General features: G+C 37.6%; 3 protein-coding genes across 6 annotated transcripts; 2 read left to right on the top strand and 1 right to left on the bottom strand.

The window, feature by feature from the left end:
- The first annotated feature begins 13,568 nt into the window (after nucleotides 1-13,568).
- LOC113357288 (LEC14B homolog) lies at nucleotides 13,569-18,490 on the top strand. Its single transcript, XM_026600650.1, has 10 exons — nucleotides 13,569-13,850; nucleotides 14,256-14,804; nucleotides 14,920-15,039; nucleotides 15,146-15,223; nucleotides 15,649-15,828; nucleotides 16,128-16,205; nucleotides 16,517-16,692; nucleotides 17,483-17,641; nucleotides 17,841-17,901; nucleotides 18,029-18,490. The coding sequence occupies exons 2-10, from the start codon at nucleotides 14,370-14,372 to the stop codon at nucleotides 18,218-18,220; spliced, it is 1,479 nt and encodes a 492-aa protein (XP_026456435.1). The 5' UTR covers nucleotides 13,569-13,850; nucleotides 14,256-14,369; the 3' UTR covers nucleotides 18,221-18,490.
- Nucleotides 18,491-18,610: 120 nt separating this feature from the next.
- Nucleotides 18,611-22,846, bottom strand: LOC113357286 (flagellar attachment zone protein 1-like). 2 transcript variants are annotated; one of them, XM_026600649.1, is made up of 2 exons: nucleotides 19,809-22,846; nucleotides 18,611-18,904 (listed from the first exon to the last, which is right to left on the bottom strand). In XM_026600649.1, exons 1-2 carry the CDS (start codon nucleotides 22,673-22,675, stop codon nucleotides 18,883-18,885), a joined length of 2,889 nt encoding a protein of 962 aa, XP_026456434.1. In that variant the 5' UTR covers nucleotides 22,676-22,846; the 3' UTR covers nucleotides 18,611-18,882. The 2 variants fall into 2 exon arrangements, with proteins under 2 accessions (XP_026456434.1, XP_026456433.1); XM_026600648.1 differs by lacking the exon at nucleotides 18,611-18,904 and adding an exon at nucleotides 19,383-19,518.
- Nucleotides 22,847-30,707: 7,861 nt separating this feature from the next.
- LOC113357289 lies at nucleotides 30,708-33,394 on the top strand. 3 transcript variants are annotated; one of them, XR_003363555.1, is made up of 7 exons: nucleotides 30,708-31,067; nucleotides 31,660-31,874; nucleotides 31,982-32,251; nucleotides 32,539-32,638; nucleotides 32,715-32,845; nucleotides 32,947-33,032; nucleotides 33,134-33,178. XR_003363555.1 is itself a non-coding variant. In XM_026600651.1 (6 exons), the coding sequence occupies exons 3-6, from the start codon at nucleotides 32,062-32,064 to the stop codon at nucleotides 32,985-32,987; spliced, it is 462 nt and encodes a 153-aa protein (XP_026456436.1). In that variant the 5' UTR covers nucleotides 30,708-31,067; nucleotides 31,660-31,874; nucleotides 31,982-32,061; the 3' UTR covers nucleotides 32,988-33,394. The 3 variants fall into 3 exon arrangements, 2 of the variants coding, with proteins under 2 accessions (XP_026456436.1, XP_026456437.1); XM_026600651.1 differs by having other exon boundaries at nucleotides 32,947-33,394; XM_026600652.1 differs by having other exon boundaries at nucleotides 31,672-31,874; nucleotides 32,947-33,394.
- The last annotated feature ends 38,695 nt before the right edge of the window (nucleotides 33,395-72,089 follow it).

A 72,089-nucleotide genomic window follows, 5' to 3' on the forward strand; every position in this document is an offset into this window, starting at 1 on the left:
AGTTGAGTTTAACTCGCTTACATATTTCTCGAAATATGTGTTCGTAAGCTTTCACTTTAACCAAGTTCATTTGATATTCTTGACGGAAGTCAAAAGATGATCATGTGAAAATCTCCTAGTAACATCTTACATGATTTTTGTGGGATAATCATTTGATATAGACTCATAATGTTTCGTATTTATCGTTCGATCACTTAAAAATTTCTTTGAAGCTAATTGTTTGTGTGAGACAGTTATTCCCGTCTTCCGAGAATGTTTCAATGGTTGAAATGAGAGTTTAGAACAAATAGATATAAACACAGTATGCGTACTTGCATATGTGTAATACAAGTACGGGAAACATGGTATGCATACCCGTATGCGTACTGTTTGGTTAAGTCAAGGTACGGGAACTCAGTACGCATACCAGTACGCGTATTGGCGTGAGGTTCAAGTTCTGGGACTTTATGAGTTTCATTGTATGCATACCAATTCGCATACTGGCGAATCCGAACTCAGCCGAGCCACTAAGGTATGCGTACCCGTTTGCATACTTCAGTGGATTACGTTCTAAAATCAGTTTGTTCATGAACTAATACATTTATATATTAAGTAATGCAATCTTTTGCAAACCGTGGTTATAATGTTCATTACTTGATTCGAGTGAATCAAAATCGATTTTAATTCAATTGTGTCTTGTATACTTTTGTGAGAATATAAACAATTGAACACCTCTAAAACTAGTTTTATTTGAGTCATTTGAACTAGTTATGGTTAAGATGAATATGGTTGGTATGAAAGTGTTCATACGGCTAACTTCGGCTAACTATTGTTGAGCCAACAAAGGTGCACACGTTTAGGTATGGTTACTCATATCTAAATGAAGTTACTTTTCATTTGTGTGTAACAAGCTAAGTTTGATCTAAAAGTTGAAATATTAGCTTGAGTCTAATCAGGTTTTCATCTAACGATGAATATTGAATGCTTTGTTACCAAGGTAACATTGACTGCAAGCCCCGATTTGAAGACTATATAAAGGAGAAATCTAACAACTGGGAAACCTAATCCCCACACCTCATGTGTGATACTAGTTGCGACTAGAGTCGATTCTCCTTTAACTTTAGGTTTTTCTAAAACCCTGTAGGTTAACGACTTAAAGACTTCATTGGAATTGTGAAGCCAGGCCCAACTATTTTATCTGTAGTTGCGTGATCTGATCTTGTTGTTCTCTATTATGATTGAGTATTATCTTCTCTAATATTGGCTCGAGATTTAATCTCCGAAAGGAAAGATAAAAAGTAGTCACAAACATCTTTGTCTCATTTTTTGTGATTCCACAATATCTTGTTTCGCTACCATACGATTAAGATTATTGTGATTTCTAGCCTGTTCTTCGGGAATATAAGTCTGGTATATCAATTGGTTCATGTTCACCTTGATTTATCAAAAGACGGAACAAAAACTCGTAGGTTTATCTATAGGAGACAGATTTATCTATTAAATAGATTTTTTTTGTGTGAGACAGATTGGTTTATCAGGTCTTCAGTTTTTGGTCGTAGCAACTCTTAATTGTGGGTGAGATCAGGTAAGGGAATCAAGTGCGTAGAGTCCTGATACGATTCAGAGACGTAAGGAGCGCAACTGTACCTTGATCAGTGTGATATTGGTTAGAGATCAACTACATTCCAGTCCGAATTTAACTTCTAGTAGGCTAGTGTCTGTAGCGGTTCAATACAGTGTGGTGTTTAAATCTGGACTAGGTCTCGAAGTTTTTCTGCATTTGCGGTTTTCTCGTTAACAAAATTTCTGGTGTTTGTGTTATTTCTTTTCCGCATTATATTTGTATATATAATTGAAATATCACAGGTTGTGTGTAAGTTCAATCAATTGTGAATCCAGCCTTTGGTTGTTGATTATATTGATTGACACTTGAACATTGGTCTTTGGTACAATTCAAGTCGTTTCACATAATAATCAGGCTCGTGGATATCTATCTGTTTGATTTTATGATTACATTGTGAAACAGAGATATAAATCTTTGATATACTTTTCTTAAGATTGAGTCTGACTATCTAGTTGATTCTATTAAAAGTATATTTGAGTTAGTCCATACAGATTGTTAAGCGAAATATTGGGTGTGGTTGTTAGACCCCCGCTTTTTCAATTGGTATCAGAGCAGGCAAACACGTTCAAGACCTCACAAGTCTGTGTTTGTAGCGATTTGGCTCTATGGACAGAAGTGTTATCTCTATAAACGTACCACCAGTCTTCGATGGCTCGAATTACTTATGGTGGAACATTGTTATGCGTGCTTTTCTTCAAGCGCGAGATTTTCGATCATGGGTATATGTCGTTAATGGCTATTTTCCTCCAGTTTTTACAATAGGCGATGTAACTGTTCCAAAGGATATCGATGATTATAATGCTGTCGAGATTCTTGTTGCAAAGAAAAATTATGACGGATTGAATGCAATCATCCATGCCATTACCCCAGATTTTCAGCACCACATGACCACGCGCACTCGGTCTAAAGATGCTTGGGATATCTTAGAAACCGTATTTGAAGGGAATACCTGTGAAAAAGAAGCTAGGATTCAAAACCTAAATTCTGATTAGGAAAACCTTCGTATGGCATATGGAGATTCATTTGATGAGTTTAATAACAAAGTGTCTGAAATTGTTAATGCGTCTTTTGCGTTAGGTAAGACTATTCCTGAAAAGGGCACTGTGATGAAAATTCTCAGATCATTGCTATCTAGATATGATTCTAAAAAACATGCCATCGTTGAAGGAAATAACCTTGATGTGCTTTCCATAAATACTCTCGTTGGGAAGTTAAAGATCTTTGATCATAAGCATGTATCCAAAATCTGGAAAGGATATTGTTTTCAAAGCACAAAAGAACACTAAATTACTCGACAAAAGTAAAAGTGTTGGCATCTCTGAAGATGATTTTTCCGAGAATGATTCATTAGATGAAGATCTTGACAAGTCAGTCTCTTTGATCACAAGACAGTTTAGATATCTTCTTTTGAAGAGAAGTAAACGGTTCACCAGAGATAAGCCTAAGTCATCAGTTAAACCTCATAATTGTGTTCCTCCTAAAAACAAGGATACTGACGATACTAATGATGAGGATATGCCACAGTGCTTCAAGTGTAAAGGTTTTGGTCATTTTACAAATGAGTGTCCATACACTGGAAACAAAGGTCTTGCTGCAACTCTTGATGAAATGTCTGATCACTATGATTCTAATGAAGACGAAAAATCAAGTGTTGCACTCTTCTTTGAAAATATTGACTTTGATAATTGTAGTAATATGTTCATCAACCTCAATATTCTTCCAGGAGAAACTTCAACCACCTTGGAGGATAAAATGGACTTCTCTTTGTCTACTGGAAATTATATTTCTAACTTTTCATGTTCTACCGTGTGTCTAGAAGCTTGCACAGCTATGGCATCAGAACCATCCTCTCTATTGACATGTTCTTATTGTACTCTCAAGGGTCATGATCTCTCAAATTGTTTCAAGTACAAACATAAGATAAGATATTTCAATAAACTTCAACGAAGAGCAAATTCAGTTAGCAAACAATCTCAAGTTTGTTCAGAAGTCGTCTAAGGTATATAATCTTATCTCTTCCCCGAAGAAGTTAATTTCCAAATAAAAAATTAGATCACTAGAGAAAAGAATGCGGTCTAAACAGTCTGTGAAACATGGTTCTAATAATTCCCTTCAAGAAAGTTATGGTGGACAGATTATTGTTCACCCGAGCACAACTTAAATGTGTTGGTTGTGTATTTTGTCTCATATGCCTGATTCAAAAGTGACAAGGGTTTGCACACTTCAGGATTTAGGAAAAGAGAAAAGGGATTTTATTTTTTGTTTTTATTGTTATTGTTGTTGTTGTTGTTGTTTTGTTTCTTCTTTTTGGTTTTGTTTTCACTTTTTTTGAATTCTTCCATCCTTTCATATCTAAGGCCTATTCCTATGCATATGGCAAACATCAGATTTTTCCATATATGCACCCACTATGGGTATGCCAAACTGCCTAACTCATATGCTTATATGTCAGAAATAACATATAGGCATATACGATGGAGTTTCCAGCGAGCGATAAAGACTCCGTCGCTCGATGGTCTCTTTGTCTCCAACGGTACTCTCTTTGTCTCCAGCGATAAAGACTTTATCTTCGAGTAATTTTATACATATATAATCTTTCATTCTCTCCTACTTTTTCACTTTTCAATATGTTTTTATATTTAAAGGGTTCCACTGATTATATTATAATAGTAAACTTTTTATAAATACACCACCATACAAACACAAATATGTTTTTTATTCATTAGGGTCCCACCCAACACAATTAAATATATACTTTTAATCAAATTTGTCATATCTACCATAGTGGGGAAACTTATTTGGCATGCCAAACTCATTTTTTTGACATGTTGCATAGGAATAGGCCTAATTGATATTGAAAGGGGTTTACTCTGTTTGATTAATAAAAGACGATGAATATCAACAATTCTGCCTTCTTTAGGGTTGACAGTTGTGCGTACGTGAACCCTTTTTAGTGTATAAAGGTTCCATAACCCTACATTCCTTTTTCCCTTCTCTGAAAACTCTTTTTATCACAAGATTGCTTGTTGAGTCTGATTTGTGAATTCCCTCCACAATCTCATACTTGTATGGAGAATCCAAGCATCATGTCTTCTGATAGAAAAGATGTTAATATGATTGTTAAGCCATCAATCATGAATAAAAAAGAAAAATCTCATGTTCCATCAACTTTGAAAAGAAAAAAAAGGAATGTGAGGAAACCAAGAGTTGTTCCTTCAAAAATTTAAGAAGTTTTATGGCGTTCTAGAAGAGTTGATTGAAACAAGAAAGGAGTTTCAGCAAATTAAGGATATTGCTCTGAGGATTCTCGAAATTCAGAAGGCCCTGGTTCGACATCAATTTAGAAGGTTTATTGGAATTGACTCATTTCTTCATGAACCTTATGTTCCAGTGGCTGTTGACGACAAGGAGTTCGAGGACGATAAAGAATTTTTTAGAGGTCTTGATGTCTAGGAAACTTCTTATGAGAATTTATTCTTGTGTTTTAAGAAGGATAACTAGGGTTTGGAATAGCCATTATTGTGCGTACACATAGTTGTTTCCAACGATTTTCATCTTGCAATGTTTTTAGATTTATTTATTTAAATTCTAAAATTTATTTGGAAGATGATTTTGCAGTATTAACCTTTATGGTTTCATATATTGCAACTTGTTATGGGTTATGTGTGTTTGTGTCCGTGAACTATGATTGTCCCATATATGTCAAAAGTTAAGTCTTTCAGATGTCATTATGAAAATATAGATAAAAGATTGAATGAGATTTTGACAACAAAAGTTAAGCCTATTATGTCATTATGTAAATATTGATGGAAGACAGGATGAACTTTTGTCTACAAAAGTTAAGCCTATTATGTCATTATGCAAATATTGATGGAAGATAGGATGAACTTTTGTCTAAAAAGATTAAGTCTATTATATGTCTTTATGGATGGAAAATAGAATGAATCTTTGAATATTCCGCAGTATTGGTCTTTCCCTGTGTTGATAGTGGTTTTTAGCTTAGGGAGAAAACTGTAAAGTCTGTCTACCTGATCCAGCATCAGAAGTAGTAGACCTTGATATGTCTGTATTCCGCAAGGAATTTGAAGAATGTATCAAAATATGATGAGTGCCTATGACTCTCTTCATATTGTATTAAAACTCAAGCTTCCTAGATGAATTGTTCACTAATATAAAGCCTAATGAGTATTTGAAGCTCATGGCTGCATTATTCATTAATGCATGGTCTGCTGAGTATTTTCCCATGCTATGTTTCCCAGTTGAACTCTTAATACTGACATGACATGACAATTAATGTTCGCTCGCAGCGAAATAACATGAATTTCCGAAGTGTCAGGATTAAGATACGCATGAAGGTACCCAATCAGAAACACGCAAGTTGCGCTGCTCTTTGAGATAAAAATTAATGATTTTGTGCCAGCGCGCAAAATTCACTAGAAATTGATTAATTTTGTGTCTGCACGCAAAGTTCAATTTTCTAACCTAATCAATTTACAAAAATTAGGTCTTTTTTCGGCCTGCGCAATATCTCAAACCCTATTGGTCGAGACCAAACCTAGGCAAGTTGGGAAATTGATCCGTCATGGAATAGTAGAAGCAAAACCCTATTGAGTCTGACTTTCTAGTTGATTCTCTTGAAAGTATATTGGAGTTAGTCCATACAGTTTGCTAAGCGAAATATTGGGTGTGGTTGTTAGACCCCCGTTTTTTCACATGCTACTTTTCAGAAATTGCACAAGAGTATCGAGACTCTATTTCACTATGAGAACTACCAAACCGGCTTATTTAGTTGAGGCTCAAGTGATTTTTTGACAATCATTTATATGAGGTTATCGCTAGTGATGCCCCGAGTTTTAAGCCACTTCAATAGAGGTTTTCTTCTCTTCTTATCAAGCATGGTGGCCTAGGGGTTTATGCTACGGACAATACTAAATAGTATTGCTATTTAGCCTCATATCCAACCGTGGAAAAAAGGATGTGCTTGCTTCCTGTAATTGTAGGGGCTTACCTTGACTTTAAGGGAGGAGATGAGCTAGCGGCCTAGCAGAAATTACTTGTTTCTCGAGACCCCGTTATAAGTTCTATCCATATATGGGAAGTTATACTACCTACGCGCTGGTAAAACCAACTCGACCGGATCTACCGACCTTGGAAGAATTCCACCTGCTTTCCATAAAGAAGGGGAGATCTGCTACTTACTGCTCACAAAAGATTTTATTTGTCGTCATTCTCTTTCTTTGTGCATTGAGTTCAAAGAATATCTTACAAACTAAGACCTTACAGGATACTGCTCGGCCGACCGGTTTTCCTTAGCAGGCACTGCCTGTGGCTAGCCGGCCACGCCCCATGTTATTGCTTGCTGGCTCCTCTTTCTCGTCAACCAATCAAAACGCTTAAAATGCGCAGCACACACTTTTGATTAAAAGTGGAAGTTGGCTGGTCGCGCGCCTAATTCCTTAAGGAATTGAACGTAGGCTGCCCATATCAGTCTCAAAACGATCACGACCATACGTTTTGGCCAGCCAATTCGACGAGCCAGGCCTCCTCCCAGTGCATCCACACAAGATCCATGATACTCACTGGCGTGCCCATTTTATTCCGACCAATCAGAATCCCCATAGCGCGCCGGCAACAACCCTAACCACAAGCCAAATTAGGCCGGCTACGCGGATGAAAAAGGGCTCAAAGGAATTAAGACCGCATATGGCGGTCTCAAATCAATCATGGTCGTCCAACTTCGCCAGTCGAATTGACCGGCCTAGATTTAATTCCAATAAACAGGCAAGGAGCGGACATACTCACCTGCAGCCCGGCTGTAATCCTGGTCGATCGAATTATTCCCTGCCCGCGGCTAACACCTAAAACCGTTAGCACAAAACAGGTTGGCCACACGGCCATAAAAACCTCATTACGACCAGCGGCATCACACTATTGTCGCAAAATAATCTCGGCCATCCAACTTCGCTAGCCGAATCGACCGGCCTAGGTCTAATTTTAGGCGACCAATAAGATGTTATCGCGATCACCGGCCACCCCTCTTCCATGAGGACTGATCGGCAAAGCGACGACCTACTTGTATGGCTTCTGAACGGCTGCCCAAAGGTGGCTAGTCGCGCAGCCCACAAGGGTCTTAAATGAATTCAACGGCAGCCATCAACTGCCGCAAATCATCTCAGCCACTCAATTTGGCTAGCCAATTTAACTGGTCTAGATTTAACTTGGGCCAACCAATAGGATGTCAAAATGGCTACCAGCCATCACTCTCATATAAGGACCGACCAGTTCACCTTCGGCATGCACGAATAACTCCTGGCAGCTTTCTGAAGATGGTCGGTCATGCTCCTTTTAAGACATTAGGCTCCGCGACTAACTTAAACAAGCCTTACACAACGATGCTTCATGAGCATCGATTATTTTAAGTCGCTTTCTTAAAAGCGATGCATTATATGCGTCGATTACGAACGATGTTTTATAAATATCGATTTCACAAATAATTTAATTATTTGACCCAAAAGCATTACATGTTATTTCTTGCGGCAAGTCTCATGACTTGACTCCTAACATACCGTCCGCCGCCTAGCTTGCGCGTGATTGGTCAAATAGCTAGGTCTGACAAGCAAGATCCACTCAACAACTTGCTACATATTTTCCACGAAAATACTCGAGACATCACGTCACAAACTGGGGGATGTTTATCAGGGTATTGGTCTAGCGGTTTACAGCGTGTGGCGTGCAACACGCCCATTATAAGAAAGTGTCAGGAAAGGCGGATAGTTAGTGAAAGCAGAGAAGTAATGGGTGTACACCAACCCGTCTTCCGTCATTCAAAGACGTGGTTTTCAACATTTTCACACGATCCCACTTCTCCATCACTCAACTACTCCCACTTCCTATGAGATTAGGGTGCGTTCAACTATAACTTATATAAATAGGTTTTCAACCAATTTCAACAAACAACGGTTATAAACACAAGTATCCATATTCTGATACAAGTCATAAAACAACCACACCTTCATAGTTAACCATTCTGATCTCTACACCTTCTTCGCTTTCCTTCCTAATATCAATCCTTCTCCTTCATTTTGTGACCGAAACAAGACTGGAACGACAATTTCTTGGTTTAGGCCAGAATTGTACAAATTGATTTCTCGAATATAAAGTACTCCCATGCAGTGCATTTGTTTAGGGTTTAGATTCGTTTCTCGGCGGCACACCCAAATTTACCATTTCCAGCAGAATCAGTTTTTACCCCAAAACACCCTGATCCACATCATTGTGTAAATACTGTGCGGCTCCGTAAGTTTTCTTATGTCGAGCATTTACGATTAAATTAATCATGGGTTCTCTTGTGGTTAATTTAATTGAGTATTTTGGATACGAATTCATGTTTCATGTATTTTGTCCAAAGAAATCCTTCTTTTCTTGTGAAAGTAAGGTCGCTCTTGTTGTTCTTTCGGGAATGACATTTTATAAGGGAGAGTTCTTACTTGAACTTGTGCTTAATTTCCAAATCTTTGTGGGGAGTGTGGTTGTGGAATATTGCAGGAGTTTTCTTGTATCTTTATTAACTCCTTGGTGAATGCATTTCGTTTCGGCTATATGATTGCATCTAAACAAAGTTGATATGTTCTATTTTGGTCATGAAGTATCTATATGGAAATTTCATTAGGATCCCACTAGTTTTCGTACCTTTGCCAATTTTATTGACAAAAAAGGGGAGATTTAATGTGTAGTTCACACTACAAATACATATGGTTTACGGATCATTATGTAAGGGGGAGTGGTTTCCATGAGAGATGAAGTATTGACTAAGGGGGAGTGATATATATAACCATAGTATTGTTGTCAAATTTGTGATATAATCAGACTTTAATGCTGTGTAATAATACTATGACACTGTATAATAATGATTGAGAGCTTTGGTTTACTGATTGTTATGGCTACGGATCTTCAACAACTATAATGCTGAGTTGAACACATTCATAATCACTGAAGTACTTTGAAGTGACGAAGATTTCGAGTAATGTTGAAGAATCAAGGAAAGGCATTTGGAATGAGAGCTGCAAAGTTTATTTATTTTGTATTCCATATGTATTGATAGTTTTGTCAGTAAAATTGACAAAGGGGGAGGTTGTTAAAGCACTTCTCGGTCGAACTCACAAGCGTTACTATCTCGAGCTTGTTGTCAAGTTTAGTTTCCAAAACTACAAGTCTTGATTTCTAGTCTACTTATAGCTAAGTCTCGGATTAGGATAAAAAGTGTCGTTGAGCATTAGACTTCACGGCGTTCATCGATTGAAGACGAAGAACTACTAATGAGAGCTTGTGGAACTTCATCAACAAAAGGTATGTGGAGACTTGAACTCATCTATCACTCAAAAGTCTATCTACTCTATCTCCTATTTGAGACAAAAGTCGTGTCGCTATAGACTTCAATTATACACATTTGATATTTTGAGTTGAGTTTAACTCGCTTACATATTTCTCGAAATATGTGTTGGTAAGCTTTCGCTTTAACCAAGTTCATCTTACATTCTTGACGAAAGTCAAAAGATGATTATGTGAAAATCGCCTAGTAACATCTTACATGATTTGTGTGAGACAGTCATTTGATGTAGACTCAAAATGTTTCGTATTGATCATTCAATCACTTGAAAATTGCTTTGAAGCTAATAGTTTGTGTGAGACAGTTATTCCCGTCTTCCGAGAATGTTTCAATGGTTGAAATGAGAGTTTAGAACAATTGGATATAAACACAGTATGCGTACTTGAATATGTGTAATCCAAGTTCGGGAACCATGGTATGCATACCCGTGTGCATATTTTTTGTTTAAGTCAAGGTCCGGGAGATCAATACGCATACCGGTACGCGTACTGGCGTGAGGTTCAAGTTCCGGGACTTTATTGAGTTTCATGGTATGCATACCAGTTCGCATACTGGAGAATCCGAACTCAGTACGACCACTAAGGTAAGTGTACCCGTTTGCATACTTGAGTGGATTATGTTCTAAAATCGGTTTGTTCATGAACTAATACATTTATATATTAAGGAATGCAATCTTTGCAAACCGTGGCTATAATGTTCATGACTTGATTCGAGTGAATCAAAATCGATTTTTCTTCAATCGTGTCTTGTATACTTCTATGAGAATATAAACAATTGAACAACTCTAAAACTAGTTTCACTTGAGTTATTTGAACTAGTTATGGTTAAGATGAATATGGTTGATATGAAAGTGTTCATATGGATAACTTCAGTTAACTATTGTTGAGCCAACAAAGGTGTACACGTTTAGGTACAATTACCCATATCTAAATGAAGTCACTTTTCATATGTGTGTAACAAGCTAAGTTCGATCTAACGGTTGAAAGATATTAGCTTGAGTCTAATAAGGTTTTCATCTAACGGTGAATATTGAATGCTTCGTTACCAAGGTAACATTGATTGCAAAACCTGATTTGAAGACTATATAAAGGAGAACTCTTGCAACTGGGAAACCTAATCCTGACACCTCTTGTATGATACTAGTTTCGATTAGAGTCGATTCTCCTTTAACCTTAGGTTTTTCCAAAACCCTGTAGGTTAACGACTTAAAGACTTTACTGGGATTGTGAAGCCAGACCCAACTATTTTCTCTATAGTTGCATGTTCTGATCTTGCTATTTTTTATCGTGATTGAGTACTATCTTCTCTAAGATTAGCTCGAGATTTAAACTCCGATAAGCAAGATAAAAAAAAGTCACAAACATCTTCATCTCATCATTTGTGATTCCACAATATCTTTTTCGCTACCATACGATTAAGATTATTGTAAGGTGATTTATATTTCTAGGCTGTTCTTCGGAATATAAGTCCGGTATATCAATTGGTTCGTGTTCACCTTGATTTATCAAAAGACGGAACAAAAAATCATAGGTATATCTGTGGGAGACAGATTTATTTATACAATGGACTTTTCTGTGTGAGACAGATTGGTTTATCAAGTCTTCAACTTTGGGTCGTAGTAACTGTTAGTTGTGGGTGAGATCAGCTAAGGGAATCAAGTGCGTAGAGTCCTGCTGGGATTCAGAGACGTAAGGAGCGCAACTGTACGTTGATCAGTGTGAGATTGGTTAGGGTTCAACTACATTCCAGTCTGAAGTTAACGTGGAGTAGGATAATGTCTGTAGCGGCTTAATACAGTGTGGTGTTCAAATCTGGACTAGGTCCCGGGGTTTTTCTACATTTGCGGTTTCCTCGTTAATAAAAATTCTGGTGTCCGTGTTATTTCTTTTTCGCAGTTTATTTTTTTATATAATTGAAATATCACATGTTGTTTATTAGATTCAATTGGGAATGCAAATTCCTATTTGCTTGATTGCAGCTTGAATTGAGAAATAGAGATATAACTATTTGATATACTTTTCTTAAGATTGAGTCTGACTGTCTAGTTGATTCTCTTGAAAGTATATTGGAGTTAGTCTATACAGATTGCTAAGCGAAATATTGGGTGTGGTTGCTAGACCCCCGCTTTTTCACATGCTACTTTTCAGAAATTGCACAAGAGTATCGAGACTACCAAACCGGCTTATTTAGCTGAGGCTCAAGTGATTTTTTACAATAATTTATATGAGGTTATCGCTGGTGATGGCCCGGGTTTTGAGCTACTTCAATAGAGGTTTTCTTCTCTTCTTATCAAGCATGGTTGCCTAGGGGTTTATACTACGGAAGATACTAAATAGTACTGTTATTTAGCCTCATGTTTACAAACTAAGACCTTACAGACTAAGACCTTACATGATACCATCTTGAGGCATTTTGGCATCTCTGGTTTAAGCTCAGGTTTCGAACAGATTATTATACTTTACAGTCAGGTATGTGAAGTTGAAGTTTCCTCACTAGGTGTTGATGATATTTCCCCCCACTCCATGAGTTCATTGGAAATTTAATATTTTGATGTAGCGAAGAAAGATGTGTATGTTTTTTTAGAGATGTCGGAATGTGATATAGTTTTATGACAGTGCAACTAAACCAAACACGCACAAGACTATTTGTTGGCCATTCCTATAGATGGACTTAATAATAAAATTGGGCCATTCCTATAGATGTGTATGTTTTTTTAGATATGTCGGAATGTGATATAGTTTTATGACAGTGCAACTAAACCAAACACGCACAAGACTATTTGTTGGCCATTCCTATAGATGGACTTGATAATAAAATTGGGCCTCCGCAATTCAGTGTCGTTCTTCGGTATAAGCTTCGGATCCCCTTATCTGAAGAAGGAGGCTTATGACCTTGTTGTGATAGGAAGATCGATACTTTTGGTGATCATTCACCGCATTGTGCTCATGAGGTCGGTCTTAAGTTCAAACATGACCTTGTTAGAGATACCATTGATGATATGTATTTTCAAGCAGGTGTTCTGGCAAGAAAGGAGGTGGCTTTGGTCTTTCTCTCTAGTGATGGTTCAGCTTTGAGACCGACAGATATCCTGGTTTATAATTGGGATAATGGACATGATTTGTGCATAGACATAACTGGCTTATCCCATTTTACAGGTGGCGGTGTCCGTGCTTTCAACCATGGTCAGGCAATCAATAGTTTTGTCGGTAGGAAATAAACTAAATATCTCGAGAAGTGTAAGGCTCAAGGATATAGTTTTGATACTCTTGCCTTTACTGCTTTGTATGAGCTTCACTGTGACATCGTTGACTTTGTGAAGAGATTGCGAAATTACATGACTTGCGCAATGTTAAAGCAACAAGTTTTTCATTCCACGGGATAGGGGTTGCTATTCATAAACGGGTTGGAGCGCGATAGCGAGACTTCCAACCAATTTCACTTAATTTGATTATTTTTTATTTTTTTTTGAAATAATAATTATATAATGGAAATCAATAATATAGAAAGAAAAAAATGATCAACAAAGAACTGTACGTGTCATATTGCGGACCATATTTCTATTGCATAGCAGGTCCCACTTTTCTAAACACTCATCGCCTCGTTTACCCCTCTCTTTGATGCTCGCAGTTTTTCTGTCTACTCTGCAACACAAAAACCCCAGTCAGTCTAAAGCCTTCTATCTCAACTCGTGTTATACATCAGTTGGTTATCCACACCGTCGTATTAACTAACTACCAGAATTCACTAAAAGCAATCTCATATAGTACATACCAAGTGATACACAAAATACCCTCACAAAAAAAGAAGAAAAATCTCAACTTTTCTTTTTAATATATCCCTTTCATAGATTCTAACAAATAGGTATGTGGGAGATCTTGATTTCTTAATTGGTTTTGCAATTTGGGGTTAACTTATCTAAAAAATTTTCTCTTTTTTTTTTTTTTTATCATGACAATTGCTCTAGTTTGGTTTGACTTTTTAGAAAATTTCTGTTTAGTTTTTGTAATTTATGTATAGGCACTGCTTGATTTCTGTGATTTTTCATGTTTTTAGTGTATAATCTGATATGGGCTTTTCATTTTATATCTCACCATATTATTTTTAGTCACTGGGTTGTGGAGAAATTTTCATGTTTGCAATAATATCTCATTTCTAGCTTGGGTTTTGCAGAAAATACATGGTTAAATTTAGTTCGTTTTTCTTGATTTGATCTATAATTTGGACAATATATCTTGGGTTTGATGAAGAATTTTGATTTTCTGACAGTAAATGATATTCCATTGCTGTTTGAAGTGAGGACATTCATGAATGGTCAGCAGTGAGTAATGCTTTTGGTTGAGGTATCTGTGACAATTTTATCACCAATGGTTATAGATTAATATGTATGAAATAGATAGTGATACCGAATTCGATGAAATGGGTTATACAATGAGTAAACTAGAAATAGATTCGGAATTATGTGATGGTTCTATGAAGAATGGAAATGGAGCTTCCGGCAGTAGGAAACAGAAAGGAAAGTGTAATTCCCTGGATGGTGATGAATTTGCTCAGCTTACTAAGATGAGAACGGAACCGAATGAACGTCTTAGTAAGATTGGTCCTGGCAAGCGTGAATTGCCTGTTTCGATGGTTAAGTTGTTGGCTGGGCGAGAAGGTAACTTTACAGGAAGAGGGAAATTTTCTTCGGCGGATTGTTGTCATGTTCTCAGTAGATATTTGCCTGTTAGTGGACCTTATAGAATTGATAAGATGGATAGCCGAGCTTATGTTTCTCAGTTTTCGGCTGATGGTTCGCTTTTTGTTGCTGGGTTTCAGGTATTGCATTGCTTTCTTCAAGTTTACTTTGTGTATACTTTACATAGAAATGTATGACCAGCTGAATCTGAAAGTGTTGTTTACTGCAACTGACTAACTGGTTAACTTGAAATAGGGAAGTCACATTCGAATATATGATGTCGAGAATGGGTGGAGAGTTCATAAGGATATCCATGCTAGAAGCTTGCGTTGGACTATCACTGATACATCCCTGTCACCGGATCAACAGTATCTTGTAAGTTCCTATTGATTGCTGACGGTACTGTGTATGTTATGGAACATGATGGGGTAGTCATTGTTATCTAGTAGTCTCATTTATCCATTTGTTACTTTGGTTGCAGGTTTATGCCAGTATGTCACCAATAGTCCATATTGTTAATATCAGATCTGGTGGGAAACAGTCGCGTGCAAATGTTACTGTAAGTGCTTCAACTAACACTAATTATCTGCGCATTTGGGGTGTGATCTATTATAAGACATGCAAGTAACATTTTATTGGATTTAGAAACTCCCATGGCTACGTGTTTGTGTGATCAATCAACTTATTAGATGAGGATAGAATATTAAGAGGAGCCGGGCACCCAATTTCGCAAGATTCCAAACTGAGAGACCAACTGGTTGGAGTGGTTCTAATTATGCAACAATGATCTCATTCTTATTCAATAATCAACTTCTTTCTTCTCTCTTCCTTTTGGCGTGTCCGTAGTTTACTTACTTTAGAGGATTAGTGATTAGCTTCATAGTTCATTTCTTATAGCTGTCATGAAAATCACAGTGTTTATTTTGAAAGGATCGGGTTTATCTTTCTAAGTAATGTTTCACATGGAAGCTCTTCTTAATGCAGGATATTCACGAAGGTCTAGATTTCTCTGTTAACGATGACGGGGAAGAGGACTCTTTTGGGATATTCTCTGTCAAATTCTCCACTGATGGACGAGAATTAGTAGCTGGAAGTAGTGATGATTCGATATACGTTTATGATCTTGAAAGGAAAAAGCTTTCTCTGAAAATTGAAGCACACACGGTATGAGAAGCTACCCTGTTCCCAGTTGAATTGAATCCTCTTTAGTAAAAGTCCTTTTGATATATTGACTTAAATTTATACGGGTCAAATTGCAGAAAACTTCTTGTAAGTGCTTGATGAGCGTTTTCTCTTTGACCAAATTCAAATGTTTCTTGTCTATATTCTTAGGGAATTTCGATTGTTGTTGATGTACATCATTTCAAAATCTTCAGTTACTCTGAAGTTAAGAGTGAAGTCCGCCTGGTAACCTGTGAAAGGCCAGTATAAATTTACTAAGATCTTCTTTTCTGCTGTAACAGTCTGATGTTAACACGGTATGTTTTGCTGATGAATCTGGTCATCTCATATATTCGGGGAGTGATGATAATCTTTGCAAGGTAACCGTTAGATTTCTCATACATATTTTGCCCTCCACGAAACAGACCAAGTTTTTATTCATGATTTCGGCAAGTTTTTTTTTGGGAAGTGAACTCTAAAACTTACAAAAATGCCAAAAAGAAAAGAATACATACATAGAAAAATTACCTAGAAGAAGTTGTTATTCTGTAATAGGGGATAACAAGTTAATGAGAAATAATAATTTCATTTTGTTGGTAAATTTCTGTTTTTCTTTAGGCGTGGGTGGGATAGGCATAATTTCTGAGAAAGATTCATTTCTTTTGTGTTGGTGAATTTATGTTTTCTTCAGGTGTGGGATAGACGTTGCTTCAAGGCAGAAGGAAAGGCAGCAGGTATCCTTGTGGGACATCTAGAAGGCATTACATTCCTCGACAGTCGTGGGGATGGACGCTATTTTATTTCAAATGGGAAAGATCAAACCATCAAACTTTGGGATATCAGAAAAATGTCCTCAAATGTTAATTGGTATGCATACTTCACCTGATTTGTCCATGTCACTCTCCTCACTTTATTTTCTTAAATCAAACGTATAAGTCATGATTATCCGATTTTCACCTATTTCAATATCTTGCACTTGACTAAAGACTAATGGTGACCAAGCACTATTATAGGAAATAGGAATTACCTTAGGAGACTCGTTCTCTTAAATGGTGATTCTTTCACTGTTCTCCATTACTGACTGAGTAACAGATGTAGCTTTCTCGAACTTTTATCATGAGTGTGATTTGACCTTCGAACTATATGCTTATTTCCCTGGTTCAAGTATACACTAATGAAACATTTAAGGCATGCCACGGGCAGAAATGTTTTCCAAAATTACCGATTATTGGGTCAGGGGAATTGGTTTATACATTTCGTTTTCATTATCGAAGGGAAATTTATCTTCCTATGTTGCATGATTTAGTTATTCGACACGGTACCTTTTGTCAATTGTGTTGCCTATTTGTATATACATAGTTTTGGTCAAGGCTGCAGATATGGTCTGCTTATGTGTGCATGTCTTTCATGTATAGCTCGTATCGTTAATGATATTACTTTTAGTCAGCGTATTGGCTCATCTTTATTTGTAGTTGTTAATTTGTAATCAGCATGGTCGTGAAAATGCCGAGTTATGAACCATATGAACCTAACTCGACAGTTCCTTTGACCAGTGATTCGGGCCTGAGTTTTTCAAAGTAGGTTCTATTAAGGTTCATAGGTTTGTCAAGTGCCATCTGACTGTCGTTGCATCCTTCTATATATTTTCTTTCTTCAGCCACGGTAGATTGAAAAACTACGATTGGGATTACCGATGGATGGAATATCCAGCACGTGCAAGAAAATCAAGGCATCCATATGATCAGTCATTGTCTACATACAAGGGTCATTCGGTTTTGCGTACTCTTATCCGTTGCTACTTCTCTCCCGTTCACAGGTACACACTTTTATAACTCACAACTCCAGTGAACAATTTGACTCTCATTAAATACTGGAGTTCTATCCTAATCAACTTGGCTTGCTGAAATCACCCGAACTAGAAACCTGCTATGTACTGTGAAAACCTCTCAAAGTTTCTGGTAAAAGACTGTAATTTTCTTTAGTTAGTATGAATTTTGATGTTTGTCTTGTTGCAGCACTGGACAGAAGTACATATACACTGGATCTAATGACTCGTCTGTTTATATTTATGATGTGGTGAGCAACCAAGCTTTTTCAGTCACCACTATTTTGTTTTGTCATTCATGGTAGAAATTATGCTAGAGGAATAACTACTGCTGCCGTGCTAATGTAAGAAAGTATTGATGGTGGTTCATGTCTATAGGTAAGTGGATCCCAAGTTGCGAAACTTCAAAATCATGCAACAACAGTGAGAGATTGCAACTGGCATCCTTATTATCCAATGCTCGTCAGTTCCTCTTGGGATGGGGTCATTGCTAGAAGTGAATTCCCTGGGAATGCAGTAAACCCAACACCGCTTCCGCGAAAAAGAAGCAGACTACTCCCAATATATTGAGAAGATGTGATATAGCTGGTCCGTGTTGTTTAGGGTCAGATTAAAAGCGACAATGTTACAAAGGATATATAAGGTTACTGAGATCGTAAGACGATTCTTTTTTTTTTCTTCCTTTCAACTCGTCTTTAAGAAGTTGAGCTCTTCATCAAAGAGCAACGAACATATGTTTGTATCTGCTGTATCCTATCTATCTCTCCATTCTGTATATAATCATCTTACTCTTGCAAGTTTTAAGTAATAAATGAGTGGAATGCACTTCCTTGTAATTGAGTGTTGACATTCGCAAGTGTGTAGGCATTGTGCATGGTAGTTTTGGATGCTTCACTGTGCAAAGCACAATGAAATTAGCATTGGACGAACTTTATCACTGCAGAGTATGTGAAAGCAAGATAAGAGAAAGTGGTTTCACATTTCTTCTCAATAATCTGAAACAGTTGTCTCCATAAAAATGGAGCTTCTTCGCATTATTTCTTATTTACATTAGCAGTTACTACATAACCTTCCAAAACGGAGAGCTGCTTGATCCAAAAAAAAATAATTCTTGCCAGTCGGGCAATGGTAGAACAGATAACGCTGTTAGTAAATTATAAATGACCACCTCCCATCACGCACAGAAATCATCCAAACGTACAGAGAACCAACCACCTCGCCCGATTCCCGGTTTACAGACTCTTTTTGCCATACCTTGAAACAAATTATAAAGAGAAATGAATTGAATAGTGAAATTAATGCAAATGAGATTAACACTAAAATCATTCAGAGGAAAACAACTATAATAAGGGTTTCAAAAGAAAGATAACATTGTTAACAGTTAACTTCATAAGGATTTCAGTCGACATGAACTAACTTTTAGTGCATTTCTCTTTATGCAATACCTTGAAACTGATTATAGAGAAATGAAAGGAAGAGTGAAATCAATGCAAATTGGATTAACACCACATTTATTATGCACAAAGAAACAGTAACTAATGCAAATTGGATTATCACTACATTCATTCACAGGGAAACAGTAGCTATTAGAGATTGACATCGTAAGTATTTCAGTTTGAGGACTCTTTTTGCCATACAAATTATAGAGAGAAATGGATGGAAGAGTGATATTCATGCAAATGAGATTAACACTAAACTCGTTCACAGGAAAAAAACAAGTAGAGACTCAAAAGAAAGTTTCACACTGTTATTGAAGATAAAACAACACTTGCCATCCTAAGGATTTCAGTGTACGGACTCTTTTTGCCATACCTTTATACAAACTATAGAGAGAAAGGATTTCAGTGTACGGACTCTTTTTGCCATACCTTTATACAAATTATAGAGAGAATGGATGGTAGAATGATATTCATGCAATGAGATTAACACTACATTCATTCACAGGAAAAACACAGCTAGTAAAGATTCAAAAAGAAAGATAACATTGTTATTGAAGATAAAATAACAGTTAACATCATAAGGATTTCAGTCAAAAGACAGACATCAACGTGAACTAACAAAATAAGCAAGACATAAGACAACAGATATTTGCTGTTATTGGTAGGAACATGCGTCACAACTGTTGCGCTAAACTTAGTAAACAAGATGAGCAATTTACCGTCCTCTTGCAATGTAAGTCGCAGATGCTGCAGCAAAGATAGTGGTCGCAGAAGATACCAATGCCCAAATGTTAGAACTCTTCGTAGCAGACTTCTTCAGGTTCTCAATCTGTTGAGTCATTTCTTCCAGTTTCTTATCCTTACTCTTGAAAGCCTTTCTGATACTTTCCAACTCAGATGCAAATGGTCGGATATCTTTCTCGATTTTCTTCATATCAATATCAATATCAGATTCCACAGTTAATTCCCTCTCTTCATCTTCAGCCCCGCACATTACTTCCGCAGCATCCTTCAACATCAACAAAGCCTTCTCAGCATTCATTTGAGCAGACTTCATCTTTGAAGTCAAACTTTGGTTTCCCTTTTCAACTTCATCCAATTTCTTCTCTAGTAATGACTTCTCTTTAATCAACATTTCTGATCGAGTTTCCAACTTCTTCATTTCAACAGAAAGCGAACCCGTTCCTTTCTTTTGCTTCTCAATCTCCTTCGCTGTATCATCCATACTCCTTTGCAATTCCTTCGCTTTCAAACTCAAACTCGACTCTTCCTTTTTCTTCAACTCAAGTTCCTTCACTGTATCATCCATACTCTTTTGCAATTCCTTCACTTTCAAACTCAATCTCGACTCTTCCTTTTTCTTCAACTCAAGTTCCTTCTGAATTTCACTCTTCTCAGCAGCAACCTTATTGAGATTACCATTCAAGGACCCAACCTCTGACTTCAGATGCTTGTTAGCCTCCATTTGATCTTTGTAAGACTTCTCAAGCTGAGAAACTGACATTTCAAACGCACCCAATTCATTCCGAAGCTCTTCAACCTCACTTTCCATCTTCATCTTAGTTCTCTCAATTACATTTTTCTCTTCAACAATTTCCTTCACTTTCTTTCTTTCCGAATCCAATTCCACTTTCAACAGTTGTTGTTTCTCTAAAGCTTCAGTATAGCCTTTCTCCATTTCATCAACCTTCTTTCGCAAAAGCGCATCGTTCTTATCCTTCGAAGCTATAGTAGCTCCAAGCTGCTCAACATACTTAGACATATCAGCTACTTTCAATAACTGATCGGCCCTGTTATTTTCAATCTTGTTCTTCTCCGCAACAATTTCTTCCTTCTCTCGCTTCAATTCCTCGACCATCTTCCCCGAATCAACCAATTTCTGCTCAATCAAACCTTTCTCACCCAATAAACCTTCAAATGCTTCATCCCTTTCCTTCTTTTCTTCTGAAGCTTTCTTTCTCAACATCTTATCATTCTTCTCCAACGAAGCAACAGTTGCAACAAGCTGCTCAACATACTTCTCCATATCAGCTACTTTCAGCAACTGATCCGCCCTGTTCTTCTCAATCTTATTCTTCTCTACAGCAATTTCTTCCTTCTCTCGTTTCAATTCCTCGACCATCTTCCCTGAATCAACCAACTTCTGTTCAATCAAACCTTTCTCACCCAATAAACTTTCAAATGCTTCGTCCCTTTCCCTCTTTTCTTCCGCGACTTTCTTTTTCAGCATCTTATCATTCTTCTCCAATGAAGCAATCGTTGCAACAAGCTCCTGAACATGTTTCTCCAAATCATTAATTTTCTCCAACTGGTAAACTCTGTTCTTCTCAATATTCTCTTTCTGCAATACAACCCCTTCCTTCTCTTGCTTCAAATCATCACACGCTTTCAAAGACTGGGCCAACTTCTTCTCAACCGAATTCTTCTCGCTTTTCACAGATTCTAGAGTTTTCTCAATATCTTTCTTTCCTTCAACAAGCTTTTCATTCGCCATTTCCACCTCACTGAGTTTCTTCTGAATCAACAGTTCCTTCTTCTCGAACTCGCTGATTTTGGCTTTCAGATTCTCGGACTCTTTAGCCTGAACGTCGAGTTTCTCCTGAAGCAACACTTCATTCTTCTCTGACTCGCTGATTTTCACTTTCAGATTGTTTGATTCTTTGTCCTGAACGTCGAGTTTCTTCTGAAGCGATAGTTCGTTCTTCTCTAAACCGCTGATTTTTGCTTTCAGATTATTCGATTCTTTGTCCTGAACGTCGAGTTTCTCCAGCAACAACACTTCGCTCTTCTCTAACTCGCTGATTTTTGATTTCAGATTGTTGGCTTCATTGTCCTGACCGTCGAGTTTCTTCTGCAGCAACAATTCGCTCTTCTCTAACTCGCCAATTTTCACTTTGAGATTCTTGGATTCTTTGTCCTGAACGTCGAGTTTCTTCTGAAGCAACACTTCATTCTTCTCCAACTCGCTGATTTTCCCATTCAGATACTTGGATTCCTTAACCTGAACGTCGAGTTTCTTCTGAATCGTTTCCAATTCAGAAACAACTTCTCTGTCACGAACAAGATCTCCATTAAGAAGATCCACAGATTTCTTCAACTTGTTGATTTCGTCTTGCAACTCAGATTTCTCTTGCACAACACCATTAAACTGCGATTTCAACCGTTCGATTTCATCCAGTTTTTCGTTCTCCAACTCTTTAATCTTCATCTTCAACTGATCGCCTTCTTTCACTTTCTCTTCCACTTCAAATTTAACCTTCTCTATTTCTTTCTCCATTTCAGATTTCACCTCCACCACTTTACCTTCAAGCTCCTTCTTCTCTGTTTCGAACTTCTGAGTCTCAGTCTGAAACCGATTAATCTCAGATTCGAGTTCTACTTTCGATTTCTGCAATGAATTGATTTGCTCTCTGTTCTCAACTGTTTTTTTCACCAGCATTTCATTTAACGCTTTCAGATTCCTTAGCTTCTCAGCCGGATTTTCAATCTCTTCCATCGGGATTTTTTTAGGCTTTTCGATTTCTTGTGTCTGTGTTTCAGTTTCAGGATGGTTTTCCTGTTGCTGCGATTGTTTCTTCTTCGCCATTGATTTTTTGTTTTGTTTTAGGGTTCAAGATGAAGAGATTGGAGATAAGAGGTTAGGGTTTTTTGTCTAGGGTTTTGGGTGATAAGATTCTTTCCTATAAATGAGAGGGAGAGAGAGAGAAAATAAGGAAAGGAAATCGTTTTTCAAAATTCAAATTATTTTTGCACATTTTACGAGGATGTGATTTCTGATTTTTATAGGGTTTTGAAAAGGTAGATCCGAGTTACTAGGGTACTGTTTGGGGATTTTACAGTTGTTTTGTTCTGCCTACGGTTTTTAAACGTGGGTGGAGATTACTTACTCTTTGAGTGTTAATTTATTTGATGCTTTCATTTCAAATGATTAAACGTCGGCTTGTTTAGGTTTTGTGCACCTACTTCAATATAGTGGGTCGTGGGGTGTTTTTTTGTTTTTTAAGGTGTGAATCAAAAGAAGTGACTAGGACTTTCCTGTTCAAAATGAAATTGTACTCGTCGGTCAGAGCTGGTCAAAAGTTGGTGATCTGGAGTCCGGTCACGCAACTAATCTTCTTGGTATAAATTAATTATGAAAATCTGTACACGTTAAAAACATTAAGATGATAAAGAAAAAAAGTAATCAGTGGAATGGGCCAAATCGCCAGTCAGATGTCGCCCAAACTAATGGTCATATGTTATGGGTTATAAGCGAGGAATGAACCAATATTGCAAGAAAATATTCTAAATCCGGTAATGTAGCTTTTGGCAATGTTTTAATAAACATACAAAAATCATATCAGCTGAATATTATGTTCCAAAAGGAAAAATAAAGAAGAACATCAATATAAACTCATGATTCATGAACCATTGTGATGCATGTAATAAAATGTCCAAATCCCTAAACCTAACGTTCAAATTCAATTTGGTGGTGCCTCGAACACTATTATATACCTTGAAGTGTCGTTAAACTATCTTATCCGTTACTTTTGTGTTCCATGGCGGAACCAGAGATAAATATTGACCAAAAATACAAAGAATTTTTGTAAACTTGTAGACTTTAGTAGACTAACTGTTACATTTTAATTTGGCTAAATAACAATTAAGATTTTCGTTAGTACAAAGGTTTTACGATTTAGTCTCCACTTAGATTATGAAAGAGAAAAATTATTTCTGGTGCAAATATCTTTTTATCGAGAGCTAACAGTCCTGTTGATTAGGAAAGTAACCATTACCTAGTAGGAAAAATAATATCGTTTTTTTTGTAAACTAAAAATATTATAAAATCTCTAATCCCTAAAATAATTTTTTTCCTACTATTTTTATTTTGCTACAATCACCTCTTAGAAACAAAGATCCCTCACCGCTATTGTTTCTTCTTCGAAATTGTAAAAGTAAGAAATCATATTTTCAGTGTTCGTCGAGTGAAAAACCAATTTTTCACTAAGAGGTCAAGTGAAGCAACCCAGCTTCTCGCTATATAGAATTCTCAAAAAAATACTCTTCTGGAAGGCTTTGGCGACTGAATCGGCGATTAACTCGGCGACCGAATCGGCCAATTGAGTTTCAATCTTCTTTGAATCTTTTCTCTTATCTATCAAATTCAATGCTTTACAATGTCCTAAAAAGAATTCATGTCTAGTCTATATCGCAATTTAAAGTGATGGCTCTTTAATTTTGTTGTTTTCCGTTTTAATTTGAATTGATTTTCACTGTTTTTCTTTTTCTCTTTTCAAGGTGTTGTTTGGTCATATGGTTAGCACTTAGCAGGTATTGCTAATTGACTACTGATCTTTCTCTATGATATAGATTCCCTTGTAAAGGTTGTTCCTGTCCAAAGGTTGTTCTCTTTTAAAGGTTGGCCTTTTCAAGGTGATAAGGATGCATTTGTTACATTCCGGCATGACAAAAGACAAAGCGCTTAGGAGACAGATTTTATGGTTCGACTTTACAAGCAGGATTTATCATTTTGTTTACAGAGATCGAAATCAACTCAACATGATGAATCATCAATTTATTTTTATGATAAGTGGCACTAGTTCTCTTCAATGCACAACACGTATTCGATCTAAGTCCTATAAGTTATATATAAATAGAGGAGGTTTTAAGTTTAAAGTATACCAGCTTTGGATTTACTACCTTCTCTTTTTCCTAATCTTCTTTTGTTCACCATGTAAACCAGAAAATCCATAGGAGAAGTATCTGATCTCATAAAAAGAATCAAAAATACCAATTTAGGTGAAGATGATCACACTAGTAGAGTTATTAGATACCCTCATATCAAGTTACAACCAACTATCAGGAAATGGAGTGTTAGTCTTATGGGCAGAATAATCTGTGAATTTCCTATGGGAGCCGATAAGGTGGAGTAGGAGCTTACAATGGCTTGGGGTCATGGTCATTTCAAATGAGAAGGCATGATATTAATATGTTTATCTTCAGGTTTTATGATTGGGATAGCTACAACAATGTGCTGAAGAGGGCCCTTGGACTGTAGATGGGTACTTGGCTATATTCAAAGAGTGGAATACATGCATCATCCCAGAAAATATTGATTTTTCAAATCAGCAATTTTGGATTGATATCAAAAAGCTGCCACCATAATTTCTTAATGTTGAAGTTGAAAACCAAATTGCAAGCATCCTTGGTAATGCTCTCAAGCTTATTCTAGAAGATGGTAATCCTACTGATACAAATGTTGTAAGTGTTCTTATTGAGTTTAATATTTACAATCCTATATTAAGAGGAATAATGGCAGAGAATGCAGCAAAGGTAACCCAATGGATTCCCGTATATTTTCAAAGATAACCAAAAAAACTCTGTCCTGCATGTTTAATTTTAGTTCATGATGAAAATGAATGCTCAAATAAAGCAGAAAATGTGCAGACAATTGCTAGTTATATTTTCAAATTTGGAGAAGATTTTGGTGAGGTTATTGATCCAAGAGCTAATAATCCTAAGTATAAGCAGGGTGAACAGATCTGCATTTCTCCTAAGAAGTCTATAAGTAAAAAGAGATTGGAAAATAAACCATTTCAAATACCATATGGATTTCATGTCTCCACAATTTATCTTGCATCAGATCAAGGGGTTGAATCTTCTACAGCAAGATGCTACAAGCGTTCTAGAGATGAATCAGTTGCAAGTAGCTATTCCAGTGCTCCAATTTATGCAAATCCAGATCAGGAACAAATTTCGAATGCATCTCAACAAGAGGAGAATATACAATTTGCTTACTATGGGAATGAACATCAAATGCATCCGATTATGTATAGACCAATTCCTCAGCAAGGCGAGTGGGACAACTTTACGGGACAATATTTTGGGAATCTTTCAACAGAGCAGGAAGATCAGGTTTTTCCAATCACTTATACACCTTATATTTTTCCTCACAGTTTTCAACCGATATTTTTTATTTATGTTTTTCCTACTGTTAAATTTCCTCCTTGGTGCTTTAAAATGCGCATACTAGCATGGAATGTCCAGGGTTTAGGGAATAAGAACACTAGATATCATCTACAAGACTGCATTCATCAGTATAGCCCTGAAATTATATTTCTTTCCGAAACTAAACAGCAAAATAAAAATGCACACTTCTTATTACAAAGCATGCATTATCCAAACATTTGGTGTCATAATACTAAGCTCAAGGCTGGAGGCCTTGCAGTTCTTTGGAAATATGGCCTCAAAGCATGCATTATCCAATTCGTGCATTTTACAGATTATATGGTCAATTTTATTCTACATAATGGTCCAGAAAATCAATAATGGGTGCTAACTTGTATGCATAGTTCTTGTTATCAAGCAGAAAGAAAACAACAATGGCAAACTATAGCTGATATGGGAAGAATATGGATTTGCGTTGGATCATAATAGGAGATTTAAATGTCACTTTGTCCTGTCATGATCGAAACTCTTTTTCTACTCATACTCATTATATTACAGAGATCATTCAGGATACTATTCATCAATGTGGTCTTCTAGAAATACCCTTTAATGGTCATCCATTTACTTGATCTAATAGACGTAAGAATGTTCAATTAGTCCAAACAAGATTAGATAGAGCTCTTGGATCCACCCATTGGTTTTTCATTATTTTCTGATGCCATCATAAATCATCTTATTCCCTTGGGCTCAGATCATGCACCCATTTTGTTATCCACTAAACCTCAGTCCATCAGAACCTACAAACCCTTTCGATTGTATGAGACTTGGACTAAACATGAGACGTTTAAAGATCTCATTCAGAAGGAATGGGGGAAGGATCAGTTTGGTTCATCGACTATGCAGTTTACAAAGAAACTTCAGTAGGTTCGAAGAGGTATCAGTAAATGGAAGAAGCATCATTTTGGTAATATTGATGATCGTATTAAAGCAGTACAACAACAGATTAAAGAAGCTCAGGCTCATTCAAGCACTTCCCAAGCCAATGTGATAGACTTGCAAAAAGATTTTCAGTATTGGTACAATGTCAAAGCAGAGATCAGCTACCAACAGTCAAGAGATAAGCTGCTGCATAGTCAGGACAAAAATACAATTTTTTTTCATGCTCAAGCTAATTACAGAAGGAGACGGAACCAAATTGATTCAATCAGAGATGAGATGGGTAATTGGTATTCTTCAAGGAGAGACATTCAGAAGCTTCTCATAAACCATTTCAGTTTCATCACTGCCTCTTGTCATCCATCACAAGATTCAGATATATTTAATCTGCTCAGTCCTTGTATATCTCTGCAAGAAAATGAATACCTCATACAGATTCCATCTAGAGAAGAAATAAGACAGGCTGTTAACCAGATTAATGCTTGGGCAGCTCCGGGTCCGGATGGCTTTCAAGCAGGATTTTATAAGGTGTGCTGGGATGAAGTGGCAGATGGGTTAGTGGCCATGGTACAAGAGTTTTTCAACATGGTAAAATGCTTCCTCATATTAATTTCACTTATCAAGTTTTAATCCCAAAGAAATTATGTGTATAAACTCCATCCGATTTTCGACCCATTAGTCTCTGCAACATTTCATATAAGATTATCTTGAAGATTTTGGCTAACAGATTAAAAAAGTTGCTTCCAAAGATTATTTCTCCATGGCAAGCTGCATATGTGCCAGGCCGAAACATTCTTGATAATACTATCATAGCTCATGAAACCATAGATTATATGAAAAGAACTAAAATTACTACATGAGCAATAGCGATTAAATTGGATATGGCAAAGGCTTTCGTTCGTATGGAGTGGGGTTTTATCATTAAAATTATGCAATGTTTGGGATTTCATGAGAAGTGGTGTTCACTAATTTATCAATGTCTCGGCACTGCATCTATTTCAATTCTACTAAATGGGTCTCCTACTCCTCCTTTTACACCAACTAGAGGAATTTGTCAAGGTGATGCTCCTTCTCCGTATATTTTTATCATGTGCATGGAAGCTTTTAGTAGAATGTTGCAAGCATTTGGAACAACAGGGTTAATCCAACCATTGAAGTCAGCTTCAAAAGGTCCAAGTATTTCCCATCTTTTTTTCGCAGATGACTGCATTCTATTTTCCACAGCTTCAAACAGCTCAGTTAATAATATGATGCAGATTATTTCTCAATTCTGTAAGGTTTCAGGGCAGATGGTGAGTCTAAATAAATCCAGTATTCACTTTAGCAATAACATGAGTGAATCAGATAAAGATTATATTTCATAAATGGTACAGATGCCAAGAATACCATTGACATAGAAATATTCGAGCATTCCTCTGTTTATTGGCCGTAACAAAAATGCACGTTTTGCAAAAACTGTGAATAAAATGGATAGCAGACTTCAAGCTTGGCAGGGTAAGTTAGTTAATCAAGCAGGTAGAAACACTCAGATTCAAGCTGTCACAAGAACCATGGCACAATATCAGATGAGCTGTATGCACATTCCAGATAAATCACTCAAAAAAATGGAGTCTTTGCAACGTAATTACTGGTGGAATAAGCATTCTAAGAAAGGTGGATACTTCATTGGTTGGAATGAATTGAGTAAGCCTAAAAGACTTGGAGGGATAGGTTTTAAAAACTTAAGATGTCTCAATAAAGCTCTGCTTACTAAGTTGGCTTGGCGACTGCTGACTGAAAAAGAAGCAATGGGTGCAACTTCTTCAAGCAAGATATTTTCATAATGCTGATCCTCTGTATGGCAACATTAAGAAAAGAGGTACTTGGATTTGGCATGGAATTCTAAGAGGATTAAGTTGGATTAGAAGATATCATATTTAGGAGGTTGGATATGGGACACAAATTAATATACAAGGTCAATGGTTTGAGAGAATTTATGATAAGCACTATCATCATCAATCTATCAATGTTCCAAGCTCTCAAAGTACAGTGGCCGAGTATATTGATCATGCAACAAGAACTTGGAGAATTGATAAACTACAACCAATTTGTCTTCCTCATCAACTTCAGCACATTCAAAATATTATCATCCCTCTGCAGCCAGCTTCAGATCATCTTAGATGGTCTCTCACAAGAAATGGTAGATTTTTAGTTAACTCAACTTATATGGCCATTCTTTTGCAGCAAAATAACCAAATGATCACATCTCAACAACAACAAATGTGGTTAATGACTTGGCATGTAAAAGTTCCTTATAAATGTCAAATTTTTATGGAAGTTGGCTAAGAATATTCGACAAGTGGCGGAAAGATTTCAAAAGAATTCTATATATGCTCAGTGCTTTCATGGAATTGAAACGACCCAACATCTTCTTTTTCAATATTCTTTTGCTTCAGAGGTTTGGTCTGCTGTCTCAATTGAAATTATTCAAGATGCTGAAAAATATGGAGATATCAATCAGTGGCTCCAATCTTGGATGGATGGAAGATCGCTACTTTCGTCGAAAAGAAGAAATTTTAGAAATCTGGCAGTGATAACAATGTGGTTCTTATGGAAACGCAGATGCTTGAAGATGTTTGAAGAAAAATCACAATCTCCTACAATCATTATTCACCAAATATTTTAATTATGCTACTCTCATGGCATATGCATTCATAATAGTTGTAGTTCACATAGTTACGTTAGTAATCATATAACTATTAAACCTAGAAATACTTGGATACCACCTCCATCTGATTGGTTAAAACTCAATTTTGATGTTTCTATTCTCCCACATACTAATTTTGCTGGCTTCTCTATTGTGTTACGAAATCCTCTAGGAGAATGCTTGGAAGTCGTGGCTTGGACAAGGAATGTAAGAGACGTTGATCAAGCAGAAGTGCTAGATGTGTTGAGAGTGATGCAGTGGATTAAGTTCAAAGGTTTATGTAAAATTCAAGTAGAAGGTGATAATAAATCAGTGATGGGGGCTATTAACAAGAATCGGAGTGAATCTATTAGATGGGAAGATCAATTTATGATGTACGAAAATTTCAGCCTTTATCAAGAATTAGTGGATGTTCAATTTAGGTTTGTTAATAGAGTTTGCAACAAAGCAGCTGATGCGTTAGCTAAGTTTGCTTGCTTAAATAACTGCAACAACAGTTGGGTTATGAATCCACCAGGATGCTTATTAAATTTAATTAAGCAGGAGGCTGCTTCTCAGGAGGATTAAAACCCAAACTAATCTTTCAGTTAATCTTGTAGTCCTTGTTTCTGCTTTTGAGTCTCATCGGATGTCAAGTTTGTTTGGTTTTTAGTTTGGTTTGTAGTCCTTGTCTGTAATCCAGTGTTTGGTGAACTATAAAGTCCTTTTTCAAAAAAAAAAAAAAAAAGAAACTTCTCGCTATATTATATTGGTGAAAAAGAAAACTGACCTGCGACATTACCAGCAACAAATACAGAAAGATTGTGAAAAATTGCATCATCTATATATAAAGATTGTGAAAATTTTCATCATATATATATATCAATGCTTATACAACAGTAGTGTTTGTTGTGTCACGGGACGGCCGGGATTCATTGGAATTTCTAACTACTGTCCAGGATCTTCCCTTTCGTCCTAGAATAACGTACTGATTTGGTTAATCCAATGGCTGGCCTTCCATCCCGTTCCAAGCTAGGTTAATAATCTAGCCTCTTAAACGACGAATGATAAATTGGGTTTTATATTTGTATGTAACGGAAGAGATGGGTGAATGATTTTGACGTTTCCATTCTCTCGTCATGTTCCTCGCTCTATTTTGTGACGCCCAAAATAAATCCCCTATTTAGTATATCAGATTCAATCCCTAATTGCGATTCAATCTTTGTTCATTCAATTTCAGATTCAGTACTTCCATCTTTTCATTATGATTTAATGGTCGGTCCAAATTCCCATTCAATTTCAGAATTTCTGAAATCAATAACGAGTCTAGGTTTGCCTTAATAATGAGATTTCTCAAATTCCCATTCAATTTCATCGATTCAATTGACTGCTGCTTCTATAAATTGTCTCTGAAAATCGCAGAACATCATCATTCTCACCGGTTCGACATGTAAGTTTTGCCTTCTCTCCTACTCCCGTTTACATCTCTCGATTTATTGTTTTGTTGCTGAACAGATTCACTATTCCCTTTTTTCATATGGTTTCGCTCATGTTTAGTTCTGTCGATTCACAGAATATGCTGATTTATATAACATGAATCAAAACTAATATACAAAAAAAAAAAAACGTTTTCGCTTATGTTTCCTAGAGGCGTTTTTAGTTTCCTTTTCGTTTTCGCTTTACTTTGATCTCTTAGGATTTAAATTTTAAAAATAGGAACTTGAATCGGGTTTTTCCTCAAAAAATTGAATCTTTAATTTGCCGATGATAGTTTAATTGGTACCTTTCTTGAAAATTCTAGGGTTTGTAATCTGGATTTTTTGAATGGTGTTGTTAATTTCAACAGTTGAATCATGGGTTTTGTTAATTACATCATTTGAATCATGGGTTTTAACTTTTGTGTCTGACAATTGTAGGCCAGGGTAATATGTAAGTTAATGTCACTTGATTGTTTTAAACAGTTAATTATTCATGTAAAGTAATGCACATTTTTTTGGATTTTTCGATTTGAATCACCTGAAATTTGATTTAAATGCCTGTAGTTGCCCAAACAGAGAAAGCAATGGCATCACAGGTTACCTGCAAACTTCAAAAGGTGGGATCCTCAGCCACACATGACACAGTCAAGAGCTTACGATTGCTTGACGAAGAAAAAACAAGCATCATTACCGTCCGTGTTACCAGGAAATGGGAAGAGTTGGATTTCATGTCGACCAACGACGTTACCAGCGTTGATATGGTCATTGTTGACAAGCAGGTAACAATCAGGATTAAATGGACACCTAAATTTAAATACATGAATAAGTTTTTTTTATTGGCTTATAAAAAAAATGTAAATGTGAGTTTGATAATAATGTCGTACAGGGAGAAGAGTTGCATGTCGTCATACCCAAAATTCTTATTTGGAAGTTTGATAAGCAGATTCGGGAGGGTGTCTGTGCTCTATGCAGAAACTGTACTTGACCACTGCTAAACCCAAGTTCCGTCCTGCACACAATGAGAGGCGGGGCTTCTTCCGGTGCACCACCTTCGTCACCGCTTTGGATGCCTATTCTGTGGCCATTATTCCCCAGAAATTTTGTTTCACTAAGTTTGAAGACATAGAATCGAACCTTCAGAACATACATCTTACAGGTTATATGAAACTGAATACTACCCGTATGTTGTTTCCTATGTTTTTACCATTTTGAACCTAATAACCATAATAGAAGTTCCAGACAGTATGATCACACAACCTGATTATCTTTGCCACCGATAACATGCCAACTTTATAGATGCCTCCCAGATTCTTCTTCCAAATCAAAGTGCAACTTTACATTATTTGAACGAGTTATGATGTATTTTACGTGGCCCAAATTTTATATCACTTCTGTGTTGCATCCATTTTGGGTTTACTGACCTTTGCAACCTTTCTGATGCAGATGTGGTTGGTTTCCTAAAAACAGTCACCAACATCCAGTTGCTTCGAAGGTCTGGTGGGCAATCAAGCCGAATGCGCGAGATCGCAATTGAAAATCTCAGGTGAATGCACATTAACTTTACCATCACTGAATCCGTCAGTGAATATGCCTAATCAAATTCTTTTTTCCTGCAACAGGGGCACAACTATGAAAATTGCTCTATGGGGATCTGCTGCCAACCAAGTAGGGAATGACCCAATTGATTGCGACTCCATCCCCCATCCTGTGTTGGTTGTGGTGTGCTCCACTTTTGTTAAGAACTACCAAGGTATCCAAAGGGACATGTAAATTAGTTATTCAGTATTTTTTCCACATTTTTTACGTGCTGCAGCTTAACCAAAATCTCTAACTCTAAAGAATTTAATTCAGGGAGAATCACCCTATCTTCGACAAATGCCACCAAAGTGTAAGCGGATGCAGACATACCCGAAGTTGTTGAAATGCGAGAAAGATTAGTAAATACCTTCTTAATGTCATCTTCGTTTTCTACCAATCCTACTCTGTTTTCACTTAATATTGTTTGAGGCTCATTCAACCATCATTGGATGATATGCAGGTGCCCTTATGCTAGACCACCGCGCCATATTACAGTACCTATTAAGAAAAGGAAAAGTACCTATACATATCGATCCTGACAACAGGAAAATAATATCTCATCTGCTAGGTTGTATTTCCATTCCCGGAATAACCGAGTGTAGATGGTGGATTTTCGACAAGGGATAAAATCATAAAACCATAATTATACATGCTCCTGATCCAGCAATCAGATGAGTATTGAGGCTCATGTCTCTCATCGAAGCATGGAAGCTCATGCCGCAAGAACCTCTGACTGAGAATATTGTCTCTCAGAGTATATATAGATGTGTAGTCTCTCATCTGATGCAACGGCATATCTCATAAATACTGAGCAATTTCAGTAAATATTTCTATATAGAATCGAACGATTGGATGGCTCCTAGACAGCTTACCTGCTAGTATAGAGCAATAACGTCTTCAGGATGTAACAATATTTTCCCTGACTATATAGCAGAAATATGACGCTTCAACAAGCTCATATTACTCTACTCTCAGATAATTAATGCTCCTAGATAGCATGCCTGTTAGTATAGAGCCATCAGTTAATTATCTCTAATCTTTAAATTCATTAACTGAATATTCGGAAATATTCTACGTTCTTCATAATATTTCATTATTTCAATTCGTGGTTTTTACCAGCAGAATCTTATGGGTTAGTGATAAATATTCAACGTACGGGCATCTGAGCCGCTATTGAGTAAGCCCTAACCAAAATAGTGCAAGTGTACTCAGCAATAATGCACTAACGAGCACCTGAATGCACGAACGAACACCTGAATGCACGAACGAGCATTCCAAAATACGAAGGAACAGTGAACCTATACAAAATAGGAAGAAAAATAATAATAATAAAATATTAGCTAAGGCGCTAGGGGACTGCCCACCGGCCGGCCAATCACGCCGTGGCCAGTCCCATGCCTAATTCTCTATTTTATTATATTTTTATTATTTTTCCTTGATCTCATGAAAATCCCAACAAATATCCTTCATTTTAATGAAACTCCTCAGTTTCATGGTGTTTCCTCCGTATCAAGGAAATAATAAAAAAATTTGGAAAGGTGTCGCGCGACCAAGCTCACTAGCCGGCCGGTCATGCCCTAGTTGTGGCCGGTCCCACACCTTGCGTTCCTTATTATTTTATTATTATTATTTCCTTCATCCCATGAAATTCATTGGTTTCATGATATTTCCTTCACATCAAGGAAAAGATATAAAATTAGGGAAGACTCACGGGGCCGGGCCCTAGCCGGCCAACCATGCCCTAGTCGTGGCCGGTCCCACACGTCCCTTATTTTATTATTATTAATTATCATTGTTTCCTTCATCTCATGGAAACTCCTTCACTTTAAGGAAAACTCCTTTATTTCAACAAACTCCTTGATTTCATGGTATTTCCCTAAAATCATGAAAAATAATATAAAATTAGGAAAAGTGATATGGGACCGGGCTTATTGGCCGGCCGGCCATGCCTTGGCCATAGCCGGTCCCACACTTCATGACTCCTTATTTTATTATTATTTCCATCATCTCATGGAAATTCCCTTAACCTTATGAAACTCCTCAATTTCATGGTATTTCCTTCACATCAAGGAAATTACATAAAATTACATAAAATTGGGAAAGGTGTCACGGGACCGGGCTTGCTAGCCGGCCGGCCATGCCTAGCGGTGGCCGGTCCCACACCTTGTAATCCCTTATTTTATTATTATTTCCATCATCTCATGAAAATTCCTCAGTTTCAGCAAAAACTCTGAATTCTTCATATTTTCTCAAATGAATGCTCAAATGCACGCATAAAATATCAAAATTCTCAGGACTGAGACACGAACACTTTGGTGACATGAGCATATTACCTTGACCGACCAAGGTTGGCTCTTTGGCTTGCAAGAGGCCGGTCCCACACATTTTCATTATTTGACCTAATTTGTTCACATTAGGTTCAAACTCTTCCAAACAATTTTAGAATTTCATAAAACGATCGTCAGTCGGTCCAGTGACCAACCAGGGCCGGTTTCATGATCCCTTGGTCGGTCCTTCTTCTCTTCATAATTTATTAGGTTTTATCACCTAAGGTTCATACGAGCATTATTTTAATAAATGATTAAACCAACATTTGATCATCTTTTCACCAACTGGTCTTCAAGAGACTTTGGTATTTTGCTCACTAGAGCATCTGGGCGCTACATGGTCGATCCATCATCCCATGTAGTCGGTCCCTCCTTCACTCCGTGGTTGATTTTCAATTCATCAACAATTGATCAAAATTAGGGTTTCGAATCCAAAGCTCTGAAAAACATAATTCTGAGCAGATTCAAACACTAATAATTTTACGTTGATCCCGTGATCAACATTCTAATACTCGGTTCAGTTGCCAGTATTTTAAATTAATATTTTATTTGGTCTTGTTACCAATAATTCATCAAACGAGCAACATTCGCTCAAATGAGCAATATTTGCTCAGACTAAGGAATATTGGTTCAACTATCAATATTCAACAATTCATCAAGTGAACAATATTTGTTCACCTTAACTATCAACATTTATTCGACAATTATACTTCTATCTCAACAGACACGTTCAATTCATGAGTCCCAGAACATTTGTTCGACTCAGCAATGCAAGGACTCATCGTCCCATGAAGTCAGCAATTGACTAACTAAATACATGTCTGCCTTACAGACCCACAATCACGAGACATCAATCGTGTTACATGAGGGGATATTAACTAGGATTTTGGTCTGGCGGTCTACGGCACGTGTGTTCATACACACGATGAGAATGTGAGCAAGTCGTGCAATCAGTTGGAGGAGTTAACAGAGTAGTGGATGGAAAATCAACCAAGTCTCCGCACGATGAGCAACTGGTTTTAACACGATTCCCACTTCCCCACTTTTTGAATCCAACAACTGTCACACTTCATGGGATCAAGGTGTTTACAATTATAGCAATATAAATAAGTCTCTGAATCATGATTGAAACAACAGGCAATTCTCGATAGGCAGTCTTTCTTCTACACAAACTCATCGTCTTAGCAATTACTCTCAACTGAGTAAACTGAATCATTCAGAAATTATTTTCACGCAAAATACACAACACACCAACAATCCTTCATCACCATTGATCTCACACATTTCTCAGCTTCCCTTCTACAGATCGACCCATCCTCTCCTGTGACCGAACTGACTCTGGAATGACCATTGTCTTGGTTTAGGCCGGAGTCCTACAGATTGATCTCTCGAACTTAAAGCACTCCCTTCTTGGAGTGTATCTGTGTGAGGTTAAACATTTCGCTCGGTTCAAAGGAGTCTCCTCCGCACGGTCGTCTCCTCAATTCCGTAAAAACCAGCAAATCGTTTTTTCCCATCTACACCAAGTTTAGACAAGTAAGCGAGATATTGAAAACAGTTTGAAATGTTTGAAAAACCTAATATCTATGTTGTTTTAATCATTTGTTTGCTACTGCTTTAGATTAGCAACATGTTATAAAAAATATATGTAACAGACCGCCTGCTCTGTCGTTTAAAACTTATAGTTTTATGTACTTTGCGGTTTCACAATATACTTGGTAGCTTTTAATATTTAAGTAAATGAAATTTGAATCTCCCAACTCATCGACCAACACCACATACACATTGTGTATTGATTTGGTTTTACAAGGAAAGCTATATTCAGATGTGTGCATTGATGGAATTTCAAAGTTGTTGTAGTAAATAAGATTCGAACTCTAAGACTTGTGAAGATTAAAATTAAAGATTTAATGAAATAATTAATTAAAGCGAGAGTTATTGGGTCTAGGATTACACCGAATTCATATCATAAGGTTCAATTATTTATTCTTCAGCAATTATAGCTCAATAAACAAAAATATGGACTCTTATTTTTGCCAAGGCAGATTCTCAAAATATTAGTTATAAATCGTAAGCATAGGACATCAAACATTTAAGCAAGCATGACCCATCAAATAAAATAATAACTAATTAAATTAAATCATAAATCAATTGAAATAAGTGCAATAGTCATAAAAATAATAAAATAAATTCACCCATGTATGAAATTCGGATTCCTCCGTCGACCCAGTGTTGGGGTTTAGCTACTCATGATGTAGACACTCTCAAAATATTTTTTATATAGCTCAAATGGTGTTTACAATGAAAAAAGGAGAAAAATAAGATAAACCGGGAATTTGCAACGCTTAGTGGGTGTTACAAACTCACCGTTAAAATGTTCAAAGCAGTTGTTACAGAAACTATATTAGGAAACTGTCATAGAAAAACTGTCACTAAGCTGAGAACTGTGACAGTTGTAAAACGACAGACCTGTAGCGTCGTCTGTGTTCTTCGTCTTCTACCTCTCCGCAGCAGAGAAGTTTTTGCAACTTCTCCTTTTCGTCTGTATCCTCTCCAAACTCTCGATCCCCCTTATCTGAGTCATGTATCTCTTATTTAAACCCACAACAACATCAAATCTTCGAGTTAATTACCACATATTCTCCATTATACTTTTTTATTCCCCTCGATCTGTCACGGGAATAACTTCCCTTTTTATTCTCTTTCCATGTCTTCTGGTGGTGTACACGACCCAAACACGTTTGTTACACGACTCTTGGATGAGTTAAACTCTATTCAGCCATGCGCTACTTCCAAAAAATATCGCAACAGAATACCGAAAATATTTCTTACTCTGTTTTCCTTCAATCCACGTATACAACCCAAGTTTTTCCGATTCCGATGAACCTACCAGTCCTGTTTTCGTGTAATAGAACCAATCCAACCATTTCCCAACGAGAAAATCTTACCAAATCTTCTCGACTTTAATGAAGAATATCTTCCCTACACGTACTTTCTTGTTCTCTTCCATGCAAGATTGTAGCTAAAATTAATCGATTCTGTCGACATTATCAACCCTGTTTAGACAAAACAAGATGATTCAAACAAATCCCATGAATTTCTCCCATGACTTCTTGCCGAAAATCTTTCCAGAAATCTTCGAGTTATATACACACTGCGCTTTCCTGTTTTACGAGATCTTGTTTTTCTTTCCCTTTTTACGACTTCAACTTAACTACCTGCCCTGTTTGGATAAAACATGGTGTTTACAATCCAATCCCATGTCAAAATCCTAGAAAATCTCTCCCTAACTCAATCCAGAAAAGTACGCATGCACAAATTATTCTCCCGCCAAAACTGTTCTTCCCGTGGAGAAGAAAGGTGCCCCTTAACCACTCCTGAGGTGCCGATAGCAGGTGGTTGTAAATAGTAAAGAGGTTGCCCCTTGTCAATTGAGGTACCCCTTAGTAATTCAGGTGCCCCTTATCCAAAACGAGAGTCCGAATAACATGTGTCCTCTGGGTGCCTAAATCATCTTTTCGAGCCGAAATTTCCAAAAGAGCTTAATCTTCCAAAAACATCTAAAACAAGTTTATTAGTGATAAAATGAGTCCCAGCTAATGTATTTATGGGTCAAAATGCGTCACACTTTCGTGCTTATTAAATTCCCCCATACTTACATTTTGCTAGTCCTCGAGCAAAACAAAAGAAGACCCGCTACACAGCTGGTCAAATAATAAGAGAAAGAGACCCGCTAAACAACTGGTCATATCAGTTTTTTTTTTCTTGACCCGCTCAACAGCTGATCATAATATGCAAAAAAAAAAAAGACCCGCTACACAGCTGGTCATCACCCTAACAATCATAATAATAATAATTTTTTTAGACCCGCTACACAGCTAGTCATAATAAGAAAAAATACGTAAAAACAGACCCGCTACACAGCTGGTCATAACCCTAACAACAATTTTTTTTTATTATTTTTTTAAAGATCCGCTACACAGCTGGTCATAATATAATATACCTACAATCCTACAATACCCGCTCAACAGCTGATCACGATTTGCAAGAAGATTCCTGAAAAAATAAAGTAAAAAGTTAACCACTCCCCCACACTTAAACATTACATTGTCCTCAATGTAATTGAGTCATCCAACGCAAAACTTAAGATGGGAAATTCATCAGATGCAAAAAGTAAACGAAAATATAAAAAATAAAATAAAAATACACCTTCTGGAATATACAAAAAGGATCCCCATAAACTAACAACCTGAAAATTTACAACATTTACAAATGACAGTTTCACACTTATGTTATAACGATGCGGAGACACTGAAACTATCAAAAACAGAGACTTACCTCAAAACCAAGTTTTTACAACACAAGGAAGTGCGTAAAGAACATAATATGGGGATACTACTGGGACTGTGGAAACATCAATTGGTTCATGCACGATTTCGGGAATAGGCAAATCCTCTGGGTATTTAGATGCAAAGTACTCCAACAAAATTTTAGAAGCACACAATTCTAACCCTAAATTAGGTAACTTTTGGAAGTTTAGGGGACTAGAAACAACCTCTAAGTTCGGTGAATTATCTTGTGGGATAGATTCATCTATGGAATTAGGAAAATCATCTACACAATCATCCACATGGTCATCCACAAATTCTGTCTGGAACAGAGAGTCACTACAAGACTGATCATCATCAGCACATAATCTTTGGCATTCCAGAATTCTCAATCTTTGTTTCAAACTAGGTGGTGTGTATTTGTAATACTTCTCATATATCATTAGAGGAGATTCTTCACTTACCATTTGTGGAGCAAAAACTCAATATCGTTGCCTATGCTTATATTCACCAAGCGTCATCTCAGATGAGGTTACCTGATAATTTGAATTTCTACGCTTATATTCCGCTAGCGTCATCTTAGGTGACGTCTCCTCAGAAAAAGTCATCATCCTCATAAAGTCTCTGAAAAGAAATACAAAAAGAAACGCATAAAAAGGAAAAAAGAAAATCTAAAATTAAATTAAAAAACTGTACAAAATAAAAATAAACCTAAAAATTAATCTAAAAACAAGTCTGCGTCGGCGGGGCCAAAAATTATGGAATTTCAAAGTTGTTGTAGTAAATAAGATTCGAACTCTAAGACTTGTGAAGATTAAAATTAAAGATTTAATGAAATAATTAGTTAAAGCGAGAGTTACTGGGTCTAGGATTACACCGAATTCATATCATAAGATTCAATTATTTATTCTTCAGCAATTATAGCTCAATAAACAAAAATATGGACTCTTATTTTTGCCAAGGTAGATTCTCAAAATATTAGTTATAAATCGTAAGCATGGGACATCAAACATTTAAGCAAGCATGACCCATCAAATAAAATAATAACTAATTAAATTAAATCAAATCATAAATCAATTAAAATAAGTGCAATAGTCGTAAAAATAATAAAATAAATTCACCCATGTATGAAATTCAGATTCCTCCGTCAAGCCAGTGTTGGGGTTTAGCTATTCATGATGTAGACACTCTCAAAATATTTTTTTATATAGCTCAAATGGTGTTTACAATGAAGAAAAGGAGAAAAATAAGAGAAACCGGGAATTTGCGACGCTTAGTGGCCGTTACAAACTCACCGTTAAAATGTTCAAAGAAGCTGTTACAGAAACTATATTAGGAAAGTCGTAGAAAAACTGAAACTGCCACTAAGCCGAGAACTGTGACAGTTGTAAAACGACAGACCTGTAGCGTCGTCTGTGTTCTTCGTCTTCTACCTCTTTGCAGCAACAGAGAAGTTTCTGCAACTTCTCCTCATCGTCTGTATCCTCTCCCAACTCTCGATCCCCCTTCTCTGAGTCATGTAGCTCTTATTTAAACCCACAACAACATCAAATCTTTGAGTTAATTACCACATATTCTCCATTATACTTTTTTATTCTCCTCGGTCTGTCACGGGAATAACTTCCCTTTTTATTCTCTTTCCATGTCTTTTGGTGGTGTACACGACCCAAACACGTTTGTTACATGACTCTTGGATGAGTTAAACTCTATTCAGCCACGCGCTACTTCCAAAAAATACCGCAACAGAATACCGAAAATATTTCTTACTCTGTTTTCCTTCAATCCACGTATACAACCCAAGTTTTTCCGATTCTGATGAACCTACCAATCTTGTTTTCGTGTAGTAGAAATAATCCAACCATTTCCCAACGAGAAAATCTTACGAAATCTTCTCGACTTTAATGAAGAATATCTTCCCTACACGTACTTTCTTGTTCTCTTCCATGCAAGATTGTAGCTAAAATTAATCGATTCTGTCGAAATTATCAAACATGTCTAGACAAAACAAGATGATTCAAACAAATCCCATGAATTCTTGCTGAAAATATTTTCAGAAATCTTCGAGTTATATCACACACTGCACTTTCCTGTTTTACGAGATCTTGTTTTTCTTTCCCTTGTTTACGACTTCAACTTAACTACTAGCCATATTTGGATAAAACAGGGTATTTACAATCCAATGCCATGTCAAAATCCTAGAAAATCTCTCCCTAACTCAATCCAGAAAAGTACGCATGCACAGATTATTCTCCCGCCAAAACTGTTCTTCCCGTGGAGAAGAAAGTTGCCCCTTAACCACTGCTGAGGTGCCGATAGCAGGTGGTTGTAAATAATAAAGAGGTTGGCCCTTGTCAATTGAGGCACCCCTTAGTAATTGAGGTGCCCCTTATCCAAAACCGAGAGTCCTAATAACATGTGTCCTCCGGGTGCCTAAACATCTTTTCGAGCCGAAATTTCCAAAAGAGCTTAATCTTCCAAAAACATCTAAACACAAGTTTATTAGTAATAAAATGAGTCCCAGCTAATGTATTTATGGGTGAAAATGCGTCGCACTTTCGTGCTTATCATGCATACTTATATAAACCAATACTTTATTTTTTATTTATGTTCATTATTTATATGCAGACCGCTAATGTCCTCATATGTAGCGCCACCGCAACCCATGTACTGATTGAGAATGGGTGGCATTATCTTGCCTGCCCTCGGTGTAGCAAGAAGGTTATGGGTGATGATGGAGACCTTTGGTGCACTAAATGTGAATCCAAAGTTGAAATGCCCATCGCAAGGTAATCACCAAGAACATAGTTTTCAATCATTCCGACATGTCGAAAACTATCCACCACTTAACCAATGCGCGGGTTGATGGTTCCTTTTTGTATCACAGGTTCATGGTCCGCTTAGAGGTGGAGGACCACACTGGCACCACGGTCTTTGTACTGGATAGTGAAGTCCAAAAATTGGTCAGTTCTACTGCAGCTGAGCTCATAGGGGCGTCATAGGTAAAGCGGCGAACTCTGTTTTCACAAAAAATGTAATTACGTCTTATTTTTTCCCGTTTATCTGTCAAACTAATGTTAAATTCAACTCTTAACATTGCAAGATAATGCAAAATCTGCGATAATATCTGGATTCTCACATATACTTCAGCAAGCTGTTGATTTCCAAATTACTCTCAATTCCTTCAACATGAAACGGAAAATACCGTCCAGCTTCACTGTTAACCACATTGACTCCCCTATCAAAGGTGTTTTTGCGAATGTGAAGGTTGAAGGGAATTCAAACATTGTTGATGGACCGCATGCAAAGAAACCTCGCCTTGACGAAACAACTGAAATGGCGGATGATAAGGATGAAGTTGATGAATGAGTTCCGCCTCACCAACGGAATATAATTGAATAAGACATTACCTGAATATTTATTCAGTGTTGTTATTTATTTTGTGTTTTCATTCCAAGGATATCACTGACCCCATCTTCAGCGGACGTCTTAGTCAGGATGACAAGAAGGAAATTCCCAGTAAGGTTGGCATATGTGATGAGTGCTAAAAAGTGCATATTTCTATATATTTTTCTTGGCATTTAACTCATCTTTTGTGCATTAATTCTACATTTTATCCCATATTCTGTATTTTCTTTGTTTTCAAGAATAAATATTTTTATTAACTAATTTTGCATTTTTAGGTAATAAATAAAGTTTGGATGAATAGCGGAGCGAAAAGAGCAGAAAAGTAGTGAAAAGCCGGGAGGAATTACACAAGGAAGCCGCGAAGAATGTTGTGCACAAGACCAAAAGGCTAGAAGTGGGCTTGAAGAGGAAGAATTGTTCTTAAAGAAGATATGGGCTTGGCATATCCAAGGCCCAAAACCCTCACCCAAATCCATTTCATATATCCATACCCGTTTCCTTTTCTAGCCGTCAGATTGGATCATCTCAGCATCCTATGGTCGCAGCATCGCCAGTACATCAAAGTCTGAAGCTCCTGTTTAACACTACAGCACCTAACTCCATCTTGAGCCGTCAGTTTCGTTGTATCACGCATCCGACGGTCGATACCAGCCTCTTCACTTGTAGCCGTTAGATTTATCTATCATTTCCGCATCCCACGGCTCAGCTTCGCTGGACATCGAATTGTCTACACCCGCTTCACACTGTAACAACCTACACCTATACCCATCGCCAAACACTCCCCTCATTCTTTCCATCGAACCCATCTTCTTCCTCCCACTCCCTCTGCAACTACTCCACTGTCACCACCTTCTCCATCATCACCACCATTCCCTGACACCACCAAACCACTCTACTCCACCCTAAAAGCGAAACCCATCATTTCCCCCATCTTTCTAGCCGCCTACTTCATCAATCTCGCACCTTTCCTATCTCTGAAACCCTAGGTTAGAGATTGATGAATTAGGTGAAGCTAAAGAAGAAATTGAGGTGTGGGAATGAAGCAGTGAAGTCAGAGGAAGATTGGGTCGACGTTGTGGGTAAGATTTGACCCATCAAATTAGGTGAAATCGAAACCCTAAATTCACTGTTTTGGGATTTTTTTTGGATAAACCCTAATTTTGTAAATTAGGTATTTTTGAGAATTGGGTGTAACTATAAATAGAGTTGTGATGTGTGTGAAAGGGGGTATGCCTGGACTAGCCAGTGTGTCACCCAAGAGCACTGGAATAGCCAGTGTCTCAAGGGTTGTAGTTCAATGCTCTGTTTATGTTCAATATTTGAATTCATGTTTCAATTATCTTGTATGATGTATGTTTGTGTTAGCATGTTAGTCATGAGCTAAGTCTCACTAGCTGAGGCTCAGATGAAGCTTTAGTGGACTGTTAGGTAGTGGAATGTTAGGTTAGAAGCCTTAGTTCACTGAATTGATTGAGCAATGGGAGAAATCAATGCTCACTAGTGCTTGTGATTGATTGTACTGTCAAAAGACAGTCAATACTAGGAGCACATCAGTTGAGCAAGCTGATTATCTTGCTATTCCCTTTTTGTATGCTTAGGATCTTAAGTTGGCCTTAACTGTCACTTAGTTCCATTAGGGATTCAACCTAAAACTACATTATTTGGCTCGGTCACAAGGGTGGATTCAAAGCCGTAGCTTAGCCCACAATTTGTTTTTACAGTCACTTGCAACTCTAATTCTGTTATTCTTATTGCTCAGTTGAGTTTTCCTTGCTGTTTTATTTAGCTTTTGCACTTCACATCTTGCTGTGCACTGAAATCAGTGCACTGCCTTCCCTGCCCTTGGCTCATAGCCTTGGTTAGATGTTTTACCATCTCTGTTTCACTGTCACTGCAGCCTTGTGACCTTGCATTTAGTTTTGCATCAATTATCAGCATAGTGTAACTTCATTGCACACTCCCAAGTCCCTGTGGAATGACCCTGTTCTTGCACACAAGCTACAACTGACCCTGTGCACTTGCAGGTATCACTGTAGGCATTTATTCATCTTATTTCTTACATCTAATATAAGCCTACCAATATGCAATGACAATAAACAAATCTCAGGGACGGTATGTGAAATTTGTGGTAATCGATTTAAGAACGCCAGTGTTCAGTCATGGTTAGCTATACGTGGCTTTATCAAGATGCACGACGGATAGGCAGATGAGGTTGTTGATGCCAGAGAACGACAAAGGAACAACTACTGCGAATGTGGTCTACCCGGAAATTCTACTCTAAATAGCATGGATGAAATTTACTATTACTTCGTATGGGGGTGAGTATTTCTGAGTCTTGAACAAATACATGTGATTCTGCAGTTTGGGAAGGTAGAAGTTTAGACCTTTTTAGCTTATTTACATGACTAGATTTTTTTTTTTTTTTTGGATTCATAGGACAAGACATATTTGGTTCTGTTGGTTATTAAGTTAATTTCAAAAAACAAAAAAAATTGAAACAGTTTCATATAATTGACGATGCGGTGGTGAGATCACTAATTCAGATGGAATTAGAATTCGACAGTGCAGAGTATTAACAGGAATAACTCAATCTAATCAAGGTCTATCTGCAAAGTGTATTGTGTTCATATCATTAGTTGAAACTATTCAACAATCAAAGACGAAAAATATGGTCGAAACATACCTATTATACCAGAAAAATTAATGTATCGCCAATCAAATAACCGTTGTAGTCAATGAAAATACACAACGACAACTTATTAGAAGACACCGTCGACTAATTCGCGCTGAAACTACCCCAAACCTGCACGACAAAAATGTGTCAGAGGCTGACGTTCAAGATTTTCGGTTGTGAATGACTATGTTCGATGCTATAATTTTGAAACAACTAATCCAAGTCCTATGACCTTTTAAAAGATTCTAGAAGGAACATATATGAATAATTCACATTGATAAAACATTGACTAGAACGTCACCATCAGATGAGAAACAAGAATCTAATATGGTTGGTTGAGCAATATTATGAAAAAGTCACTAACTTACAAGTGCAAATCGTCCATGGACTTAGGTGATTTAAAGTCAGGGCGGATTAGTTATATGAGACAATGTCTGTTTCAATGAAATATTTAATATGTTTACTAAATACCCATTTCTTGATTTGAAATAATTTAAAATCACCATGCATAAAATTAATCAATCAATTATCCACCCATTCAGACTTTTTCACAAACAGGGGGTGCGCTATAAAAGAACACAATAGAAAAACAATAATTTCATTGATTAACTCACATTCAAAGATATAAGAAACCAGAACCATAGCACAAAATATCATTGAACAAATACCCAAATCAATATTGACTAGATATAATCAACTAGAAGTGTTACCATAGCTTTTTAAAGGATCTTTCATTATCTCTCCATCATTATCTCCTCTTATTGTTCACATCAAGAACGACGTTAGTAACACCATCAACTTCATTCTATATCGGAACTTCCAAGTTTTCTACCATCTAATTGAACACGGAATTTTTCATTAAAAAAAAACAAAACTGTGTGACTTGAGCGATAAAAACCAGAGGATAACATAAAGAAGAAGCCAGACGTGGTCCGACAGTAAAGCACCCCAGAATTAAACGGTGTGAAATCCGGCACGGTTCATTCCTCAGTATATATATATATATATATATATATATTAACAACGACAGAAATTGAAATTTAAGACAAGAATAACCAAACCGAAAATTTAAAGTCGATTTTTTAATGTAAAATCAAACAAAAAAAATGGGAATTTTAAAACACAAATCAGAACTAAAAAATGAATATTCACAAAATACAAATAAAAAGAAATATAGATTGGATGATTTAGTTTTGTTCTGTCAAACCAATTCATGAGATCTAATTTTGGAATTAACTGGTATATAATAGACTGAAAATCGGTTGATATATAATCGAGATAATCAATCGACAATTGAAAAGAACAAAGTATTAGACATAGAGACTTACTATTTATAAAAAATGGAATTAGTTGAGCACTAAGAGAGAAATAAACAACTTAGATCTCGAATGAATTGTTATATATCTGATTTATTTATATATTTATAAAACACGAGAGGGTGAGCCCAAGTCTAAGTCCTGGGCGATACCCTAGTAATAATACAGGTTATATTTACCTATCATAAAAATATCAAACATGTAAATATTAGTAAAATACAAAACGTCGCACACATACCAATCCTCTATATTGGGTTTTCAAGGATTGAGAAACTAATTAATTATTTGGTTTTCCAAAAAGTATCTAGGTTTTTTTCGTTGAATTTAACTTAGATTTAAGTTCATCATACGCTATATTTTAAATTATTTTTTTTTTGTAAATAAATAAAATTCTTACATCCTAATTGAATAAGTATTTAATTTACTCGCAAATTTTCGATTAGTCACGAACTTTTAACTACGTACCTTGAATTTGTTTCTAGAGACCAGATCCAAAAAGAATCCTGGCTTAGCAGGTTGGGGTGGTTAACACCACTTATAAATTTGCATTGTGATTTTTTTTTTAATCTATCCAAAAAATTATGAGATAATAATAATATATAGGTTGATTGGATATGGATCAACTTTACAGATGTTAAAAGGTCTATTTGAATGGTAGTTGTCGGGTGATGGTTTGATTAAGCAATTATAATTTGTTTATTTGTGAAAAAAAGTAAAATGTGGGTACCATTAATGAAGATGCAAAATGTATTCATCATCTTCACATAAGATCAAATCTATTAGAAATCACATGAAAAATTTAAAGATTTACATATTTTTCATGGTTCAGTCATTAAAGAGACATGCATCCATGGACCTTTGACTTTACTATCGGTTTTTGGTCAAAGAGATTGTTATAAAGCTGTTAAAGGCTTGAGGGAGGAGAACAAGATACCTCGCCAATCTACATAAGTGTATATTTACATTAGTCAAAATTTATTTTTCTCCATAAGTCTTTTTCTTTTTCTTTTAGTGAACTTCAACTCAACATTATTTACAACTTATCCCTTCTCGAGCTTGACTGATCACTCCAGTTTCGAAAAATACGCAACTACAAAAATCTAGATTGGTCTTTGTCAAATGCCTAGCAGAGGAAGGAGTACAACTTCATCTTGTCAAGTTCGACTGGTTAGTTAAAGCGCACTTAGATCTTGAAAATACGAGGTGGGTGTATTTTGACATCAAACCTTTAAGCCATTTGTCTCCTTTGGATTGGGCTTCAGATGTCATTTCATATGCTTCTTATATATGTAATATGAATCATGTTGATGGTCAAGAGTGGTTTAGTTGGGTCATTAAGAGGTATTTTCTTTCTTTTTAGCAGGATGCATAGGGTTTTACGTGGAAGAGGTAGGATTTCTGAGGAAGATATATCTTTCGTCCACATCGTGCCCGCTTGAAATGACTTGTCCCTGGTGCTCGTGCTCGCCTGGTCCTAAAAGATTGGCTGGCTTGTTCTACTGGAGACAGTCGTTCCTTGATGGACAATACGTGTTGGCGTATGAGTGTTGTTTGGTCTTTGGTGCTGGTTGGCCCCCGTCACGCGGCGACAACAAGTCCGACTACCTCTTCAGCTTCTTCCCTGAGTCGCCTTAGGAAAGACTCGTTTGGTCCCTGTGCTTATCTGTCGAAAAGTTATCGACTCTCGTCCCTTACAACGGTGAACATGTGAAATCATCCTAGCATATGTGAAGGGAAGGACTCACTCCTATGGATATGCAGGCAGCAGGATCGTGAAAGGGAGGACTCCTCCCTGTAGCCCTGCATGCCCTGGGCAGGGATAAAGTGGGTATGCTATTTTAACGGTCGCGAATGCGTAAACCCTACTATAATGGTGTGACCATCCCCTGTTCCACCCGCAACACGAAATGTGCCAAGGATTTACTACTGTCTCCGATAGGTTGCCCAGGAAGGTGACCCGGCGTAGAAACTTAACCATATTTTGGAGATAAGATCTTCACGAGATATTATCTCTGCCATACCTGGTACTTGCTACTGGAAAAGGGGCTTTGGTTATTGGTTATTGGCATGGGGTTTTATTTCACTGTGTTATTTCTTTCCAATATGTTTATTTCTTTGAGTACGTGGGATGTTATTGCACTTATGTTGGATACCCCTCGACATTAGACCTTTAAGTTAATTTACTCCTTCGGGTAGAGATTGGCAGTCAGAACATGTGTTTGTTACAGGTGTGGGGTGGAGCCTGTTGATGGTCAGAAGTGGGCTGCTTGGATGCTTTAAGGGTATTTTGTTAAAGATCTTCTAGACTTCTTTATTGGTTGTTTTCTCTCTTATTATTGCAAGCTTTTATTGGTACTTTCATCAACTTTTGGTAAGGGAGACTCTACTTATGTTTTTTATGTTCATGTGGAAGGTTCTCCACAACTGATTCTGTCTATATGGGCTTTTCGAAGTTTCAACATACATATCAATCTTCTTTTGGGGAGCTTGTCAGTGATCCCTTAAGCCTTTTAACTCCTCGGATATGTCTTTTCACTTTTCTTGTGGTATACAAATCTCTGTTATCCTCAAGATTTACGTTCTATTAGATCACCACTCGGTCAAACTTACAAGGTTTGGTATATATGTTAAGCTCGTTGTCAAATTTAGTTAATCAAAAATGTATCTTAATCCATAGTCTACTAAAATCAGTCTCGAACTAGGACAAGAGCATTAGTAGTTGAGTATTATAATTTCCCGATGGACATTTGAAGACTGAAGAACAGATGAAAACATCTACCAGGACTTCATCAATAAAGGTATGTGAAGAGTGACTATCCTATTTGTTCATTAACTCTACCGTTATATCTACTCGGACAATGTCGTATGAATTTGGAATTACGATGAAAATTGCAAAAAAAATTTTTTGAGTTCAAGCTAGTACTTGACAGATATCAAAATATAAATTCAAGCAATGGAAGTTCTAAAGGACTTATCACACAATAGGTTGAGAATAATTTATTTTCCGATAAATCATAACTGGGAAAGAAGTCCTAGGAGACATCAAGTTACATACATTTTGACGAATTGACTTGGTCAGTACACGACTTTGAATTTTTTGATAATATACTTGATGCATAAAATATCTTATTAAATCACATACTCTAACTAATTTAGTCAGTTCACGTACTGGTTTATTTTAAGATGTTCCTGGAAACTTTTGGATCCTCAAGTTTACAAACTGATTTGGTCAATACATGAACCGACTGATTTTAAGTGATTCGTGAACACTTTTTTATAATTAGCACACACGAACAAAATTGGATAGTTCGCGAACTTGTAGATATAAAAATTTCATGAACTCCGAGATGAAAATACTGTTTACAAATTGTTTGACCAGTTCATGAACTGATTTTGTCTTATATAGTAATCAAACTTTATTATTTCTTGATGATCCATGGGAAACTTCACCATTATTCTTGGGCTAACTTTTTGTGCACGAAGCTTATATTAATAAATATGCGGGTGCACATCTCCTTTGTAACTCAAGGCAAACTTATCACATGCTTACATGAATGAATATATATTGATAAGTGTATTTTATTTGATATCAACTTTGACTTGTTCATCATTATAAATAGAGGACCCTCTGCATACTAGAATCTCAATACCAACACGTTGTGTCTAAGTTACAACAAGATTCCCATAAAGACCTAGGTTTCCTCGAGAAACATACTTAGGTTAGGGGTCTTGAAGTTTTCACTAAGGGATTCGTGAAGACCGGTCATAATATTTTTTTACCTGATAGTTTTTGATATCCGGAATCTTATGTTGGTCATCGTAGTTCTTGTCTATTCTAAGGTTTGTCTTTTCTTCTATACGGCCATTGAAGAACTATAGATCAGGGAATAAAATTGATAAAAATTACAAACTCAGACTTTGTAATTCCACAAGATTTAAATCTGGTATAAATTAATCTGGTGAGGTATAATTGATTCGGCCTCAACTACATTCCAGTTTGAAATTTGATTGTAGGTTAGTGTTTATAGCGGTTCAATACAATGTGGTGCTAAAGTTGGACGAGGCCACGAGGTTGTTCTATAAGGTTTTCATTTTCTCGTTAACAAAATTTCTGGTATTTTGTGTTATTTCTTTTCAACACTTCATCGTCTACCTTTATAATTGAAATATCACAAGAAGTTCGTTAACAAACTAGATAGTTTTTTAGCTCAACTGTAAAGAACCTACTTGTGAATTCGCCTTTAAATACAAATTAAAAAACTTGATATTATTGGAATTTGGTTCGTGTACAGTTCGTTTAAATACTAGGTTGACCTTATTTTACGATCAGGTACAAAGATGTTTTTTGTTGATCTATGCTAATTGATTGTACAAGGATTTTCCATACAGGTTACAAACCAAAAAGTTGACGGTGTACTAGGTATACACTCTCCTTTTCACGTTCTGTAGATGGTAGATTTTCGACAATGAATAAAATCATAAACTCATAATTATACGAAGCTCTGATCCAGCAATCAGACGTGAGTATTGAGACACGGGTCTCTCATCAAATTCTCAACGGAGAGTACTTTCTCTCAGAGTACATGTAGATATGTAGTCTCACGACTGGACAACGGCATATCTCATGAATACTGAACACTTTCAGTGATTATTTATATATAGTATCACGATATGGACGGCTCCTAGACAGCTTGCTCTGCTAGTATAGAGCGATAACGTCTTTAGGAACAAAAAACGAGTTTACCCTGACTATATAAAAGATATGACTTACCGACAAGCTCATATCGGGATAATTAATGCTCCTAGACAGCTTGCTCTGATAGTATAGATCCACAAAGTTAATTATTCCTAATTAAGATTAATTCTGCCGTGACATTCACTACTGAATTCCCAGAATAATCTATTATTGCTCATATTCCATGGTCGAATCCACGACTGGTCCCATGGAATGGCAATAACAATTGCTCCTATTCCATGGTCGAATCCACGACTGGTCCCATGGAATGGCAATAAACAATTATTCTGATTCTATGATCGAATCCACGGCTTGATCTCATAGAATAGCAATAACTATATTATCTCATTACTCCGATTTCATGATCGAATCCACAACTAGTCTCATAAATGGTAATAGATAAATCTTAATTACTCCGATTCTATGGTCGAATCTACGATCCCATGGAATGGTAATGCTCACTTTATTATTCTGAATTCGTAGTCGAATCCTCAGCTGATCCTATGAATTAATAATAAACATCTTATTACTCAGTTTTGTGAATTATTCTCCACGGAATTCCACAATTAGTAATAAATAATCAACAACCGGAGCTACGTCTAAGTAAGCCCCAATTCAAATGGTGAAGGTGTATTCAACGACGATACACTAAAAATCACCACAAGAACGAGTATTTCAAAAATATAACGAAACGATGAACCTATGCAAAATAGAGAAGAAAATAATAAATAATTAAAAATATTGACCAGGGTACTGGGAGCATGGACACACGACCGACCGACTGTCTCGTGGTCAATCCCACGCCAGTTTTATATTTTTAATGCATTTTTATTATTTTCCATGATTTGATGAAAATTCTCTCATTTTATCAAATCTCCTTCGTCTCGAGGAAACTCCTCGGTTTCATGGTACTTCCATAAATCCATAAAAAATAATATAAAATTAAGGAAAGGAGTGTGGGGCGTGACCATTGGCCAACCGGCCCCACACCCCACGGTTCCTTATTATTTTATTATTATTATTTCTCTAATTTCATGAAAAAACTCCTTGATTTCATGGTATTTTTGCACAAATCATCAAATAATAATAAAATAAAATAAATTATGAAAACTTGTGGGACCGGGCCTTGGCCGGCCGGCCATGCCCTAGCCGGCCCCACACGCCCCTTTGTGTTATTATATTTATTATTAGTTTTCCTTGAATTCATCAAATTCCTTGATTTCATGGTATTTCTCTCAAATTAGGAAAAATTCCCTCAATTCATCAAAAATACATAAAAATTAGGGAAACTCGTGGGACCGGCCCAAGCCGTCCGACCATGCCTTCCACGGTCCCACACGCCCTTGTTTTTATTATTTTAATATTTTAATAAAATTATTAAGGTTGGAATCTGGAATGATGATCCTTGGATTCAGAAACCCTAATTTGATCAATTGATGATCAATTCATGGTTCGTCAGGATTTCAACCACGGGACGAAGGAGTTTTCATGAGTTCAAGGAACCAAAAACTATTAAAATAATAAAAACAAGGGCGTGTGGGACCGTGGAAGGCATGGCCTACCGACTTGGGACGGTCCCACTAGATTCCCTAATTTTTATGTATTTTTTATGTATTTTTGATGAATTGAGGGAATTTTTCCTAATTTGAGAGAAATACCATGAAATCAAGGAATTTGATGAATTCAAGGAAAACTAATAATAAAATAATAACACAAAGGGGCGTGTGGGACCGGCTAGGGCATGGACGGCCGTCCAAGGCCCGGTCCCACAAGTTTTCATAATTTATTTTATTTTATTATTATTTGATGATTTGTGCAAAAATACCATGAAATAAAGGAGTTTTTTCATGAAATTAGAGAAATAATAATAATAATAAAATAATAAGGAACCGTGGGGTGTGGGGCCGGTTGGGACCAAGGCATGGCCGGTTGGCCAATGGTCACGCCCCACACTCCTTTCCTTAATTTTATATTATTTTTTATGGATTTATGGAAGTACCATGAAACCGAGGAGTTTCCTCGAGACGAAGGAGATTTGATAAAATGAGAGAATTTTCATCAAATCATGGAAAATAATAAAAATGCATTAAAAATATAAAACTGGCGTGGGATTGACCATGACACGGTCGGTCGGTCGTGTGTCCGTGCTCCCAACACCCTGGTCAATATTTTTAATTATTTATTATTTTCTCCTCTATTTTGCATAGGTTCATCGTTTCGTTGTATTTTTGAAATACTCGTTAGTGCAGTGACTGTTAGTGTATCGTCGTTGAATACACCTTTACCATTTGAATCAGGGCTTACTTAGAGGTAGCTCAGACGCCCAGTTGTTGATTATTTATTACTAATTGTGGAACTCGGTGGAGAATAATTCACAAAACTGAGTAATAAGATGTTTATTATTAATTCATAAGATCAGCTGAGGATTCGACTACGAATTCAGAATAATAAAGTGAGCATTACCATTCCATGGGATCGTAGATTCGATCATAGAATCGGAGTAATTAATATTTATCTATTACCATTTATGAGACCAGTTGTGGATTCGATCATGAAATCGGAGTAATGAGATAATATAGTTATTGCTATTCTATGAGATCAAGCCGTGGATTCGATCATAGAATCAGAACAATTGTTTATTGCCATTCCATGGGACCAGTCATGGATTCGACCATGGAATAGGAGCAATTGTTATTGCCATTCCATGGGACCAGTTGTGGATTCGACCATGGAATAGGAGAAATAATATATTATTCTGGGAATTCAGTAGTGAATGTCACGGCAGAATTAATCTTAATTAGGAATAATTAACTTTGTGGCTCTATACTAGCAGAGCAAGCTGTCTAGGAGCATTAATTATCCCGATATGAGCTTGTCGTTAAGTCATATCCTTTATATAGTTAGGGTAAACTTGTTGTTTGTTCCTGAAGACGTTATCGCTCTATACTAGCAGAGCAAGCTGTCTAGGAGCCGTCCATCTCGTAATGCTATATAGAAATAATCACTGAAAGTATTCAGTATTCATGAGATATGCCGTTGTCCAGTCGTGAGACTACATATCTACATGTACTCTGAGAGAAAGTACTCTCCGTTGAGAATTCGATGAGAGACCCGTGTCTCGATACTCACGTCTGATTGCTGAATCATAGCTTCGTATAATTATGATTTTATGAATTTATCCTTTGTCGAAAATCCACCATCTACATTAAGTCCCCTTCTTACTGAGGAAAGCTGTGTTCCTCGGTCAGCATTAAATGGTGATTTTCCGGCCATAAATAATAATACCAGTAATTGAACTTAGTCGCAAGTTGAGACATTACCGGATTTAGAGAGCATGAGCAAACCACGACTTTATGAAGGTTTCAATGTCATGATTGGAGCGTCGTTTGATGAGCATAAATTTGTGTTGAACCGCTGGTTTGGACGACGAGTCCGTGGTCGGTTAGGATTCGTGGGTCGGGCCCAATAAGGAAATCCTTAGAAAATTAGGTTTTGGAAATAAAATTGATATAAAAGGGATTAATCCTCTTTTTTTTTCCCCACGACCAGCTCTCCACCATCTAAGCACCTTCACGCCAGCAGCAGGAGAAGACCGCCGGGATCCAGCGCCGCCGCTGCCAGTCGCCGTCCGTTGCCGCCGGCCAAATTCCGGCCGACCAGGTACGTGTATTTTTTTATTTTTTTTGTTTGATGTTGATGTTTATGATCCTCATGAGTTTTTCATGTTTTGATCATGATGAAATTATATACATGTGTGTATATTAGTGTGAGTTTTATGAAAAAACCCTCGTTTTTGAAAACGTACGTTCGTTCGATCATTAGTTTTGAAAACTAACTATAATCCCTGATTTAGGAGAGATTTTTTTTTTTAAATATGAACCTAGGTCCAGTGATAAAACTTAGTGTATGAGCTTTCATGTATACGAAGGTTTCATCATAAAAGAAGTGAACTTTCATGAAATTGGAATAATCCTTCGCTTTAAAGACAAATAATGATGACACGAAGGAAAATATGTATGATGAACTTGTATCCAGTGATAAAATTTTGCCTATGAGCTTTCATGTAAATACAAAACTTTATCATATGTATGAGATGTGAGCTTTCACAATATTTTTGAAATAAACCTTCGTTTTAAAGACAAATAACGACGATATGAAGGAAAAATAATTTTAATTTTTTATATATATATGAAGCCGTGACATATATTGTGTAAAATATGATGATATATTTCATTTGCATGAATCAGATAAAATTCTTGAGAATTTATGTAAGCAATGTTGCATTAATTGTTGTTTTTTCGAAAAATCAGAAACGTGGGTTTTGAGGAACCTTCGAAGATAGACAATATATTTATGATGAAATATTTTATTGTTGTAAACTTCATAGGTCATTTGTATGAATGTTCACATTATCAAAATCGTGTCCGTGATTTTATGAAAAGTCAGTTTCGAAATTAATAAAGTTTCGTTCGTTTTTTGCAGTTTTCGAAGAGACGAACGATTTTGAGGCGTTACCTCTACCGTTAATATCACTATTGTTAGTGGAAGTACAAAAGGTAAGAGTCAAGAGTTACCATTTTTTGCCGTATTTCCTTGATTCGTGTCTGGACAGCATACTGAAGTAGAATGTAATGTGGACTTTGCAGTTGTTTTAGCAAAATGACCAATTCCTCAGCCGACGATACTTCAAGGGACGAATCGCATTCTGATGATGACATCTCCAGGGATGATGCACGCATGGACGAGACCTCCATTGGTGAAGAAGAGGAGGATGCCACTGGCGTGAAGAACATTCCTAATATAGACTACGCATTCTTTGAAGGGGATCCAAAAGGAGATGAAGCATATCTCAAGTCCCCAATATATAGTCTTCTGATCAACCCTAGGACTGTGACTCAGAAGAAATTGGTGACCCCGAAGATGGTAATACGGCTTTGTCTCGAACGAGGTATTTTCCTTGCATCGACCATAGAGTTTAAGCTTTATCGACGCCCTTTGGAAAAAATTTCTGGATGGGCAAGGCATATGTTGGGTTTCCCTCATGTCAGGGCTATGCTCAACCAGGCGCAAGTGACGAGAGCTATTCAAGCTTCTGGAGACTTGTCTATTAATCATGATGTGAAAAGTATCGTGGCTTTGCTGGACCATTGGTGTGTTCCCACTCATACCTTCATATGTAGATGGGGAGAATATACTGTTACCTTAGAAGATGTGGCTGCTTTGATGCATCTCCCGATTACAGGTAATTTCTCTGGAGGTCTTTCGGATGAGGAAAAAGTGGTTTTTGACACTCTGACAGCTGCGATAAAAGAAGTGAACAAGGCGTCTGGTAGTAAAGGTTGTTATGCCCATTGGTTGACACGTTGGTGGCCAAGAGATGAAGTTTCTGATAGTCCCATCACCGGTATGTTACCTATTTCCGCTTTCTTATACTTATGGTTATCCAGAGACATATTTGAAGACAGTGGACATTTGTTGAAGCCTTTCGTAATCCCTTTTGCTATTAAGATGGCTCAAGGTGAGCAACTCCCAATAGGTAGCTTATTCTTGGGTTCCTTGTATTCTAACTTAGACTCCTTGGTGTTAGATTCCAGCGTGTGGAATGGCTTCATGAAGATTGAGTGTTATGTTAACACGATATTTCTTCAAGCTTTGATGTGGGAGCACTTCAAGAATTATGCGCCTATCCCACGTAACATCCTGCAAGGACCAAATACTGATGCCCGTCACATCTTCGCCGAGAAAGATAATGCCCGAATCATGCGTTGGTCTACAAAGCAGCCTCGGTCTAAAGCACGCCTCATTGATGTGTTGGATGAAGAATCGGAGTTCGACTTTCGTCCGTGGGTGTCGATTCCTGATTATGTTTCTCAACCAACGACTTTCAATACTGGAGAGAGCACGACTATGAAATCTGGTGCTAACCCGAATGATGGTGAGAGATCCTTCATGTTGAGCTGTACTCCTGGTCACTTGTTATCCGTTATGTATGGAGAGTGGGCAGTAGAAGAATACAACATTGATAGGGCGGCTCGACAAATGGGTATGGATCAATGTGTTCCAACTACCCGGAGAAGGAAACCATCAGTTTGTAAGCTTGCGTCTCGTTTAGATCACACTCACGTGGAAGGGAGTAGTTACTGGTTTCCTGGTTCTGATAGACTTGCATATGTAACCCCAGGTTATATAGAATTATGGCATCAACAATTTGAGAGGTTGCATGAATTCGTGACAGTTAGTCAACTTCCAGTGAAGATTCCTCCGTCTGCTGAGATGATCTCTGGTCGACCAAGACTGAAGTACCTTTCTGGTGATAAACGAAAATTATCTCCAGGATGTTCTCAAGTAAGATTCTCCACATGTCTTATATGAAACCACAGTAACTGTATTCTGATCATGTTATTGAATTCTTTACAGGACGGTCGTAGCGTAAGACCTCGAATCCATGCAGATTTTTCAGATATTGGAGAAGTCGTTCACGGCGGAGAAGGAAGGAACAAAAGTTATAAGCTGTTACCTAATACCATGAAGTCCCCAGTTCGTTCTTTGGTGAGTTCCCAATATTTCTCACTGTGAATTTCATTGCTATTAACATTAGAATCATGAAGCCAATGTTATTAATTTTATTGCAGAATTTTACTCCATCAAGTCTTGAAGGTATTCAATTTTCTGCTACTGAACAAGCAATCGCTGATTTGAGTAACGAAGAAACTGTAAGTATTTCTTCACATGTTCAAATGTGGTGCTTCATAGATGAAAATATTGATTATAAAGGACGTGTACAGGAGGATGTCGTCATGGAGATGGAGAATTCTGGAACTCAATCATCCTCTGGGAATGGAGGTAATTCCCAAGATTCGGAGTCGGATGAAAGTGTGATGTTCCTCTTGTCGTTGATGTGGACAACTCCAACCCCTTGGACACTTTGGAGACTCCTCAAGTAAGTATATATCCTGTATATTCTTCATATAAGTATAAAAGTGCTGACTTGTGAATGAATGAATGAGAACCCATGTGAATATATGAAAACTTAGTCGAATTTCGTCGTCAGAAAATTCAGAACCCAGCTTTTTAATAGAAACGCTGTAGAATCTTCGTCCGGAGTCGGATGAGAATTCAGAAAGACTTGGCCTTAACGTGAAATGGCTTCGTAAGCAAATAAAGATTATCAAGGATTCATGTGAGAAGAACATACCATTTCCCAATGATGCTGTGAAGGAGAAGGAGGACAAGATTGCCAAGTTGACCGAGGAGTTGAACAAGGAGAGGGCGGCTTACCAAATCTTGAAGGATGCTGATGAGCGAAAGCCTTTTCTTGCTGATCTCTTGAACTTCTGAGAGATGTGAGGTTTATACTTGGGTTTTGATATTTAGATGGTTTTGGATTGACTGATGGTTAAGGATTTTCTTGTAGATTTGATAGATATTTTCTTTTACGAAACATGAACTGAATTTTGATAAATTGCTGAATTCAAATACTGATTGCAAGTATTGCAATGTTTTGGAGGAATTGAAATACAAATGAAAGAAAATCCTAAATGTTAAATCCCAACGCCATGAGTGCTTCAAACGCCCAATACCTTAAATGTCCAATAATTTCAGATAAACGCCTTGAGCCAATTTTCGTGAATTACTGGTAGGGTTCTGCCATCTGTGTTGGTCAATTTGTAGTATCCTCCGGCCACGAACTCAGCAACCATGAATGGTCCTTCCCAATTGGAGTTCCTTGTAGAATGAAGACCGCGCTGAACTGCTTTGAGAACCAGGTCCCCTTCATTAAACTTGTTAGGCTTGGTCGATCGTGCCTTGAATATCTTTCGCTGATTCAAAATTCCCTGTTTGATGGAATTCCAAGATTGTGGCCCATATGGACACTCGCGCGAAAGAGAGTATCCAGCATAATGTTGATCATGCTTAGTCAAGTCTTTAGCAATAAACCTCTCCATGAAGTGACCGATTTGAAGAAGTTCTGAACCCAACCATTGAGTGTAATATTGCTGAGGTGAAGTTACCCACTCGTAGCTTTTGATGACTGCTAAATTTTTCATGGGGAGAAGTCCTTGGACCATAGTAGCGTATTTGAATATTGGTAATATTGGAGCATGAGTAGGAATAAGACTTGTCTGAGATCGAAACCTTCTGACAAAGGTGTGCGGATTTTCTCCAAGTTCCTGCGTAAATCCCATCAGAGTTGTTGCTTCTTCCTGATGGTCAAACGGTGTTGCGTCCTCTGCTTCGTCTTCCGACTCGGAATCCTCGTCGATGACAGGATGTGTTGAAGGCATCGTTATCCTTCCGGCATGAATCCAAGTTCTTCCAAGGACTATGTTGTACCCAGGGTCTTCCCGGATTATGAAAAACTTGGCCTCATTGCAGATCAATCTCTCCGTAACTTTGAGAGTGATGAAGTCGTCTGCGTCTCTGGAGATTCCTTCTTGGTCCCTAATTGCGATGGGAGCATGGGTGGCTTCCTGTCGAGTAATACCGACAGCTCTGAGAGTTTTCAAAGGGATGATGTTGACAGCGGTACCAACATCGACGAACGCTCTCTTGAACTCATTTCCTTTAATGTGCACTGTGGTGAGAAGTCCCCAGTCATACATTTCTTTGTCGGTGGCTGACGGTTCGTTGGTGGTTTCTTGGATCAACAGACGTTTTCCAGACACGATGTGGTTCAGCGCAGCAAACATGTCTTTCCTTTGAGCTTTCGAAAGATACAACAACTCGCAGACATGTTCGATCAGAGATTGGACCGTTTCCTTGACAGGAGGTTCAGAGATGGTAAAAGTTCTGACTGGGAAGGGGTTTTTGTGCACGCCCTCAGTCCCCAGGTTGAGCTCTCCTGATTCGACATTTTCTTTGAATATGCGCTTCAAAATTTTGCAATCACTCGTGGGATGGATGACGTATCTATGGAAGAGATAATACCGAGGATTTTCCATGGCCTCTTCAGTTGGTTCCTTCTTGACATAAGGCAATTTGATTGCGCCGTCTTGAATCCAGGCATCGAGTAGTTCATTAACTTCTTCCATTGAACAGGGAAAATCAGGTGCTTCTGGATCTTTCGTATGCTAAGGAGGGATTTTCGAATTCTCCTTCTTGTGTGTCTTTGAAGGGGTGGAGGAAGTCTGCTTATGTTGTGGTTCTTCTTTTCGCTTACTCCCTTCCGCGATAACATTTTTTGAAGGTTGAAGGTTGTACTGCTTGTTGATCAAACGCCTGCTTCCTCGAGTGTCTTTTGAATCTTCAGTTTTGTAGACTTTGCTCTTTCCAAAAGAGCGGGTGCAGTGGTTTCCGACCTCTTCGCAGCTTCGTGAAGCTCTAAGAAAGTCTGGAATCGAAGGTTTTATAGCAAGGCCCTGTAGACCGGGAGTATGCCATTGATGCACAAGTCCACCAGTTGTTGCTCCGTGACGTTTGGGTCATGACAATCCAGGGCTTGGACTCTGAATCTTTTCACATAATCATTGGGATTTTCACTGACCCTCTGAAACATTCTTCCAAGTCGGAGAGGGTGACTTGTTCTGACACGAAGAAATATTTCCTGTAGAATGCGTTAACCATTTCTCCCCAATTGTTGATAGTCTCTGGTGCAATGTTGTTATACCAGGTGTATGCTCTGCCTTTCAGAGATTTTGAGAATTCCTTGAGACGAACAACATGATTATGTTCATGTTCTCCCAGGGCTTCGAGAAAACGAGAGACATGTTCCCGAGCATTTCCAGTTCCATCATATAAGGTGAAGGTTGGAGAAACGTAACCTTTGGGGAGTGGAATCCTCTGCGTAGCGGAAGGATAAGGAGGTTGATGACGATGGTCATGCGATGTTTTGTCTTTTCCACGGTTCTCCAAGAGGTGCTCCAGATCCTCGCGAGTGATGAAATTCAATGATCCCTTCGCTGATGAGTTGTCTGCGGCAGTTTTGTGGACTTCGTCGTCTTCTACTGTATGGATTGGAATTACTTCAGGGTCGTCGTCTAAGGATTTCTCCTTCTCCTTTCCCTTCTCTTGAGTCTTCTCTGACATCTTGTCAGTAAGAGTTTTGAGATAATTACACAGCTCATTCTGTATAACAGCCATGTTAGTCTGGTTCTTTGCAATAGTCTCCTGCGCTTTGATAAGATCAGCAATGGTATGCGGTGGATCTCCTATGACTTCTTCAGGGTGTCGTCCGGACAGTGGATGACCTTCGGCGTGAGGAGGAGTAGTGTCGCCACCATCAGTGTTGGAGGTCGGAATTGTCTCCGGGATATTCTGATTGTTATTGTTGCTAGTGCTAGCACGGTTTGTGTTAGGATTTGTAACTGAACCTGACCTGATATCAACCATCTTGTGAAATTGTTAGATTGCAACCGAGAGAATGATCTCCCACTGTGGTCGCCAATCTGTAGATAGGGAAAAACGATTTGCTGGTTTTTAAGGAATTGAGGAGACGACCGTATGGAGGAGACTCCTCGAACCGAGCGAAATTTTAAACCTCACACAGATGCACCGCTGCAAAGGGGGTGCTTTAGATTCGAGAGATCAATCTGTAGTACTCTGGCCTAAATCAAGACAATGACCGTTCCAGAGTAAATTCGGTCACAAGAGAGGATGGGTTGATCTGTAGGAGGGAAGCTGGGAATGTGTGGAATCAATGGTAATCAAAGATTGTGGGTGTGTGAATTCCGAATACAATAAGCTTTGAGTGATTGAAATTTCTCAATTGAGAGTAGTTGCTCAATTGATGAGTTGATGATCTCGTGTTGTCGATGAGACGTGAGATTGATGATACTGATGATGCTGATGATTCAATCATGATTCAGAGACTTATTTATATTGCTGGAATTTTAGACAACGTGATTCCATGAAGTGTGACAGTTGATGGAATCAAGGAGTGGGGAAGTGGAGATCGTGTTTGAAACCAGTTGCTCAACGTGTGAAGACTTGGTCGATTTTCCACCCCCTACCTCGTGAATTCCTTCAACTAATTGCACGACTTGCTCACATTCCATCGTGTGTTTGAACACACGTGTCGTAGACCGCCAGAACAAAACCCTAAGTGATATCCCCCCAAGTGACACGATTGACGTCTCGTGGTTTGTTAGTCAATTGATGACTTTTTGGTTTGATGGGACGATGATTCCATGTAGTCGTTGAGTTGAACATGATGTTCTGAAACTCATGAATTGAACATGTCATGAGACAGAGGTATAGTTCTTACGATGAAGTGATCAAGTATTGCTCATTCGATGGATCATTGAATATTGATTGTTGAACCAATATTGAGCAAATATTCCTCATCTGAGAAAGTTCTGCTCATGTGATGAATTGTTGAATATTTGATCATCTGAGCATGTGTTGCTCACCCTCCTCCGTCGTCCTAGTGTTGGGTTTAGCTCATCATGATAAAAACACGCTCAAAATATTTATTTATTGCTCAAATGGTGTTTACAATGAAGAGAAGAAGAGAAAATGGTGTAAACAACTAATGTGCGACCCACAAGAAGCGTCACAAAAGAACGATAAAAGAGAAGTGCTATTGTCGCTGTGGTTCTAAGACCCACACCTACGACCCACGCTTATGAGTCTGTTTCACTGTTGATAAACGACTGTCCCTGCGAGTCTGTTCTTCGTGTTCTTGGTGTTCTTCATCATCAGCAGGAGCAGAAACAGTGTTTCATCAACTCTTGATTTCTCGCTCCTGAGCTCTCCTATCGACCCCAAACTCTCGACACCCTTCCTTGTACCTGGAGAAACTTATTTATACTCAACAGGGCCCTCGAATCTCTCCATATCTTCAAAATATTTCCCATGACTCGGCAGTAAAGAAAAAATATTCTCGGATTGTTTTCTTTCCTTTCTTACCTACTTACGCTGTCAACCAGTGTTTACACGCTCCAAACATGCTCCCAGATCATCAAGGAATGTGTCAAGACGTTGCAAACGCATGCCATCTTCCATACAACATCGACACAATTCCGAGTATCTTTTCTCAACCACGTATTCCCTGATTTCTTTAAACCGAGAATCAAGCCCAACTGGATCGATTCCAACAACCAAAATAGCTTCCCATATCCATATCACGTCTACCCAACAAGAATCAGAGGTTTAGTCTACCTCTAACCCCTCCAAATATCAGGTTGAAATCTGCCAGGGAAGAAAAAAATTTTCCCGCCAAAACTGAAATTTGAATTTGAGAAGAAGGACACCCCTTATCTAGTGGTCGCCCCTTATCCGTTGTTGGAGTCCGAATAACACATGTCCCTTTGGGTGTCTTTAGTAATTTTTCTGGGGTGTTTCCAACATTTTTTCTGGGTTCCTCCGGTGCATTTCTGGGGTGCTTCCGGTGCATTTCTGCGGTGCCTTTAGTACTTTGTCTTGGGGTGTAAAACACTACTTTTCGAGCCCATTTCGTCGCAAGGACTTATTTCTCTAAAATTTCCTACAAAGACATAAAATAACACAAAAAATACAAAATCGAGCACTAACAATACATACAAATGAGACATATTAGACACATAAATGCGTCTATCACGTACCAAAAATATTAATTAGAAAACTGCTCGTTGAACCGAGCATAATTAATAAAATTAATGACCATGAGGCCGTCGTAAAATTATTAAGGTTGGAATATGGAATGATGATCCTTGGATTCAGAAACCCTAATTTGATCAATTGATGATCAATTCATAGTTCGTCAGAATTTCAACCACGGGACGAAGGAGGGAGCGACTACATGGACCGTGGGTCAACCATGTAGTGTCCATATGCTCACGTGAGCAAATACAAAGAAATCATGAAGAGTTGACGATTTGTTGGTGAAAGAATGATCAAATGCTGATTTAATCATTTATTCGAAATGCTCGTCTGAGCTTTAAGTGAGAAAACCTAATTAATTATGACGAGGCAAGGGACCGACCATGAAGTCATGAAACCGGCCCTGGGTTGTCACGTGACCACCTGACGATCACTTCATGAAAATACAAAGTGTTTGGAAGAGTTTTGGACCTAATACGAGCAATTGTGCAAATTAGGTCAAAACTGTGAAAATTGATGGGACCGGCTTCCGTGAGCCAAAGAGCCAATCTTGGTCAGTCAAGATAGCGTGCTCGTGTCCCCAAGGCGTCTGCGTCTCAATCTGAGAATTTTGATATTTTCTGGCGTGCAATTGAGCATCCATTCGAGAAAATATGCTAAAATTAGGGTTTCGACGAAACTGAGGAAAACACCATGAGATGATGAAAAATAATTATAAAATAAGGAATGAGGAGGCGTGGGACCGCCGTGGTCGAGGCATGGTCGTCCGGTCATGACCACGGTCCCGTGGTGCCTTTTTCTTAATTTTATAATATTTTGATGATTTTATGAAAAATTCATGAATTTTGAGAAATTTGATGAATTTAGGGAGTTTCCACGAATTGAAGGAGTTTCTTGAGTTCAAGGAAGCAAAAAATATTAAAATAATAAAAACAAGGGCTTGTGGGACCGTAGAAGGCATGGCCGGCCGGCTTGGGCTCGGTCCCACGAGTTTCCCTAATTTTTATGTATTTTTTATGTATTTTTGATGAATTGAGGGAATTTTTCCTAATTTGAGAGAAATACCATGAAATCAAGGAATTTGATGAATTCAAGTAAAACTAATAATAAAATAATAAAACAAAGGGGCGTGTGGGACCGGCTAGGGCATGGCCGGCCGGCCAAGGCCCGGTCGCACAAGTTTTTATAATTTATTTTATTTTATTATTATTTGATGATTTGTGCAAAAATACCATGAAATCAAGGAGTTTTTTCATGAAATTAGAGAAATAATAATACTAATAATAAAATAATAAGGAACCGTGGGGTGTGGGGCCGGTTGGGACCAACGGCCGGTTGGCCAATGGTCACGCCCCACACTCCTTTCCTTAATTTTATACTATTTTTTATGGATTTATTGAAGTACCATGAAACCGAGGAGTTTCCTCGAGACGAAGGAGATTTGATAAAATGAGAGAATTTTCATCAAATCATGGAAAATAATAAAAATGCATTAAAAATATAAAACTGGCGTGGGATTGACCACGACACGGTCGGTCGGTCGTGTGTCCGTGCTCCCAACACCCTGGTCAATATTTTTAATTATTTATTATTTTCTCCTCTATTTTGTATAGGTTCATCGTTTTGTTGTATTTTTGAAATACTCGTTTGTGCGGTGACTTTTAAAGTATCGTCGTTGAATACACCTTCACCATTTGAATCGGGGCTTACTTAGAGGTAGCTCAGACGCCCAGTTGTTGATTATTTATTACTAATTGTGGAATTCGGTGGAGAATAATTAACAAAACTGAGTAATAAGATGTTTATTATTAATTCATAAGATCAGCTGAGGATTCGACTTCGAATTCAGAATAATAAAGTGAGCATTACCATTCCATGGGATCGTAGATTCGACCATAGAATCAGACTAATTAAGATTTATCTATTACCATTTATGAGACCAGTTGTGGATTCGATCATGAAATCGGAGTAATGAGATAATATAGTTATTGTTATTCTATGAGATCAAGCCGTTGATTCGATCATAGAATCAGAATAATTGTTTATTTCCATTCAATGGGACCAGTCGTGGATTCGACCATGGAATAGGAGCAATTGTTATTGCCATTCCATGGGACCAGTCGTGGATTCGACCATGGAATATGAGCAATAATAGATTATTCTGGGAGTTCAGTAGTGAATGTCACGGCAGAATTAATCTTAATTAGGAATAATTAACTTTGTGGCTCTATACTAGCAGACCAAGTTGTCTAGGAGCATTAATTATCCCGATATGAGCTTGTCGGTAAGTCATATCCTTTATATAGTCAGGGTAAACTTGTTGTTTGAAACTGAAGACGTTATCGCTCTATACTAGCAGAGCAAGCTGTCTAGGAGCCGTCCATCTCGTAATGCTATATGGAAATAATCACTGAAAGTATTCAGTATTCATGAGATATGCCGTTGTCCAGTCGTGAGACTACATATCTACATGTACTCTGAGAGAAAGTACTCTCCGTTGAGAATTCGATGAGAGACCCGTGTCTCGATACTCATGTCTGATTGCTGAATCAGAGCTTCGTATAATTATGAGTTTACGAATTTAGCCTTTGTCGAAAATCCACCATCTACAGAGGAATTTCAAACTTTGACGAGGTTTAAGCAAGAACTTGCAAAAGATGCATAGACATTCATCAAGAGGTTCCGCACTCAGGCAAGTCGCATTCCATGTCTATGACATTTATTTCCTCACATGCTATCCTAGCATGGGGACTTAATTATGCTAGCAACTCTACAAGGCGTTATGAATGGTAGCTTCACCACATTAGTATATTACCAAGTGGTTGAATCTGACGTTTCTCCTAATCAACCACTAAAACATTCATTTATGAGATTATGTCCAAACACGGTAAAAAATACTTTGGGCATTTCTCCTGCAAGTCCATGTGTTCCACAAAATCAGAAAGCTCTGATGTCTGTACAAGTTTCGAATCCCACTACTGCAACAAAAGAGATGCTGAATCAACATAAGATACTCCAGGTCCGAGATGATCAAACCTCTAAGACGTTCGACGCTTAAGGAATATACGCTTCAACGCTCAAGCATCTAAGAAGCCTTCAAATTGTACTCCCAATCAAAGAGTACACCTTCGATAGTGGCGCGTCTGGGTTCAGCACAAATATCTCGACGATGAAACATTGATTCAACATCAGCACGATCAAAGTGTAACTAAATTACAATCGATAAGTCTTGCAACATCATTCATACATGAAGGGAACTAACTCCTTCAATATACACTGGGCAACCTGAGGTGATTCCGCGAAACTTCATCAACGGGATTTCTCTACATCACAAGCCCCTGCATAATTGAGGAACTTTCTCTCTTCACCAATCACATCCAGTATGAAAAATGCTGATGCTATCTACCACAACAACATCAATTCTCTGACAAAGCCACTTCACGAGGCTCACTGAATGGAGGAGCAAATATTATATCGATGATCATGGTTCTAGCCTTTTTGGTCTCGGGAGCAACTCCGACCATAGTATCTGCATCAACAAGAATTTCTGGAGAAAATTCAGTCGTGATCTCAGCATCAACAACGGTCTCAGGAGCAACATCCTCATGACAAGGCTTCATCAACTAACCGTTCTCTGAAGTATTACTTGACGAAGCGGACTTCTCCAAGCACTAATAATTCATATCAAGATGTGTAGACCTGATAACATGCTCACATGAAAGTATTCCCAAAGATTGCACGACTGGTGGGCACAATCCAAAGTCTTCTACAAGATGTTCTCATCACCTTTACAAATGAGATACAACACACTTCGGGCCATGGGTTTACAAAAACGTACCAATTGGTGAGAAATGGGACAATACTTCCTCAATGAAAGATGTTCGTCTATGATTTTTATGCAATATACCAAAAGGGCGCATCTATCGGACATACGAGCTGAAAGATATGGCCTTTATCGCCAGGTCTACGGAATCTGAAAAACCTGTACGTGATTACAAATTACAAATGTGCACGCTCCATTGGCTGATCTATACAACTCCAAATTGATTTATTCTTTTCTCATGAGATAACTAAGCCTCTTCGCTTCAAAAGTTGGGGTCAAGCATCGAATTCCGACCTTGTATGAGGTCCCTGCGGATTCCAGAGCGTACAACATACAAGCATCAATTCTTAGACGGGATTCATGACTTCCACAGTCGAGCGGTGTCCACCAGGTCTTTCCACTAAGTACTTCATCACGGTACCTCCAACTTCGACCACCTAGGTCTTCACATCAATTTTTCTACCTGGGTCCTCTATCCAAGTCTTGCTAGAAGAAGAGAAAACGAAAAGGAGAGATTTTACAAAATACTGGGGACTGACGGTCCGCCGATCGTGACGATCAGTTTCACAGTCCAAGACTCGTGGCTCCAGACTCTCTTGTGCTAATCATTCATCATAAAAGTGATGCTACCGCCGGGACATGAAACCATGGTCATTACACCATCCCCTCTCGAAAGCAACCTCATCTATGGTCCTGTGACCAGGGTTTCAGACGTGATGTTTTACGGTTGAGAAAAACAAGATGGCTGCAAGCACCATGCTCATGTACCAATCAAAGGGTCCTGATTTCAAATGAATCAATAACATTGAAATCCTCCACCAACTAGTTCGTGGTATGGGAGTGATTCATCGAATGTAGGACCAAAACAACCCCTTCACTTGGGTGTTAATACACCACTACACGATTCTCAGTTACTGGGGCAGCCTCTACAATCAGGGCAACAGTTTCTTCAGTATTCTCTGCTGGTGGCTCGGTTTCTTCTATCACTGAAGCAGCAACAATCGAAGTTTCCATAACTTCAGTGACAACCTTCTTATGGCCTTGAAGTGCAGGGATGGTTGTCTCTTCATCAACAACTCCATAACAACTCGAGTTATCCTTATTGGTTTCAATATCCTCAACTTCGGTATTTGGCACCTAATACGAAGATTACATGAGGTTAGAGCAATCTAAACATGAGACCAAATGATATCATAAAAATACATTATACAAGCAGTCCAACATCATCAGGTTTCATCATTATACACTCGAGGCATGAGCAAATAGCATGAAAGTCATGAAAATACGTTTTGCGGCAAGCTCGTCTGAAGAGACTTTACTCTGCCCTGTGCAAGATAACTAACTGGGAGCAATCTACAAGGAATCTGAGAATGAGTTATATACCATTCTCTTCGCATGGATGTCCTATACCACATGTCAAAATTTCATAACAATCAGATGAACGAGTAAGGAGATGCGGCCAAAACATTAGACAACGTACAATCTGAAAAAGTTCTGAAAGTCTCCTGGAAGTTTACTGTTTTGCCTTTTTTAGGCCCTGTACGTGCTCAAAACTTAAAAAGATTCTCTGTTAAAGCTTGGAAATTTCCTGGGCATAAGGATACATGGGTGGATCGCGAAAATCTGACATCGGACGAAGATTCTACAACAATTTTGCTAAACAGGTAAGTTCTGAATTTTCTGGTGACGTATTTCGGCAAAGCTTTTCATATATTCACATGGATTCTCATTCATGCATTCATGAATAAACAAGTTTATGCTTCTATGGATAAAATGCAAGAGAAATACTTACTTGGATGGGCTCTGAAGCGTTCAAAGAACCAGAATTGCTTGTCTCAACATCAACAACAACATTACTTTCATCCGGTTTTGAGCTTTAGGAGTTTTCTTTATCGTCATTCTCCGAACGAGCATCACCAGTACTCTCTACTTCCATGGAGACATCCTCCTGGACATATTCTCAATTATGAGCATCTTATCTATGAAGTTATATGAAGAAATACTTACTTCGGCCTCTTCTTCAACACTCGAGTCTGAAACCGTCTGCCCAGCAGCATAGAATTGAAGACTGTCAATACTTGACGGAGAAAAGTTCTGCAAAGAAATAACAAACCTTGGTCTCGTGATCCTAATTGCACAGACAAGAAAAAGTCATGATGTGAGGAGCGCTAACAACTCACCAAAGAGACATGGGACTTTACAATGCTCGAACCTGGATGCCGTTTTTCGGGTTTATATTTGACCAAGAAGAATTCGTCATTCTCATTTGGAGAACTCTTAGTCACCGCTTCTTCCTCTTCATCAACTGAAGGAGTCTCATAACCTCCATTTGACATCTCTGCAAAGTAGGTGCGTCATCCATGTAATATTTTTACTTCAGAATATCATTCAAAGGTGCAAATTTCATCAAAGTAGTGAAATTAAAGCATAAAAAAGGTGCTCACATCAGCGTCTGCAAAAATGGTAACAATCCAACTCTTACCTATTTACAAATTTCACTTGCTGTAGTGATTATAAGGTCAGAATTTCGAAAACTTGCTCGTTCCGTCAAACCTGCAAAGACGAGCAAAATTCGTTATTCAAAATCATGACTTGATGTGTATAGAACCGTGAACAACTCACGTGAGTTTAACATCCACTGGTTTTTCAAAAATTGGACAGACGTCCATTCTACAATTTTGAAAACTCACATACAGACATTATTTCACCATTTATAATCGTCTACTTTCAACTGTTGTTCAAAATCAAAACATTGATTTTACAAAATATATATATTTAACGTGAAACTCATGTAAATTTGAGAAATATATCTATATATTTTTGCTCCCTCGCACGAGCATCTGTCTTTTAAGCGAGAGTATATTTTCAAAGATTTCCGAAAGCTCGAAGATAAAATTTTCATGAAAGCTTATAACCAAAATTTTATTACTAACAGACGTACGTCTATTCAAAAAAAAAAAAACTTTTCTCTCGTACGAGCATCCACCTTTGAAACGAGAGTTTATTCCACTTTGTGAAATCTCACATATAAAATAAAATTTTGGTTTTCGTGAAAGCTCATAGAAAGAATTTTATATCATTAGACTCAGGTCTATTTTGTTTGTTCCTTAAACTAACGAACGAACAAGCATTTATTCCTAAAACAAGGATTTATTTTTTGGGTCGGGCCCGTGAATCCTGAACCAACCAAGATTCCATCATCGAATCAGCGATTCTACACCAATTTATGCTCATCAAACGACACTCCAATCATGACATTGAAGCCTTCATCAAGTCGTGGTTTGCTCATGCTCTCTAAATCCTGTAACGTCTCAACTTACGACTAAGTTCAATTACTGGTATTATTATTTATGGCCGGAAAATCACCATTTAATGCTGACTGAGGAACACAACTTTCCTCAGTAAGCAGGGGACTTAATGTAGATGGTAGATTTTCGATAAGGGCTAAAATCGTAAACTCATAATTATACGAAGCTCTGATCCAGCAATCAGACGTGAGTATTGAGACACGGGTCTCTCATCGAATTCTCAACGAAGAGTACTTTCTCTCAGAGTACATGTAGATATGTAGTCTCACGACTGGACAACGACATATCTCATAAATACTGAACACTTTCAGTGATTATTTCTATATAGTATCACGAGATGGACGGCTCCTAGACAGCTTGCTCTGCTAGTATAGAGCGATAACGTCTTCAGCAACAAACAACGAGTTTACCCTGACTATATAAAGGATATGACTTACCGACAAGCTCATATCGGGATAATTAATGCTCCTAGACAGCTTGCTCTGCTAGTATAGAGCCACAAAGTTAATTATTCCTAATTAAGATTAATTCTACCGTGACATTCACTACTGAATTCCCAGAATAATCTATTATTGCTCCTATTCCATTGTCGAATCCACGACTGGTCCCATGGAATGGCAATAACAATTGCTCCTATTCCATGGTCGAATCCACGACTGGTCCCATGGAATGGCAATAAACAATTTTTCTGATTCTATGATCGAATCCACGGCTTAATCTCATAGAATATCAATAACTATATTATCTCATTACTCCGATTTCATGATCGAATCCACAACTGGTCTCATAAATGGTAATAGATAAATATTAATTACTCTGATTCTATGGTCGAATCTACGATCCCATGGAATGGTAATGCTCACTTTATTATTCTGAATTTGTAGTCGAATCCTCAGCTGATCTTATGAATTAATAATAAACATCTTATTACTCAGTTTTCTGAATTATTCTCCACCGAATTCCACAATTAGTAATAAATAA

Source organism: Papaver somniferum, chromosome 3 (assembly GCF_003573695.1).
Source record: "Papaver somniferum cultivar HN1 chromosome 3, ASM357369v1, whole genome shotgun sequence".
NCBI classification, from domain to species: Eukaryota; Viridiplantae; Streptophyta; class Magnoliopsida; order Ranunculales; family Papaveraceae; genus Papaver; species Papaver somniferum.

What these genes read in the sequence shown, in the direction of transcription:
- LOC113357288 (XM_026600650.1), top strand. Translation starts at nt 14,370, where the DNA reads ATGTATGAAATAGATAGTGATACCGAATTCGATGAAATGGGTTATACA. An exon ending in TTTTTGTTGCTGGGTTTCAG is followed by an intron (nt 14,805 to 14,919) that starts GTATTGCATTGC and finishes AACTTGAAATAG; the next exon opens with GGAAGTCACATTCGAATATA. An exon ending in TGAAAATTGAAGCACACACG is followed by an intron (nt 15,829 to 16,127) that starts GTATGAGAAGCT and finishes CTGCTGTAACAG; the next exon opens with TCTGATGTTAACACGGTATG.
- LOC113357286 (XM_026600648.1), bottom strand. Translation starts at nt 22,675, where the DNA reads ATGGCGAAGAAGAAACAATCGCAGCAACAGGAAAACCATCCTGAAACT. An exon ending in ACTTACATTGCAAGAGGACG is followed by an intron (nt 19,519 to 19,808) that starts GTAAATTGCTCA and finishes ATTTGTATAAAG; the next exon opens with GTATGGCAAAAAGAGTCCGT.
- LOC113357289 (XM_026600651.1), top strand. Translation starts at nt 32,062, where the DNA reads ATGCAGAAACTGTACTTGACCACTGCTAAACCCAAGTTCCGTCCTGCA. An exon ending in TCAGAACATACATCTTACAG is followed by an intron (nt 32,252 to 32,538) that starts GTTATATGAAAC and finishes TTTCTGATGCAG; the next exon opens with ATGTGGTTGGTTTCCTAAAA. An exon ending in TTTTGTTAAGAACTACCAAG is followed by an intron (nt 32,846 to 32,946) that starts GTATCCAAAGGG and finishes AATTTAATTCAG; the next exon opens with GGAGAATCACCCTATCTTCG.